General features: G+C 42.9%; 1 protein-coding gene across 2 annotated transcripts; it reads left to right on the plus strand.

Annotated features, from left to right (window-relative positions):
* The first annotated feature begins 13,087 nt into the window (after positions 1-13,087).
* On the plus strand, positions 13,088-37,626 carry GPBP1 (GC-rich promoter binding protein 1). Of its 2 annotated transcripts, none has more exons than XM_033164847.1 (13): positions 13,088-13,239; positions 14,407-15,416; positions 18,396-18,465; positions 23,671-23,791; positions 28,556-28,679; positions 29,411-29,634; positions 31,873-31,939; positions 32,765-32,949; positions 33,325-33,462; positions 33,661-33,810; positions 34,500-34,687; positions 35,646-35,748; positions 36,748-37,626. In XM_033164847.1, exons 4-13 carry the CDS (start codon positions 23,729-23,731, stop codon positions 36,904-36,906), a joined length of 1,401 nt encoding a protein of 466 aa, XP_033020738.1. In that variant the 5' UTR covers positions 13,088-13,239; positions 14,407-15,416; positions 18,396-18,465; positions 23,671-23,728; the 3' UTR covers positions 36,907-37,626. The 2 variants fall into 2 exon arrangements, with proteins under 2 accessions (XP_033020738.1, XP_033020739.1); XM_033164848.1 differs by having other exon boundaries at positions 13,091-13,251.
* Positions 37,627-72,089: the final 34,463 nt, after the last annotated feature.

A 72,089-nucleotide genomic window follows, 5' to 3' on the forward strand; every position in this document is an offset into this window, starting at 1 on the left:
CAGCAACCCCCGAGCCTATTGCTGAAGTTTGACAGGGAGTTTCTTCCCCCGTCTCGCATCCTTGCGAAGGGGGCGAATGGCAGAGAAACGACTTTAAATGACAGCGGGACGACGCGGCAGGAGCGGCTTGTGAAGAGAGAAGAGCCCTCTTTAGAGAGAGGCCCAGCGCAGCATAGATTAGGGAGAAGAGAGGGGATTGCCCTTTGGGGGTAGGACAGGGGTCTGCAACCTTTAAGACAAAAAGAGCCACTTGGACCCATTTCCGAAGAGAAAAAAAAACTGGGAGCCGCAAAACCATTGCGGCCCACAAAAATATAAACACCCAGAAGCTCATAGCACAATTTAGACAGGTAATGAAAAGCAGGTAATGAAGGCAAAATGGCAAAATATCACGAAACGCCCCCCCCCCCAGCCAAACAACAAGCACTGTATTAAAGGAACCGTCCGAACGTCTGACGCTGCAGGGGCAAATCTAGAAGGGGAAATCCAACCCCCCAGTATACTTCCGCCCCATGAACAGCCCAAATGCAACCCTAAAAGTTTAGCAAACTTATGCAAAAGCACACAGCATGCACACTGCCCCAATCACTATTGGCCAGCAGAGGGGCTGGGCAAGGCAGCTGAGAGGGGCTGAAGCAGGGGGCTGATCACGTCCCCCCTGCAGGCGCGGGAAAACATTCCTTCAGAATGGATAAAACCCTTCTTTCAGTCCATGGGACTCCCGCTTCTAGGGGAGCAGGGGGCTTCTAGGGGGGGCCGCTGCCCCCTCCTGCCCCCCCGTCAGTACGCCCATGGTCGGGCCCCTTTCGCCACGCTGCTTAAGGGAAGTCTCCTGCGTGCCCCCGAAACAGAGCCCGGGACTGGTCGTCCCCTGAGCTTTTTCCCGCGCCCATCTCATCCCGTTGGGCTGCCCTTAGCTGAACAGCCAGGCTTCCTTTTCCTTCCCAGACTGCCACGTGTCCTGGAGCTGGGCCCTTCCCCGCCGGCCGCCAGCCGCCGGCCGCCGCCCCTGGCCCAGCCCGCAGCTGCCTCCTTACCTCATCGAGTCATCGCGCCTCGTCAAATCGCAGCAGCCAGCAGCTCCACCAGCAGCAGCCAAACACAAGCGCTGGGACAGGCGCCAAGGAGGGAAGCTGCTGCGGTCTGCTGCTGCGCCTGCGCTGGCATGAAACGAGGCACGCATGAGCAGCACAGCCACCGGCAAGGTAGAGAAGTGGGTGGGCACAGGCGGGCCAGCAGCGTGGCGCAGCGCCCCCTACATTTCGGCGCTAAACGCACCAGCCCTGCCCGGAGCCGCGGCAAAGGTGCAAAAGAGCCGCATGCGGCTCCGGAGCCGCAGGTTGCAGACCCCCGGGGTAGGATGTTATTCCAGCTCCAACCACACACACCCAAAAAGGTCCAATACTTTCTGTATCTTCTGGACGAGAGCATATGGCATACAGCAACTTGTAGAATGCCCGTCCTGAAGCCAGCTGCAATTTTTTTGAAAAACGGTGATAGCAAAAATCTTCAACTTGACGTTAATATGTGGTCCACTTCCAAATAGCATTGCATAAGAAAGCAGGTAGTAAGAGTACTCCCAAATCAGGTCACACAAGGAGGAGTCTAAAATGGCAATCCTATACACATTTTTTTTAAAATAAAATTTTTATTTTCTGCATTAAACAACAATCCTATACACATTTAAAGTAGGACTTATTTTGGAGCAGACACACGATTGCACTGTAAGAGTGCAATCTAATAAACGGCTTTGTTTTCAATAATCGAAAAGGCATTATTTAGTTGGTTTTGAACAATGGCAATTGTGTTAATTCCCTCTATAACACGCGCGCACACACACACACACACACACGGTGCTGATGTGCCACACCAACTTTTTAGAATGCCTTGTGTCCACAAATAAATGGGGGTGATCTGAAATGTACTATATTTTGGATTTCTAAAAAAATTTTTTTAACAGTCTCTCTCCACCAAGGGTCCTCCTGAAACATCATAGGATAAGAGTATGGGGCCTCATTACTGGTTAAATAAAGGGAAACAGAGGATAGGAATAAGCATGCAGTTCTCATCATGGAGGGAAGCAAACAGTGGATCTGGTATTGGTGATATTTAGCTTATTCATAAATCATTTGGAATCACAGATTAGCAGTGAGTTAGCCAGGTTTGAGACTACACCCAATTATTCAGCTGGGTGAAAATTCAAGCAGACTGAAAAGAACTTCAGCGTGATCTATGCAAACAAGGTGAATGGGCAACAAGACGGCAAATAATGTTCAGTACAAATACATGTTGCGTCACACCACCCCAATCTCTGAGCAGTGCTAGTTTCCAGAGGTTCCAAGCGCTTACCCAGGGTTACTGTTTCCTTTGGAATGAGGGACAGCAGAGACTGGTGTCTTTATGATACATGGTTAGCTACACATATATACAAACTGAGCAGACAATGGAGGGGTTCACAGCATAAGTGTCAAAGCTGGTCGATTCCTCTTCACATTACCACACAAACGTCTCTTGGTCTTTTATAATTTTTATTAAGAATTCACAAACAGTATTAATAAATAGTTCTTAACTTCAGCTATCACTCCACAGAGTCATTCAGTTCAGATACCTTCTGAGCTCTGCTTCTCCCCTGACCAGCAACTCTCAAAAGGCTTTTCCCCGCTCTTTTTCTAACCTCCTAGTGAGGACTGGCTTGTACCTCCCCTCCCCCGAGTTGGAGTCATCACTTAACCCTTGCCTCTGGGAACATTCTAACTCTTTTTCTAACTCTACCCTGACAATAAGCACCCCAAGGGTCTTGCTTCTCTCATAACTGCAACCTTGGATTCAAACAGAAATCAAGCATCACTCTGTGTCTCTGGCTTCCCAGGCTACTGCTTCCAGCTGCTACCTTCTAGATCACATAACTCATACTCCCCATTCTGGCCTTTCTAACTACCAGCAAGTTGAGGGAGTGGGGTCCACCTCTTTGTCTTCTGGCGCCGAGCCACTTCCTTTGTTACCTTAATGGCCCATTACCTCACAAGGAAGCTAGCCTTGGCCATTGGAGGAATTTGACTCCTTCCTTAAATTCCAACACTTGCTGAAACCTGGAATTTTAAGAGTCTCTGCAAATAGCCCCTCCCTCCAACTCATAACAATATTAAGTGATGTGCTCTTAAACAGCCCCCCCCCCATCTATATACAATTTGTATTGTATAAATGGGGATCTGAAGTGCTAGTAAGTGATGAAAAGAGATCCTTTGGGTAATGGTTGATAGCTCTATGAAAGTATCAGGTATGTGCAACAGCAGTTAAAATAGACAAATGCATGTTAGGGATTGTAAGGAAAGAATAGGAAATAAAAGGGTCAGTACCACCATGTCATTTTATAAACTCTAGGCCTGGGTATGGCTGCATTTAGAATTCAAAATAATCCATAAATTGAAAAGGTGCAGAAAAGAGCAACTAAAACGATGAGGTTGTAACACTTCCCAGTGAGTAAAAGGTAAATGCTTATAGAGCTTTTTAATTTATGGGGGAAAGCTAGTAAGCAAAGGGGACTGAGAGAGGTTTATAAAATTTTGCATGGTGAGGAGAGGAGCAGGTAAGCAGAGATAAATTCCTTTCCTTCTCATTTTCTAGTACTTGGGGATCATCCAATGAAACTGATTGGCATTGATAGACAAATAATACTAATAATTTCAAGGGCAGCATCACATGTACTCCAACCTGAAGGTTACCAGAGCATGGGTCAATATGTGGCCAGACTACCCCTACCCAGGAAAAGCCTCAGCTGATGAACCAACCCAAGCTGGTGAAAGATGCTAATGGCGTGGCTGATAGGAAAGACACATGCTTTAACAGCCAGGCTGAAAGTGTTGGAGAGAGAGCCACACACAAGAAACTTAATGGTGGTGCTGCTTCTCTTAAAGCCTGGTGGTCCACAAGAATGTCCATGTATTGAGGTCATGTTTGGAGACTGCCCTACGAGTGCCACTGCCCTCATAAGTCTGGCAAGTGGTAAACAGGAGAGAGAGCCTTCTCTGTGGTCCTTGTGCTCCCCAGAATTCCCCGGAGAAGGAATTCTGTGGAATTCCCTCTCAAGGAATACTCACTACTTGTGTTGAGCTAATGGTGAACTGTTTCGGAAGCTTTGCTAACAACCATCTTGGTAGTCAAGATAACCCCACAATTAACTGTTACCTTTTGCAGCAATGAGCTCACAGATGTTTATATTCACTTTCTTTGATATAAGCTAATTGGCTTGCTTTGGTGTTATCCTTATCTGAGGTTGGGGTGCTGGGCTCTGAGCCCAGAAATAGGAAATATCTGTAAGATTTGGGTATTTGCCACCTATGCCCTCACCTAGGCAGGTGAAATGACATACACTGTTTTCTGTATAAAGAATATTTGCATGCTTGCTTGGGTGTGGACAAGCCACCTCCTTTGTGCAGTGTCTCCTGTGTCTGCAAAGGCTGCTTGCTGCATGTCTACACCTTCTTAATAAAACACTAGAATTGGCCATTCTGGTGTTTTTGGCATCCTTCTTTGGTATCCCTGCACTCAACCACTCCTACAAGCACTCCCTTGGGCCTGCAGTTCAGAACACCACTGGCACTGCTATCTATTTTATTTTATTTTTGGCATCATGCAAAAATGCTTTTAAAGCTTACATTGCTTTCCAGCTGCTGTGATTTTAATAAGCTGGGGGGGGCAGTTAATATCTGAAGGCAGCCCTGTATAGAGGAGTTTTTAATGTTTGATGTTTTATTGTGTTTTTAATATTCTGTTGGGAGCTGCCCAGAGTGGCTGGGACAACCCAGTCAGATGAGTGGCATATAAATAATAAAATTATTATTATTAAACTGTATTTGTAATTTGCATTCCTTATTCTGTTTTTTTATGTAACCTATTGTGGAAGTGTGGCTGAAACGTGCTGCATAAACTTCACAAATCAAGAAAATAAGATGTGGTACATCTTGGCATAGGAGATCTCCTGCATCAGGTTGGCCACTAGTTGGAAATGGAATGCTGGACCTTGGTCTGAGCCAGCAAGGCAATCCTTAAGTCAACATTCCACCTTGGATCTTGTGCTTAGCTGAACTGTTGCCCCCAGTTGCTGTGCAGACATGCAGCACACCAGGATGGATAGATGACCCAACAGCTAGGCACTGGTTATACCAAATTACTGCATGTAATGTACAAGTAACCAAGCCAGTTTGATATTACAGATGACAACGATAAGTGGACAGGTTTAAACCTTGCCTCTGACACGTCATGAATGTACTGTTGTTGTTTAGTTGTTTAGTTACTGTATGTCCGACTCTTCGTGACCCCATGGACCAGAGCACGCTAGGCACTCCTGTCTTCCACTGCCTCCCGCAGTTTCGTCAAACTCGTGTTGGTAGCTTCAATAACACTGTCCAACCATCTCGTCCTCTATCATCCCCTTCTCCTTGTGCCCTCAATCTTTCCCAGCATCAGGGTCTTTCCCAGGGAGTCTTCTATTCTCATGAGGTGGCCAGCTTCCAGTGAGCACTCAGGGCTGATTTCCTTAAGAATGGATAGGTTTGATCTTCTTGCAGTCCATGGGACTCTCAAGAATCTCCTCCAGCACCATAATTCAAAAGCATCAATTCTTCGGCGATCAGCCTTCTTTATGGTCCAGCTCTCACTTCCATACATCACTACTGGGAAAACCATAGCTTTAACTATATTGACCTTTGTCTGCAAGGTGATGTCTCTGCTTTTTAAAATGCTGTCTAGGTTTGTCATTGCTTTTCTCCGAAGAAGCAGGCATCTTTTAATTTTGTGACTGCTGTCACCATCTGCAGTGATCATGGAGCCCAAGGAAGTAAAATCTCTCACTGCCTCCATTTCTTCCCCTTCTATTTGCCAGGAGGTGATGGGACCAGTGACAATGTACTAGGTAACTTTAAGTAGGTCACCGCTTCAGCCATGTCCCCCCATTTGAATGATTTATATATTTATATAAATATATTTAAGCCACTTTGCTAGAAAAGATTGATAGGAAAGAGGAAATGCATCCTTGCAAAGGATTTCAGACCCTCCAACTGTCCCGATTTCCCAGGGACAATCCCAGAGTTATAGGAGCCGTCTTGCTTTACCTTTGGATATTCTTATTTTCAGCAGATAAATGTTGGAGAGGATGAAATAAGATGTCCTTCTTTTCAGCAGAGAAATGGAGGAGATGCAACAGGACATCCCTATTTTCACAAAGGAAATGTTGGAGGGGAGGGGATTTGCACAAAAAATGCCTATGCTAATTTTATATATATAGCTACACATTCTGAAGTAGTTATTGCATCTTAACTATAAATAGGAATGTGGGTGGCGCTGTGGGTTAAACCACAGAGCCTAGGGATTGTTGATCAGAAGGTTGGCGGTTTGAATCCCTACGACAAGGTGAGCTCCTGTGCTTGGTCCCAGATCCTGCCCACCTAGCAGTTTGAAAGCACGTCAAAAGTGCAAGTAGATAAATAGGTACCGCTCCAGCAGGAAGGTAAACGGCGTTTCCGTGCGCTGCTCTGGTTCACCAGAAGTTGCTTAGTCATGCTGGCCACATGACCCGGAAGCTGTACACTGGCTCCCTCGGCCAGTAACACGAGATGAGTGCCGCAACCCCAGAGTCGGACACGACTGGACCTAATAGTCAGGGGTCCCTTTACCTAACTAGAAATACAGTACATGTGGCCAGACGGTAACCTGTATTTCTCCTCGATCTGCTCTCAAGGTGCCATCACTTGCAGGGCACTTCAAAGCCCCTGCTCTCTCTTCTTATAGTTCTTCATCTTTAAACTGGACTTGCACTAGATAACCCCTGGAGATCGCGAAACAGACGGTTGTTCTCTGTAAAGTAGGAAACATAGCTGTCATGGCAAGAGCCAATGGATTCATGGGTAACAGGTGTCTATGCCATAGGCATGCAAAAGCAGACTGAGTGCCTGGATGCTTTCCTGAGAAGTTACACCAGGCATAGGCAAACTCAGCCCTCCAGTTGTTTTGGGACTACAACTTCCATCATTCCTAGCTAACAGGACCAGTGGTCAAGGATGATGGGAGTTGTAGTCCCAAAACATCTGGAGAGCCGAGTTTGCCTATGCCTGAGTTACACCTGTTCAGAAACAGGAGAACCTCTTTTAAGCAAAGAAAGGGAAACTGAATGTTGAAGTGGCTGGGAGCCACTGACAAAAGGAAAGAAGAGAAAGGGGGTGATCAGTTTTATGAACCCCATGGGTGCGTACAAGGCCAAAGCATGTTTACCAATTTTCATCTGGACTCCAGGGAATTGTGGGAGCTAGAGTGCAGGGCTATTGCTTTCTGTGCACCCACAGGCCCCAAACTTGGGCCCTCCAGGTATAGCAGTTGTCTAACTACTTCACATTCCATTTGTGTAGAGAGTCTAAACACTTGTGCTTTATGTGGGTGGAACAGTTCTGAAATTCAAGGATGGGAGTTAGCTTACTGTTTGCTGAGTAAGGAGCAGGTGGCGAATGCTTGTGGATCTGCAGAAATGTCATATAATTCGTTCTAAAGAGCAACACACTTTTAAAGGTAAAATATGAATCAGTAAAAAAAAATGCAGAGAAACACTGAGCTGGTGCTACCACTACAGCCTTGTTTAGCAAACTACTACTTCTTGGTTAAGTGGTGTGGCTAAAAAGAAGGAGGCTGTGTCCACACCAGACCACTACATCCCCACCCTGCGAAGAATTGCAGGTGCTGGCTGGGGCTGATGAGAGTGGTGGTCCAAAACATCTAGAGGGCACCAGGTTGGTGATGGGTAGGGTGGTTGCTAAGCAAAACTTGCATGCATGTTAACCACAATAAACTGCTCTATGGAAGCATCCATTGTCATCTGTCTTGAAAAACAGAGTAAAACTGGCTGAGCTCTTAAATATTTGCCCTTTAAAGGTAAATCCCCAGGCTTCTGCTGGTTAAAAATGGTACATTTTGAAGCCATAAATTACAAAGAGACAAATCTCCTGTTTCCCTAGACAATGGATTTTAACCAGGTGTAAATCAATGTGGCAGCTGCTTGGCAGAATGTGTGACCAAAAATGAACCTGAGCTAAGTGACTCATTATATGTACAGCATGAGAGCTGGGGGGACGGGACGCGTGAAACAGATCTGCGCAGATGTGCTCAGGAAGTATAGCAATACAGCACTCTGCTCATCTTCAAATGTGGAGGTGCACATTGAAAGTTGGAGATGCTGTCAGCCAGCCAAGGGACTGAATGTGTGAACCTTGTGTGGACCTTGAACCAATAAAGAGCAACACCCTATTTATTATTTCAATTTCCATTAATGTAACAGTCCCTTTTACTACAAATCACAATCTTGTAGATACAAAAATCACAGGCTTGGCTGGAACGCAAATACATTATCCAAATCAACCTACCAGCCCTATAACAATACCAAACTTGAGGGTTCTTCCAGGTGACCTGATTGTGGAACATTCATTTTGATTTGTTTCTCCAGGAGATTGGATGACATTGGCTATATACTGAGCATTCATCTTGAATCAGTTTGCAGAGAGGTCCGATGACATTGCATTAAAGCAAGTATTACCCCACATTTCCAGCACATTTTCTCAGAAAATCAGATCTTTGGGGGAAGTAGGTTTGTTGTGCGGGATTTCCAATCAACTATAATCACCAGCCTGAATTTGCCAATATGTGATTGAATCCCACCCCAAATTAGTGACAGTCTTGAAGTGTCCTAACTCCCTTGAGATGCAGTTTGGGAAAACTGTTGTTGTTGTTGAGTCGTTCAGTCATGTCCGACTCTTCGTGACCCCATGGACCAGAGCACGCCAGGCACCCCCATCCTCCACTGCCTCCCACAGTTTGGCCAAACTCATGCCAGTCGCTTCGAGTTGTTTGGGAAAATAACCAAACACCTAATTATGGTGTCCCACTTGTGCAACCGATGTCTGCTTGTGCAAACTTGCATGTCCAAAAATCTGCTCTGGAAGGTCAGGGGACTATCTGAAGTGGATTGGGGCAAAAGCTGCAGATGGAAGTTGAGGAAGGGGAAATCCCATCATGTTCAGTGTTCTGATGTTCAAATTCCCCCATAAATCCTAACTCTTCTTGATCAATTTTCAAGCATTAAAGGTAAGTGTGAATAATTAAATATTATGAACAATGAACTATAAGTTATCAGTTAAATTAAACTGAAGTGGCAGAGCATATCGTTGCAGTTCATAGATTGGCAGTTGATAGACTGTGTATGTACTTAAATATGGCTTTAGCTAACCATATAATTCTCAATTTCAGTTTCCAGTTCCAAGTACTGTAGTCAGTCATCTTTCAGATAGCAGCTGGCTTTCTTCCAAAAACCGGATCAGCCGTACATTAACATTTTTACCCTAGATAATACAAAAGATATATATCCCTTCACCCAGCAAACTGGGATGTCAGGAATAACAGCTCTGCTTTGCCATCAGCCTGATATTGTATTTTGTACATGTTTCATCACCACCCACTGATAAATATTATATGCACCCCTATATGCAGCCAGAAATAGGGGTGTTCAGAAAAAGCTTTACCACTTGATTCTGCTGGCTGTATAAACTGGCCCTTAATTGTACAGAGTGAAACTCTCATTTGCATACATTCATGTTAGACCATGGAGTATCCATTCAGCTTGTAAGAAAAATAAAATAAAGGCCTATTGATGTGAGCCATATAAAGTCTTGAACTGGAGAACCTACCAAATTAGTGATTGATAGATGCTTTTGTAAGTCTAAAATTGAGGTGAGCCCCTGTGCTAGTTGGCTTTCTCCCAGGGAATTCAAATTTCCGCCTGCAAACAGTGACACAATGCTTTATTGAATTATTGGATTTACAGTCAGTCACACTTCTAAGTAGACATGCATATGATTGCGCTGTTAATAACTTTAAAAATCAGTGATATAGGCTGGACTATCTCATTTGCATGAGTCCTCTGAACATGTCTGTACTGTACATGCAACATATCTTCAGTAATTTTCTCTTTTTATTGCATTATTTCTTGTTATTTTTGATGCTCTGTTTTTCAGAGTGACACAGCAGAATGTTATAAGAAAGAAGGTTTTAGGGTGCTCTTGGTTCATAATCATGTTCAGGTGTCCTAATAGACCACATGAGCATGAAAAGGGGGGAAACTGAAATATAGTTATGTATTATGATTAAGTTTATTTTGCCTTTCTTTTGCGTTTCCAGTCTACGAACCTCTTTTTAAAAAATTCCAACAACAGAGGAGGTTGTTATAAAAAAGAAAACTTTGGAAGCCTTGGGGCTTATATACAAATCTCTCATATGGCTTTTGGAGTTTGGCCACACATGTAGTTGCTTGCTGGAACAAACTGATATTACATGCCTTTGGGGTCCACGGGATGAATATTAAGTTGTGATCCATGGTTATAAAAATGACTGGAAGAGCCACAACCTCATCCATGCTTTTGATTTCATTTGGCATGACTGAATGGGCCATATTTGGCCACATCTTGACTCATACTGTTGACATGCTGCTTTCCTAGTTGACAAAGAATGTTGTTGACTTTATAGTATTTGACAGTGATTGAGTTCTTCTGAGACAGGTCTGCTGGTTCTGTTTTTAGGAAACCGGGTGGAAAATAAGATGTCAAGAACGCATCTGTGTTGTTTGCACAGCGCTCATGATGAAGGAATTCTTGTTTGCCAAGAATGCAAAGAGCGATAGAAAGGTCACACATCCCTTGACAAAGCCAATGGAAACTGGAAAGAAAGAAAAAAGAGCAATTATTCTACGTGTGTGTAGTGCTTTTTGTGATGGTATTCATTGGTATGGAGTACTTTCACCTCTTTTTTTTTTGCTGACCAGGCTAACCACTTTGTGCTGGTAACCACAACACTTTTATGAGAGCCAGTGTGGTGTAGTGGTTAAGAGCGGTAGACTCGTAATCTGGTGAACCAGGTTCGCATCTCCGCTCCTCCACATGCAGCTGCTGGGTGACCTTGGGCTAGTCACACTTCTTTGAAGTCTCTTAGCCCCACTCACCTCACAGAGTGTTTGTTGTGGGGGAGGAGGGGAAAGGAGATTGTTAGCTGCTTTGAGACTCCTTCAGGTAGTGATAAAGCGGGATATCAAATCCAAACTCTTCTTCCTCTTGTTCTTCTTCTTCTATAGGAATACTGGCACCTTTTTTAAAAACAAAAAAGTGTTCTTTTTCACTGTGTGTATATCTATCCACCACCTCACATTCTTGTCGAATTAAAGACTAATTCTGAATGAAATCTGACTGATGTCCTAGGACTTTCACCCCACTATTGCACATGTAAGTAACCTTGATGCACAGTGGTGCACAACACTGAGTGTTGTGCACCACTGTTGCTATAGTGACATTCCGTGCAAGGCACATGGGGAAGGTCCACCCTACAATGCCGTCTTTCTGCTTCAAACTGCTAACTTTGTGCTTTGTAGGAAAACGAGATAATGGGACTTTAACAACAACAACAACAACAATGTAGATAGAAAATTTTATATTCGGGCTAGAACTGTTTTTTTAGCTCCTACTGCTAATGATGCTAAGTGGGGAGCTGGACTTTTGCCTCTAAAGTCCTGCCTGAGTCCTTTCCCCTAATGCAGTGGTTCCCAATTGGTGGTCCGTGGACCCAAGGGGATCAGCATAATAACCCACCACGGCGTCCATGGCAGCATTCACATAACCACAACTACCATGGAGGTATTACAATTTTCAAAAGTGGAGGGGTCCATTGCTTGGCTTTTGAAAAATGGGGTCTGCAGTACTTAGCTAATTGGGAACCACTGCCCTAATGTCTTGAGGTAAAGGGAAACTCAGTGAAGCAAACCAGTAGTGAAGCAAATGTACTCTTCACCTGCTCAGCAGTACCTACATCTTTCTTTTTGCAAACAATTTTGAGATTTCCCCCCCTAGTGTGTATGGGAAACACTGAGATTGAATTGAAAGTGCTCATGCATGGATAAATGTGCACAAAAGCACATATGGAAAAAGTGAATCCGTGTGAACGATGTGCGCTTTGGTGCACCTATGGGTGGGTGGGTAACCCTGAATTGCTGTCTTCGTAGGATTGGATTTGCTGTTCTGCTGTTTGTTTTGTTTTTAAAACGATGGCCAGTCTGTTTCAGTGTTCTGCAATAAAGCTGCCTTATTACTATTTAATCAATGGCAGGGTGTTTTAAAAACAAACAAATGTTTTCTGCATAGCATGACGCAGAATAATGAGTCACAACGCTCCTGTCAGAGCCAGACAATGAAAGCTGTGGGAAGGGAGGCTGGCGAAGCACCGCCATCAGTCTATATATATATTTTAATTACAAATAATATTTCAAGGCGGCTTAAAAAAACAAATCCACCGAAATGCAAAATGCAGTAGAATAAACTAGGAACCAGCAGATTAAACAGGTTTTTTTTTAAAAGAACCAAAAACACCAGTTATGCAAAAATAAATAAATAATAACAATCCCCAAATAAAACGGCAGGGGACGGGCGCGTTTTGTCTCATGCAATATACAGCTGCTGTCGCGGAGGGTGGGAAACGACATCCACTTTAGCCGCCGCTGGCTTTCTCTCGCCCGCCACGCTGCAGAAGCCGGCAGCCGGGAATTCCCTCCTCCCTCCAACTTGAAAAAGCAGCGCGCTCGCTGAGGGGATTCCCCCTTTCGCCGCTCTCCGAACGTTCGGGATTGTTCCGAGTGACGTCACACGAGGGGGGATGCTCGCGGGCTGGTGCGCCTCCGACTGAAGCAGCGCTGTGCAAGCGAAGGTGTTGGGAAGGGGGCAGAATAGGAGCGTGAGGCGTAGAGCGGGGGTTCCACGAAACCTCCTTTCGGGGGGGTCCTTAAAACCTCCGCGCGCGTTCTGTCGTATGTGTCTGCCTTTGGAGTTCTCCGCTTTGCACAAGCCAGAATCTTCTCCCTCTCCCTCCCTCCCTCCCTCCCTCGCACATGTACACAGTGTCGTAGAACGTCGGGCGCTCGCGCGCTCCCTCCCGCCCGCAACAAGCCCAGCTTCGTCTGCTGCTCGTGGCGGCTGTTGGCGGCGAACTCTCGCGAGGCTTGGGCGCAGGGCATCACTGCTGCGGCTCGGAGCGGCGCCATTTTGGGGCTGACTGACTGACTGGAGCGAGGAGTTGTGCGCGCGGCGGGGGAGAAGCGGCGGCAAAAAGGAGCTTTCAAATCCGGGACCCCGCTGGAGCTGCTGTGCTTGGCCGGGACTTGACTGGCAGGTTAGAGCCGCGGTACGCCGGCGCCGCCTCCTCCTCCCTCCATGCCACCCCCTCGCCGGACGGTCGGTCTGAGGGAAGAGGTGGCGGAGGAAACAAATGTTTGCGTGTGCGGAGCGTGGGGTTCGGGAGCCAGGCAGGCGAGCGGGCCCGTCCCCGGGGGAGAAGAGGCAGGAGAAGCCGGGCTCTGAGGCTCCGCGGCTGCGAAGGATTCTCGGCCGGAGCGCGGCTCCCGTAGTTCGGTCTCTTCCCCCCGGCCTGCATCGAGCCCTGGGCATGTGGCCTCTCCGTCCTTTCTCCGTCTCCCTTCCTCTTCCAAGCGGGGTTTGTGTGTGTGTGTGTGAATAAACAGGACACCAGCTCCGTTGGGCCCCGGTTTGGTCGAGGGGCGGCAGTTGGAGGCAGCAGCTTCGAACCCCCTGCGGGCGGATTGCGAGCGAGCGAGGGTGTAAATATGACAACCTCCAGCGGGAGGACTCGTCCCCGACTTTACCTGGCCATGAAATGGGAGGGAAGGAGGAGGAGGGAGAGCGAAACCTGGGCAGGAAACGCGTGCGCACTCCCGTAGGTTAGACGCTCAGAGAGCCGCGGACGCCTTTCCTCCTCGCGCCCCTCCTACTTTCCTCGGGTCCCGGATCCGAGATTGTCACCTCTGGGGGGGGTGTTCCTATCGCGTGTTTACTCAGAAGTAAGCCCCGCGGCGCGGAGTGGGGACTTCTCCCGACTAACTATGCTTAGGGGTTGCAGCTGCAAGTCCTCCAGTTTCACCGATCTTCCTTTTGTTCGGTTGGTTCCTTGTAGCTTTTATCTTTATTCTTTCTTTTCTTTTCTCTTTTTTTAGTACGAAATTGGGCCAAGGAACGTGCTTGGTTGGGAGTTTTTAATTCTTCCGGTTTTCTTCGCGCCTGCCTCCCATAATAGTACTCTTACGCCAACCGCCGTTTCACCCTGGAGTAGGACCTTCTCCCCTCCCCTTTTCGCTGCTGACTCTAGCATATGCTTCCAGCGCAATCTGCGTGGATTTCGTTGCATGTCCTTATTTTAAGGCTTCCTTGTTCACAAGTACATGGTGTTCATTATTCTTGAGAGAGCAGATTCATAATGTTGCAGATTCCGAGATGTCTCGAGAAAGGAACATTAATTGCAGTATGTCTTGTCTCTTTTTCCCAGCCTCCTACCCCACTTCTAGGTGATCTGGATTCTGAACATGAGCTTGGATATTTTGCAACCTGTTGCCTCAACTTGTGAAAAAAAGGTAGCTGGATGCTGACCTGCAGAGTCTGCTGATTGAAAGGGAAAACGTTGACTAAAAGGAATTGGGATTATAACCTGTTCAGTTGCTTTTCCACTTCAAACACTTCTGAAGCCTGCAGAACCCGGTTTATGAACTTTTGAGATTCTTCTTCTGCTTCCCCTTAAATTCAGGATATCATCTTGGACTAATTTTTCCCCATATGGAATGGATAATTGTATAAACTTCTTAAGTTCTGCATGCTACTTTCAAGAACTGTTTTTGCTTTCTAGTTCAAACATTTCAGTCAAAACAGAGATTGACTTGTTTTGTCAACTAAGTCTAGAAGATTATATTAAATGTAGCTCCCAATTTTTCTAATATTGATGTAGAATTTATGGCAAATATTGCTTTCATTTTTTAGGCAATTTGGATTTACTTTTTACAATGATGTCTGTTTCCTAAATGAAGAGAGAAAGAGCTTTATTTTTCATTTTTTAGTGGGTTTTTTGTAGTGTTCTGAAGAAGCAATATGGGAATATCCAGATAGCTGCTGTGTGCGGATGTCTGAATCGACTCTTAGAAATGAACTTCATTTTGAATGCAGACTTTGACTTCTCAGTTCTATTCTTTATGTCATAAAAGGTGTATTTATTTCTTTTGGAACTGATGTTTATGATAGTAAGATATATGCGGAATAGGAAAGTGAAGAAGTGTCAGAAGATAAGACAGGCTGTTAAAACCAGACTTGTCTGACTTTTTTGAAAATAACTTTTTGGAGTCCTTAAATGTGAAGAATGGGTAGCTGATTTCTAGTAATCAGCACTTTTATTGCATAGCTACGGATGTAGTATCTTTAAGGAACTCGGATCATTACTGCAAGGGAAGCAAACTGGAAAACGCAAATCACGGAGAGTTAACACCAATCTGTGCAGTTCTCTTGGATTTTGTAAGTATTGCCTGAAACTACAATTGTTACAAATATTAATTGTAAGTGAGGTAAACTGTTGAAGATGTTCCTTTTTGTTTTGCTTGTGTTAATATTTTTCTTTATCAAAAGTGAGAGGCGTTTTAACACATGAAAATCTATTTTAACTATATCAGAACTTACTTGAATTCTAAGAAAGTTTATACTTACTACTTAAATTTGCAGTTTCAGCTGATTCATGACTACTTGAAAATGAATCTGATTGAACTTAAATGGACTTGCATCCTATTTAGGATTTGAACCATGTGCAGAAGTGATCATTAGGTCAGTGCCTGGCATCTTGATAGTGCTGTGATGATAGTTTATTGGACCAGGATTAAGCCTTATTTCTTTCTGCTTTCTCCTCTACCCCCCACCTGATTTTAGTACTAATATCTTAGTTTCATGTAAGGTCTGAACCAGAAAACTGGTTAGCTTAATCCAGGATAGCAGCATTAAAGCTTGGCAAGAGAGGATTGCAACTGGCCACTAAATATAAAATTGATCGTGAGCTGTCTAGATAGAATTATCATTCTGTTTAGTCTCTTATGTATGCTTCTGTTTTCGAACATGCCTCGGAAGTCAAACAGCTTCTGAGGCACGTTTCCTCACTTTTTCAATGGATTTTGCCGACCCGCAATTGTGCCTCGGTTGTCAAACGTTTTTAAAGTTGAATGGTCTTCTGGAACGGATTATATTAGACAACCGAGGTTCCACTGTATATGATTCTGAAATTATTTTGGTGTCACTTTCCAAAGATGTAGTCTACCACAAAAAATGAGGTGTATTGGCCCCCATTTTGGCCTGGTTAATAGTAAGCCATAAACTACGGCACTTGTGGTTCATTTAACTCAAGAAGCCAAGGTTTGTTCTTTGCTTATAGCTTCTAGTTTGTTTTGGAAATGCTAAGCTTGGTTTGCTTCCTTCTGGTATGCACAAGAGAGGGGCAGGCACACTTGATCCATGTGTGCTAGGACACTACTTGTTTGTGGAGAGATGTGGTTTGTTTTAGACCATGATTTACTGCTAACATTCAAACTGGGCCAACATCAACTTAATATTTTTGATTTTTGATTATTCGTTGTTATATTTCATCTCCAGAAAAAGCACATACAGAGAGTTGTTTATGCCAAGCAACTGCTGGTATCTGGTGATGTATAGCTGAGCATTTGTTAATTTTGTTGACAAGCCAGTGACAAGTGATTGTGGAAAGGATACAACTCATGAATTAGAAGCAATCTTCTTTGGAAGCTAGAGTGGAGAAAGCAGAAGAGAAAGCAAAACAGAAACTTAGTATGTACAGGAGAAATACTGGGCTCATAATAGAAAAAAAAAGAAAATAGAAACCAAAAAATGCCTAGCTGAAATACTGGGCTTATAGTAAAGTTGCATAGGTCTTTATCTAGTTGTATAGTTAAATAGTTATTTATGCTAAGATAAAGCCCAACTTGAAGAAGAATTCACCCCCTTGAACAGCGTTAGCCAAAATAGTGTCCTATTATTCCAGATAATTAGCCATGTGGTCTTAGACTGGTAGCAGTTGTACTCCAGTGTTTGAGAGCCACCATGTTGAATAATATTTACCCCAGGGTCAAATGAGCCTTTGCAGTACGGTAGGGCTGCATCTTATGTGGAGGTTTGGTTCCAGTGGTTCCGCATATACCCAAACGGATAGGAGATTGGGAGGGTGGAGGAGAGAGAGAAAGAATTCCTAGTACTCCCAGAGCTAGCACACTGAGCAGGTTTTGCTTAGCAAGCAAGACAGAGTGCTTAAAAACACTTTTTTGTGCTGGGTAACCCAAGTGGACCCAGCGTGAAAAGAACTTTAAATCTCTTTTCCTTGCTTGGATTTCACTTGCACTTACGTGGTGTATGGTTGAAATCAACACAAGTTAAATGTGCTTAAGGTGTGACTGTACTGTACTTTGCAGTGGCTTGTTACTGAACACACATTTGGTGGTTTCATTTTGCTGCTCATTTCAATTAGGATAAATTTGACCCCTGCTATGTTAGGCTGTAATCCTAGTCCCACTTACTGGAACTAAGTACCATGGTCAAAACAAAATAAAAAATAAAAAATTCCTTCCAGTAGCACCTTAGAGACCAACTAAGTTTGTTCTTGGTATGAGCTTTCGTGTGCATGCACACTTCTTGTATCTGAAGAAGTGTGCATGCACACGAAAGCTCATACCAAGAACAAACTTAGTTGGTCTCTAAGGAATTCCTTCTCTACTGGAAGGATTTTTTTTATTTTTTATTTTGTTTTTACTATGGCAGACCAACACGGCTACCTACCTGTAAGTACCATGGAATTTGTAGAACTTGCTTATGAGTAGACGCAGGCTTGCACTGTTAGTTGTTGGTTATTTTTTTAAATGAAGATGCTGGAATACTGAAATAGTATAAGACAACTTCCCCAATAATTGTTGAGGGTGCAGAAAGCAAAGGCATTCAAGAGCATACTGCAATTTATGAAATTGTTCAGGAATGCTAAAATATATATTTCAAAATACTGCTAGGGTCCACAGCAATCCCACTGATTTGGGATTTAAAATACATTTTTGCTAGTGCATTTATGCAGTATGGCTGTGCTGAAGATGTGAAACCCCTTTTGATGATGTTGGGTGCCTTAGTGCTTATGCAGTAATGGTGGTGGCTGGTCTGCACTGGACCAAGGGCTTGGTGTCACTTATACATGATAGGATGGGCAAAAGGTTTCTCTATACCAAATAGGATTGGTCTCTTAAGGTTTAGCTTGGCTACAGAATGTTCTGTTTTAGTTGGCTGTTTAGATCCTCTGTTTTAGTTTCTTCTATAGCAGAATACTTGAGTCAACAGAGTAGATTAACTACTTCTAAATTTATCTTGCTCTGTACTTTATTAAAAGTAAAACTTGGATAGCTTCATTAGAGCAATGAGAATACAGTTGTGTTTAATTATAACATTTTACGTTTCCTGCAGGTTTATTTTCAACAGAATCCAGTGCTGCCTCAAAAAATATATAAGATGGACAAAACAACCTAGTTACAAAGTAAGTGACTGATATTTGGCACTATTCAAATCACCTTAAACTCCAGCATATTTACATATGTTAATCCCCCCCCCCAATTTGACAATTTAAAACCTTAAATCAGAGATTAAAGTGAAGCCTGGGAATGAAGATTCTTCAGTGAATAAACAATTCTTTTGATCTCTGTTGATATTTTGACTTGGACTACTTATCTTTGAAAATTCTATTTAGTTAGCTTTTTCTTTGTATCTGCCGATATGACAGTGAATCTCCCCTTTCCTTGTACAGCATGCTCGGTTGAGAGCTCAGTGCAGACATTTCCCACCTTTCCTAAAAGTGCTGGCAGAAATCCCCTGATGATCCTGTGGATCTTTGGCCAGAAGTCTAAAATTTTGACATCAATAGAGTTTTTGTACAATTTCTGTACAGAAGTGAAGAAAATCTTCATACCTGTGCATGTTAAAATGATTAGCAAGAATTTCAGACTTAATTCAGGCATCAAAAGTAACAATTTGAATTATATAGTAAGTATATAATGTATGCTATTTCTTACTACGTAGGTATTTAATTTTAATTGCAGAACCAGCTACATACAGGTGAAACTCAAAAAATTAGAATATCGTGGAAAAGTCCATTTATGTAAGCACTTGTTATCATTAGCTACTGGACTTTAATATATGAGATAGACTCATGACATGCAAAGCGAGATACAACAACAAACTTTATTTGCATAGCCTACAGGCCATTGCATCAAAAAGACACATATTACAGATACTGATAAAAACCATATATAACCAATAAAATGTGCTGAATCGGGATTCGGCACAATTAAAACAAGAATAAATGAGATCTTAATTATGAGGGGGCACTGTTAGCATTCAGCTGACAGCCCTCAATTTCATGGCCCTCAACAAATCTGGCTACATTCTCCGTTGTCTGGGTATTCTGGTCTGCCAGGAGGAAAAACAGTATGTCCTCGGGCGAGCGGCCCGGAATGGCAAGTATAAGCGGCATGACAATCTCTTCCCTCAAGTCCTAATATAAGGGGCAAGACAGGAGTACATGTGATACAGTCTCCACATTACCGACTCCACAGGGGCAGAGTCGATTCTGGAATGGTGTTTTTGAGAATCGGCCTTTAAGAACAGTGGAAGGTAGTATATCTAATCTGGCCAACGTAAAAGCTTGTCTATATTTTGGAATAGTTAAATTGGACAGGTATGCGGCCTGGGAGTCCAGGTAGGAGGGGGGAAGATGAATGTACCATGCACTAAATTTCTTAATGATAGCCAGGTTATTTTGCTGTTCGATATTCTTCAGGCGCTGGTTTATGAGGCTTTTTGCCTTGGATAGGCCCATTGTGAGTAAATGCTGTGCATGCAAGCCACACGAGAGGAGTTTTTGGTGTACAGCCTTTACCCATGAGCTTTTGTGTACGTCCCATGTGACTAGATGCAATAGCCCAGATGGATTTAGATTTAGACGGAGCCAGTAATTTAGTGTTCTTTGCCAAGTCCGTGTTTCAACAGATGGAAGGCTGGCCTCAAGGCGTAGAGCTGCATTTGGTGCGCATGGTGGAACGGCAAAGATCTCTCTTAGAAATTTTGACTGGACCATTTCCAGGATGCTACACTGATTCCCCGTCCAAATTGGAGCCCCATAGAGTAATTGTGAAAGAGGTTTTGCTTGGAATACCTCTAAGGCTGCTGGGATATACCTGCCTCCCTTTGTATAGAAAAAGCGCAACAGAATCTTAGCGCTTTGGGATGCTTTTTCACTGACATATTTTTGATGTGCCACCCACGACCCTGTTGACTGGAAGACTATTCCCAGGTATTTGAAGACCTTGACCTGCTCTATTATCTGATCATCCATTGCCCACCTATGTGTTTTGTGTCTCCTGGCGAACACCATAACCTTAGTTTTCTGGCAGTTCACCACCAATTGTTCTCTCCTGCAGAGTGAGATATGTCAAGCCTTTATTTCTTATAATTGTGATGATTATGGCGTACAGCTGATGAGAAACCCAAATTCACATGATAAATTGTTCATCCACCACTTCACAGTATATGCGGCTCCTAACATTGTACAGAACTGATATTTTAGAAATGTTAGGCACTGTAAGGATCTTTGTATGCCGTACAGTGATGAGATGACTGTTGTTCATTCTAGGATGGTGTAGTTGTGGATCAATAATTTAAAATGTTACGATTAATTGCTTTATTCTTGGGAAATGTGGTGAAACTCCTACTATAACTAAATTTAGCACACCCAAGGAGCTATGCTTTTGATTATAAGAAGAAGAAGAAGAGTTTGGATTTGATATCCCGCTTTTCACTACCCGAAGGAGTCTCAAAGCGGCTAACATTCTCCTTTCCCTTCCTCCCCCACAACAAACACTCTGTGAGGTGAGTGGGGCTGAGAGACTTCAGAGAAGTGTGACTAGCCCAAGGTCACCCAGTAGCTGCATGTGGAGGAGCTGAGACGCGAACCCGGTTCCCCAGATTACGAGTCTACCACTCTTAACCACTACACCACACTGGCATTTGTGTTTCTTACTGACAAAAAACATACAGTTTTGAAACTGCACAGTTTGGCCAGTCTTGTATATATGCATGATATGCTTATAACTGAGTCCTGTTGCTAATCATGATGAAGACACTGCAGATGACAACTGCTGCACGACAAGTGCTAGAGAGTGCAAGTTTGTAGCCTGTGAGGTTTCCACAAACAAAATACTGGTGCCAACCTTGGCTTAGCTCCATGGTCCTGCACATTTGCATGATCCTATCACGCCATGGTGCAGCTTACTGTGTGGTGCAACTGAGGTGCACAAGGCTGAAGAGTGGAATAATCGTGACTCTTTTTCTACTTTGGATATCTTTTCAGGGCTGTTTCACCTTGTTCTAGCCCTGGAGCAGATTAAGTGTACATGGTATGGTCATAAGCCAGGCTCTCCATTGCTCTAGTGTTCTCTGCTATTTCTTTGAACTGTATTTCCTTTCTTATGCAACCCCTAAGACTTGATGGCGATGCATTTCTTCTTAATACTTAGTAACATAACTCTGTTGAAAGTAGTCATTTCAGGGTGATAAGTATCTGGATACTCCATATCCTGAAATTTCTCTCTCTCACACACACACACACACATACACACACACACACGTAATATGGGCTCACCGTATTCTTCTGATCATAAATGGTTTTTTATATTGTTGTAAACCGCCCTGCAATCTGAAGGGCATAAAAATTTAGTAAATAATTACAGAAATTAACTCATGCAGTCATTAACAGCTTTTAAGTGCTTTTCAACATGATCCAACCTCTGTGTCTGACACTAATGGAAGTCAGTAGACTTGGAAACACATCAAATATAGTTTGCTCCTTACAAGATCTTAGGGCCCCTGCGCTCCACTGACAACATCTCCATGCCATTAGATAGATACTTAATAGAAAACCTCATCCACACTTGCTTTTGAATTGTGTAGTGTAGCTGGTGTGATGACATGACAGAGCTGTGGCATTTTCCAGAAAGTGGTGACCTTCAACTCTAGAGCTGTGAGATGCAGTTTAAATGACTGCACCCATGATTGTATGGATTGATGTGGAATAAAATTAAAGTTAGGCGACATTCTATTGGGTTGTCAGCTTTGATTGTAACCTGATATGCTCACTCTCCCCAGAGTTTACAGTTTCTAATGATGAGGACTGTTTTATTTCAAACTAGAAATAAAAGCAACAAAAAACAATTTTAAACTGTTTTTGTTTATACTAGGTTAGAACCAGACTTGGTTTTCTGTGAATGGAAAGCTTCAGAAGGGACTGGATGCAGTGAATGCCCTTAAGAATATGAAGGGTGGGAAGCAACCTGGTTGTCAAATGACTGTATACTGGGTTGCATTTTAGCCTTTGCTTGTATTAAAACTGTGTTTGGCCTTGGCAGAGCATAATCTATCAAGGTGTGAGATAGTGGCATAGTGAAAATAAGTGCAGATTTTACTTTTTGTCAGTTGGCCAGAGAAAATCCTTGTAAAACTTCCATATTATACATGAAATCCATAATTAATGAAGTGCTGAAGATGAAGATGGCTATCAGACATTCAGCAACTGAATATGAACTGAACTGAAAAGGAACTGTCACATACTGTTGCTCAGCAGTTAAGATAATTGTAGCCTCTAAAAGGGCTGAGCAACTTTGTTCAGTATTGAGGGTCACATAAAAATGGAAGTCAGAATACATATCTGAAGATTCAGAAAACTTAAATGCTAGATATATATATATATATATATATATATATATATATATATATATGGGTAATAACAAGCACTTATTCTGTGGTAGTCAGGAATTGGTACTGCCATTTGAAAATCCTCATTTTCCTATGATAGAAGGGGATATTCTTCACTGAGTTGCTGCAAAACTGACTTGTGACATGCCTTTTGTAGTAGAGAGCATGCCTCTCTTCAGTCTTTCTGCCTTTAACCTAGCAGACAGGCTAAGCTCAAAATATATCTGTCCATATAATAAAAATGTAATAATCTCACATTGCAGTTAGCTTGACTATAGACAAGTGGCAATCCAAAATACAGTGTATTGGGAGGTGATGGATAGGTAGCTCATAGAGGGATTCCCAGAACAGGCTGCAGTGGTCTTCCAGCTCTGCTAGCTCCTTCACCTGTCAGTCTCAGGTCCCAGGATCCAGATCCACAGGCCAGTTGGTGCTGCTACTGGCTACTTTCCTCCTCTGTGGCTGGTGTTGAAATCTGGTGCTGCTGCCATGGATTGCTATAAAGAGTGGCAGGAGGAACTGTTTCAGCCTGCTTCTGAATTTGTAGCAACAGCAGCACCAGGAGATGAGAAGCAAGGAGGAAGGCACACAGAAGCAGTGGCTTCTTATGGAACTTACAGAGCAATCCTAACTTTGTCTCCTTACAGGCAAGTCCTGCTGAATTCAGTGGGTCTTTCCCAGGTAAGTGTGGTTAGAATTGCAGTCTAAGGCATTAACATTGCTAGTGTTAAAATCTTCACTGACTCCCAGTTTATTTCAGTGCTTTTCCAAATACACTTGATGAATAGCTTTTTAAATTTGTGTTCGTGTTAGCTGTGGTTCTTGAATTTTATTGTGGTTCTTACTTTTCACTTGTTAAGTTTCTTTGGGGATATTAAAGTCTTAATGCAAGATATGCGATTTAAAATATATATCCTACATTTCCCTTCTCTGATAGGTATTTGTCATGAGGTGTTGAAGCCTTGTTTTCACTGATTTGGAGAGACTGGACCTAAATGGCGCAGCATGACTTTGCTCCAGCCTGGCTTAATTTTCCTACTCCACCATCATCATCAAAGGTCTGTTCTTACGGTTCATCATTACGAGTATCAGCACCAACTTATCTTTCACCTTTGAAATTAGCAGAGGTTGTGTAAACCAGTCATTAGTGTACTAGACTCAGTAGTGCAGCTACTGTTAGATCCTGGACTTAATGATTTAATGACTCCAACTCTTCTCTCTTCTCCCCTCCCCCCACACCCCCCATGCTTTTCAATGGTTTTTATATTCAAGAGATATTAGAACAAAAATCTAAAAACAAAAGCTGTTTTCCAAAAGGGAGACTAAATTTCACATTTTAAACAGATCATGTATCATGATAGTTATTACTATTTATTAAATTTGTATACCGCCCTATGCCCGCAGCTCTCAGGGCGGTTGGCTGCAGCAGTCAAATGTAATTTGCCTCTGCTGCCCTAATAGTAAACACCACAATTAACTTTTGTCTGTAAAATGCATTTAAAATGAAGCAAGCAAACAGGCAAGAAAAGTGGTCAGCTGGTGCTGACCCCATCTTCTTCCATATTTTTCTGGGTTTTTTTTTGTTTAAAATCCTATTGGTGTATGCCTTTTTAGTAAAAATAGCCTAGTTTAAATGAAATATTATTATGATACAGGCATGTTAATAGAATTACATTTTAAACAGGTAAAATATTGTCAATTGGCCATTATTTGACAGCAGTAGGAATACCACTCTGTAGAGCTTACCTTCTTGCCTCCCCAAATTGCATTGTGGTGCTTATTGTTATGAATGGTTTTCAGCTTATGTATGATTGCCACCATAAGTTCTTTGGAGGAAGGACTGGTTTTAAAAGTTTTTTTAAAGGGTCATATCCAACCCTGTTTCAGTGTATCTGAAGAAGTGTGCATGCACACGAAAGCTCATACCAAGAACAAACTTAGTTGGTCTCTAAGGTGCTACTGGAAGGATTTTTATTTTTATTTTTTGTTTTGTTATATCCAACCCTGTCCATGTGCAAGTCCAATGAACTTTACCTTCCTCGCTTTTGCCCCTGCAGCCCTCCATACATCCTCAAAATCTGCTCTAGAGGGTTGGGGAACTCTGGAGCAGATTTTGGGAAGGCAAAACCCCATTCTGTTAGCAGAAGTCCATTCATGTAATGCTCAGATCTGCCCAATAATTTATTGCTCTTTTTTATTTCATTGTTTTGCAGTAACAGCTATCTAATTTGGGGTTTTGTGGTGTGTGTGTGTGTGTGTGTGTGTGTGTGTGTGTAGTTGGCATAAGTGTCAACCCTGTTTATCTCATCGGCTTGGATCCAAAGATTTTTTTTGCACAAGTGGAAAAGTGCTTCCCCTTGAACAAAGTTGATCTGCCTGATTTGTCCAGTTTCCCTTTCCTTACTCCTTTGTCCCATTCCACTCTGTTCCTGGGGTCCATTAATCTTCAGTCACAGCATTTGGGTCTAGGGAGGAGCCAGAAAAACTGATGTGTGAGCAGAGTTCCACTCAATTGTCTCTGGATCCTATCTAGTAATTTGCTGTAATAATACTTGATAATTACCATATTTTCCATGTATAAGACTATATTTCCCCCCAATTTTTTCAAGTTTTTTTTTTTGGGGGGGGGGTTGTCTTATACACGGATAGTGCATATGGGGAATTTCTTCATTTGGAGTCCCCAAAAATAGGAGTCGTGTTATACACAGGGGCGTGTTATACACGGAAAAATATGGTATTTGACTAGTCAAATGCCTCCACAAGATCACCATGGTTTAAAAGAACAAGTCATATATTGTTTTAATGTGGACTTGACATCCATTTAGAAACAAAGCTCACTAAATTCTTGTCCTGCTTTATGCTTGTCATTTACATGCGATTGAAAATGATTACATTCTCTAACTATGAACAATCAAATAACAGATCAAGCAGCATGGATGACTTATAGATAAATAATTTTGCCTAGCCTTCATTTCTTGACATTTATTGCAGCCTGAACCTATGCTCATTTACTGAAATATGGGACTTACTTGAAAAGTAAATGTACAGTTTAAATCTGGTGTTCATCACATTGGGCAGAATCCAACTTTGTACAAGTGGAGCTCCACTCATGCAATGGGATTTCTACCTTCCTCTCCTTTCTCCTGCAGCCTTCTATCTGCACCCTCAAGTTGGCTTAAGGGTTTAGGACCCTCTGGAGCAAATCTGAGGGGCCTGTAAGAGGAAGGAGAGGAAGTGAAATCTGATGTGTGAGCGGCTTTGAATGTAACATATTGTTTTAATCACTCTGACTTGTTCTGAAATGAGTTCTTGGTATTTGGTCTGACTGCAAAACAACATCAACTGCATGATAGTACAGGCAACGGATGATTTTTGTGTGTCCAATTGATGCGCAACCGTACACACACACGTTGTGGCGACCTGGAAGTGGCTATTGCACCCATTGACCTGGAATGCATCCCCCACGCAAACCGAGGGTGGGGGCTGTGTCACTAAAGTGACTCGTCAATGTAAATAAATGTTTGCAGTGCTTGTATGTTTCTCATTGACCTTATCTTAACATTCATTTAAAACCTCATGAGGGAATGGGAATAGCAAACTGGAAATAAGTTGTGATGCCAATAATATGTAGAGTAGTTTTTAGCTAAAAATGACTTTCTGGTGGCAACTTACCCACTTTAAAATATGTGTGGTGTGTAAAGAAACAACCCCCCAACAAAGCCCAGAAAAGATCTTGCTGTGTAAACCTTTAGGTGAAAATGCCACCTAGATTCTGTTTGCAAGATGTAATACTTCTCTGCCCCTGTTCTTTGGTATCAACTTGTTTTCTACCTTGCAATAGTGTAAAGATCAATAATAGCTTGAAAGGTCATAAATCAACCAAACTTTTAACAACTCACTTTGCAATATTGGCATACTTGATGGAACACTAGCTCCACCATGTGCTGAAATTGCAGACTGCATGTTTGCACTTCGGTGCAAGATTTCTTGAAACTTGTATTGAAATAGTAACACAAGGTAGCAGATATGTCAGTGACTTGAACAGTCATACCTTGGCTGACGAATTCCTTAGCAGTTTTGGGTTCCGAATGTCGCAAACCCAGAAGTGGGTGTTCCAGTTTGCGAACATTCTTTTGGAAGCCAAATGTCCTGCAGCCAATCGGAAGCTGCGCCTTGGAAGTCAAACGTTTTGGAAGTTTAACTGACTTCTGGAATGGCTTCCGTTCAGCTTCCAAGGTACGCCTGTATAGGACATACCTCAAAGAATAGGTGGTCATGAGGATGAAAATGCAGGAGGTTACAAATAGTTGGCAGTCTTAACTGGCCAGTATGGTGGTACCTTGGTTTAAGAACAACTTAGTTTATGAACAACTTGGATTAAGAATGCTGCAAACCTGGAAGTAGGTGTTTTGGTGTTTGTGAACTTTTCTTGGAATAAGACCATGTTTCGCTTCCTGTTGAGTGTGTTCCATTTGTAAATTGAGTCCCCCGCTGCTATGGGAAAGCACGCTTTGGTTTAAGAACGGACTTCCAGAACAGATTAAGTTCATAAGACAAGGTACCACTGTATAGCTTTGTATAGTGATAGCAAAGAACGGTGCTATAGCAGTATGACTTTGCTACTGTTTAATTTGTCCTGGCTCACAGTTTCTTTCAGAGGTAAATTAAATTTTGTCATCATCTTTAAAAGTCTTTACAGTTTTGGACCCAGTTTCAAAAAATTATTTAGCTTGCCAGGTGAGGTAATAAGTTAGAGACTCTGTACTGTGTCTCATCACCATTGTGTAGGTGAGGCTATATGGTAGGACCTTTTTGATAGTGGAGCCTAGGCTTTCAAACTTGCTCACCTAGGAAACCAGTCTGCTGCTCATCTTACAGATATTCTAATAGTTTGTTTAAAATTGTGCTTTGTGAGATGTTTTTACTGTAGAGCAGTTTCATTCTTCTGGTTTGTTGTTGTGCTTATTAGGTTTTTTGCTGCTTATTTTTATTTAAATGGATGTGTGTGTATAGATGTATAGATGCATATATATGTATAGATGTAAGACCCTGATGTTGGGAAAGATAGAGGGCACAAGGAGAAGGGGACGGCAGAGGATGGTTGGACAGTGTTCTCGAAGCGACTAGCATGAGTTTGGCCAAACTGGGAGGCAGTGAAAGATAGCCATGCCTGACGTGTTCTGGTCCATGGGGTCATGAAGAGTCGGACACGACTGAATGAATGAACAACAACAACAATATACTTAAAATGCATTTTAATGAAGTTTATTTATCTGTATACTGCCTTAGAAGCTTTTTGAAGAAAAGCAGTGATAAATAAATATATGTAAATACAGACATGCAAGTACAGACAAATATATTTCATGACAATTATACATACCTGGCAGCCACAGAACGCAGGTAAAATGGCAGAGTGCTGCTTGTCAATTGCTCTGGAAGTTTATAATGACTTTATCCCCTTTACTCTTGCCCTTTTAAAATGTGTTTTTTGGGGGGCAGTTATTGGGTTGTTGTTTTTATTTTGATTATGTATTTTGTGGTTTTACATTTTGATTTTATTCTTAAAACCACACTGAGACCCCCGGATATAGGGTGGTATATAAATTCAAATAATAATAATAATAATAATAATAATAATAATAATAATAATAATAAAATATAATACTCCTCTTGGAAATGATTTTAGTGGCTTCAGATTTAGAAAAACTGAAAAGTGTTTAAACACCAAACCTTTGCACTGTTGCATGTCAACACAGTAGCTGAAGACGATTTATTTAGTGTTGCTGTTGTAGACCTCACTTAATATTTGTGTTTACTTTTAGTCATCACTGAATTTTGAGAAGCATTCCGACAGCTTTTCATGGACAGAGAATCGTTATGAAGTTAACCGTAGGCGGCACAATTCTTCTGATGGATTTGATCCTAGTAGTGGTCGTTCAAATGGAGGTTTGTATATGTTTAATCCTCCAGATACAGTGTAACCCTATTTTATTTTTACTGTTTTTTAAGTGTTGAGCCGCTCCTAGTTCATAAACCCTCTGAACAGTTCACTGTGTAAGCTGAAATAGATATGGGTGACTCTATTGGATAAACTGAAAACTCCATGCAGCACAACTACAGAACTGCTCTTTGGATGAAGAGCCATAGATTGTGCTTCATCCTCTGTAGTATCGCTATTGGAGGGTGAACTACACTTGGATGTATTTTATAAAATTACCACCCCAAATTTACTTTCCAGTATTTGTATATTGCATATTACTACACCAAGAAAAAACAAAGTTTTTCAAGGTTTCGATGAGTATTTTGCATGTTCACCGTCCCTTCTCTAAAAGTTTAAAGAAAATTTATACATTAAAATCCTATGTTGGATTGCCTATTTCCATTCTTTTATGGATGATAGCTTCTGTTTATTCTTTTGAAATTAATACTTCTGCTGCAAGCTCACTTATTTCACACCATACTTTTGTCTTTTTTGGACACAATTCCTCTTAGATTTTCTGAGTGACTAACCACAGGATCTTCTAATTTTTGATTTCATCAATCATTTTAATTATTTCAGTTCCTAATTTACAGTTCCACCAAACTTCATTTATTTTTAGCACGCTGCATTTTAATTTTTATCTGCAAAGTAAATTGTTTCGGAAACTGCTTGTAACTTTGCCATTTTAAAATCCAAGGGCATTTGGGAAGAAAAGAGAGAAATGGCTGGCGTTCACAAGGTAGAAATGGCACTGAAAACACACACCACAGAGTGGGATATCATAGCGGAGGTTCACGTGCTCGCGCCAGTAGCTTTCAGTCTGGAAAAAGCCAAGGGTTGCATGAAAAAAATGCACCGGAAAGTGAGACTCTGAAAAAGGAAGACAAGGAAGAACCCAAACAATTTGAAGCCGAAGATTTTGTAAGTTAATCATAATGAATTCATTCACTCGCAGAAGTGAATCATTTAAGGGCTTTCATTGAGCTTTAATCAAGACCTCCATTGGTAGAAGTGCACTCCTGACCGTTACTTGACAATGCGAATTTGGTGTCAGTGCTGATAGGTGCTGAGAGCAAGCCCCCACTGGGATCAGCTACAGTAGGGAGTTCCCATTTGGGAACTTCTTAGTACAGCCAATCTGGTGAAAGCAGGGGCTTGCAGTCAGTGCTGAGCCCTACTTTCGGCAGGGATCTTAGTTTTCAGCCTGGCTTGAGTTATGATTTCAGGGTGGTTCCAGATGATTGACAGGTGAGTGGCCTTGCCAGCCTGTGAAAATGGCCTGTGTGGTGTAGACGACATCAAGATCTGGTCTGCCAGTGGGATTCTGTTCCCAAACCCTGCTTTACAACCTCCCTTGAATGAGATGGAAAATAAAGATAGCATTGGATATTGCTAGTGGTGACTTTGAACCCCAAATCCTTGGGTGACCTCTATTGGTGGTTTTACGTAGATATTAAATAGGTGGGCCAAGGTGGGACACACCCCAGCCCACAGCTAAGGTATAAAGCAGGAGCTTTTAAGCATTGTCTGCTACAGGGGTCCCCAAACTTACCCCGCTTTGGGCCGGTTCCTCTGGCGCCAATCGCGGGCGGGGGAGCTCGCACACCCACTATTTCTGGCGCGGCTGCCCATCTCTGGGATGGGGTGGCACTGGAAATACAGTGGTACCTCGCAAGACGAATGCCTCGCACAACGAAAAACTCGCTAGACGAAAGGCATTCGCTAACGAAAGGGTGACTCGCAAGACGAATTTTTCTATGGTCATGCTTCGCAAGATGAAAATTTCAATGCATTCCTATGGGAATTAAATTCCTATGCATTCCTATGGTCGTGCTTCGCAAGACGAATTTTTCGCAATACGAAACGACTCGCAGAACAAATTAATTTCGTCTTGTGAGGCACCACTGTAGCTTGGGCGCATGCGCAAGCATCATTTCCGGGGCGTGCCGACCTGGAAGTGCGCCGGAAATTGATGTTTGCGCATGCGCACAAGATATTTCCGGTGCCGCCCCATCCCAGAGATGGGCAGCCGCGCCGGTAAGAGCAGGCGCTGGGGGTTGCCGCGGGCTGGAAAATTGGCTCGCTCAGGCCGTATCCAGCCTGTGGGCCGTAGTCTGGGGATGTCTGGTCTGCTAGAACTTTCCAGAGTTGCAGAAAAACCAGAGCCACTATTAACTCCATGCACCAAGCCCTGTTTCAGCAACCAAGTCCAGAAGGTTGTCATAGCTTGATGGTATCAAAAGTCACCAAGACGTTCAGCTGAAACAGCAGGGGTACACTCCCTTTGTCTTGTTTCTGCAGAGGTGATTCACAAATCCAGGCCTAGGGCCAAATTGAAGTATATCTCGGTCATTGTTATAATCCAGAAAGTTTGGAGCTGTGAAGCCACTATGCGCTTTAGTGCTGTGAGAGCGACAAGCAATTCTTCAGTAGGGTGGAGAATGAAGGGAAGCTTCTTTTTCTCTCTCCTTCCAATAGAGGTTTCTCTACTGCCTCTTTCAAACTCGATGGTACCTCACCTAGCCATGAAGAGGCATTCACCATTCCTACTAGCCACTTGGCCAGTCCTCTTGAAAGCTCTTAATTAACCTCCTCCAAAGCCCCATCCCTGCTCTCACCAATAGCCATCTTAGCTTAAATTCTAAAGCAGACTCCTACATGCTCATCTTGGCTGTTCTCTCCAAGCAGCGACAGTGATAGAAAGGAGCAGACATTTGATAGCAGCAGGCATTCCTGGCTGCCATGTTGCTTCTGCTGTCTACTTGGGGGTCATGGTAGGACTGAAGGATAGCCTCACACTACCCCCCTGAAAAGTGACCCCGTACACTGATGCCATTGCTGTCTGGAGTGGGCCTTTCTTCACCTGTCCTGAAGGTGTTCCTGTGGCAATTCTCTCCAGGCAATGGCAACATTTTGAAAGAATGTAGCTAGGTGACAATCATCACTTTGCTTTTCCAGCTGCCACTTGCTGCTTTTGCAGGTTTCATTGAGTGATGCTGAAATAAGATTCAGCACCTTCATTGGTAAACATCATTTGCCAGATCTGAATCATCTCTCTAAATTGTAATATTTATGATCTGGCACGTTAAATTTTAAATATTGGATATTTTCCAGCAGATCTTAAATCAAACTGTATTTTGTTTCCCCCCTTCTTTTCAGCCATCCCTGAATCCTGAATATGAGAGAGAACCAAACCAGAATAAATCATTAGCTGCTGGTGTTTGGGGTAAGAGCTTTGGGCTTTAAATTACAGTAAAGCTTTTTGAGTGTCATTTTGTTAGAAAGTGGCTTTGAAGTGATATTTATTGTTGCACTTTAAGTCAGCTATATTTTTTAATGCTGTTTGCTTTTTGTGATGCTTTTATTGAGCATTGAAAACTTATCAGAATAATGTGGCTGTGCTGCTCATAAGGAGTTATAATGTGTGCATATTCACGTTCTTGCACTAAAGATAGAGACCACGTGTTAGTGTTACTGAAACCATGATGGCTGTGCATTGATAGAGAAAATTTCTGATGCAAGCAGGGCATGCAGCAGAATGTTACAGTATATCCATGCCACATAACAATGCTCCTGTTCAGGGTGTCATCCAGCTGTGCCGTCCTCCAAGAATAGTCCATTCCATGCTCCATTCTGTTTTTATTTTCTAACTATCATGCAGCATCGCATGGCTACTAAGCATGCTTCTTGGGCCATGTTTTGGGTTTTTCCTCACCATAGGTTTTGTATTTTTTTTATACTTCACAAAGACTTCGGGGTTCCTTCAAGTATGCTGATGCCTCCCTCTTTTAAAAATTATTTTGTTTCATGTCCTGCTGGCAGTCTTTTTTGGGGGGGTCAAGACAATGTTGTGTGGTTTAAATACTGTCTCTTCTTAGGTCAGACGGCTTCTTTCAGTTACATGGGAACTGGTTATAAACATGAATACTTGTTTTGCTATGATGATCTACAGAGTATAAGAAGAACTGTATCACCTGAGCCTCTTCAGTGTTTTCCTCCTGAATTAAAAAAAATGAAAGCAATATAAGATGAAACTTTTGTTTCTTTGCAGAATATCCTCTGAACCCAAAATCTAGATCTCCACGAATGCTGGTTATAAAAAAAGGCAGTACGAAAGATTTACAGATATCTGGATTCCCTGTAGCAGGAAATACTCATTCACAGTCAGTCAAGAATGGAACTGGTACAAGTGTCTATAAAGGTTTAGTTCCTAAACCTGTCATTCCACCTGCAAAGGTAAGATGTGTATAAGTAATGTGTCTTGGAGGAGGGGATTGCAGATTCTTCTCTTGTTTTGTAATGTTTTTCACTTTCTGTGTTACAGCATTACATGTCAGACGCATATTAAACCAAAATAAATGCAACCCTGTTTACTCCTTTATCTCTTGTTACCTCTCTGTTTCTCATTGCCTTCTCTTTCTCTTTGTCAAAATTTAGATTCTAAGCTTCTCAAGGAAGGGGCCAACCCCTCTCTTTAATTAAAATAATGTTGTTACGTAGACTGATGGTGCTATGTAAACATGTTCAGGTTCTTGTCATAAACATTAAATAATGTAAAGAATTTAGTTTATTAACCTGGTCAAAAATTATTCATAATTTTGATTTATTTAGACAACACAGTGGAAAAGCCAAACGAAAGACAACAAACTTGGCCCTCCATTTCCTCATGACTCTCCATACGGTATTGGAAACTTTAGTGCTTTCAAATCTACTGCTAAGGCTGTTGGATCACAGAATTCAGTGAAAGAGGTACAGAAAAATTGGTTACTTTTTATTTGGGGTATTTCTAGTTTTGAGCAGCTATGTTTCATGAACTTGTGATTTTTGAGAATTAAATGGAAACCTGAAACTAGATTTAAATAAATCAGAAATACTGGCAGCTGAACAAAATGAAACATTGCCATGAAGTTTTTCTTCATCTTAGTATTGTGTGTTTCTCCACCATAGTGTAACCGATCAAATTCCTCATCTCCAGTTGATAAACTTGGCCAGCCTCGCTTAACCAAATTGACTCGAATGCGCACTGATAAGAAGAGCGAATTCTTGAAGACACTGAAACGGGATCGAGTGGAAAAGGAGCATGATGGGCAAGAGAAGGTACTACAAATTATGTATAGAGGGTCATGTGTGTTTCATTTTTTGCTACAGATGACTTTCAGCTTACATGGGAGCTGTGTTCTGAGGATAGTGCGTAAAGCCAAAATTGTGTGTAGTCAATGGGTTCAGTGATGGGTGGGATTGCCAGCATCTTCTTTAAGACTTGTGATGCCATGTTGATCCATAAAGAGTGACGTAAAATGTAGATAAGGATTGTCTTATATTGGGAATCTACTTAAAGGAATATCTTCCTTAGTGAGCTTAGTATATGTTGGTCATCAGAACTTACTGGCTCTATCCTGTGTAGCTTAAAATTCAGCTGTTTTAGTCAGCCCTGTACCACACACAAATATACTTTGTGCTTCACAATTCAGAGATAACAGTCTCATTAGTCAATGTCTACATGCTCTCCCTAGAACAGGAGGCAGTGTGCCCCTGAAAGACACTTGCTTGGGTGGGAGCAACAGCAGCAGAGTTCCATTGCACTCATGTCTTGCTTGTGGGTTTTTTCAGAGACATCTAGTTGGCTTCTGTGGAAAATGGAATGCTGGACAAACTCTAGCAGTGCTCTTCTATGGGCTTAACTTCCAGTGGGATGCAATATGTAGGCTTGTTGCGTCTTTTTATATTCAAGCAAATCATTGACAAATCTTTTTGGAATTTACTCAAATATGTGACATCTTTAACAGGATGATGATGAAGAATTTAATTTACATAACAGCAACAATGGTCACGAAGAGAGGGACATAAACCGAAACTTTGAAAATGAAATTCCTCAAGAAAATAGAAATGCTATAATGATGTCTCAGCAGATCATTCGGTCTTCAACATTTCCACAGACCGATGTCCTTTCAAGCTCACTTGAAGCAGAGCATCGGTATGTATTTTTCCAATTATTGACATGGTTTTATCCTGTTGAAAAATACTGCTTGCTGGAAGGATAGGTACAGCAGCAGCGGCAGGGAAATGTTTTGACCTGGTGGAGCAGAACCTTATCTGTCCATGGGCCAACTTTTGACAGGTAGGCGGGACAACCTGTCAGTCGACTGACATCAATTCCCAATGGAACTCAGTCATGCAGTTGATCCAGTAGGCTTGAACTCAGCGCACATCAGCTGATGGGCAGTGACTTCATTTTAGTTTTCTGCAAGGATCAGCTAGGCTATCAAGTTTCTCAGGGGAGCAACAGCATAGCTGATTAAGCCATACCTCCACCTGCCCCACACCTGATGACAGGTGTGGAGCAGGTGTCTCAGGTTTGGGACAAATAGTATCACAGGCAAAATTTAGCCCCTTGCCCGGCCAAATTTGACTTGAGGACTGAAGGTTCCCCACCCCTTGTATACAAGGTTAAGTTGGCTTACAATAGGAATTAACTTTATCATTTTGATTCAATATTTCACAGACTGCACATAAATTGTTCGTTCAGTTTCTTGAATGGAGTTGTTGTCATTCAGCTGTATGGTCCTTGAAGTGTAGTTTTATTTATATTGTTTTAAGTTGAATATTTGCCTCTGTTGTATTCTAAAGAATGGGTTAGAAATACATTAAATAAGCCTCCATGTATAGAAGACCCCTGTCGTGCACTGGGTTTTTTGATGTATTGATGTGCCACTGTTCTTTCTTGACTGGCATGAAGAAAAAATGGGCAGGGAAGTGAAGCAAACCTTTTGCTTTTTCAATCGCTTTCTCCAAAAAGTCTTAAGAATGCAAGGTTGTGAGAGCTGGCCAGAAGATGGATTAAATTGCACCCTTCAGAGCAATTAGATCGGGTCTGGAGAATGAAAGTTGCTGATCTTTTTATAAATGTCCACATTTTTATTTCTTTTGTAAAGATTGTTAAAGGAGATGGGTTGGCAGGAAGACAGTGAAAACGATGAGACCTGTGCTCCGCTAACTGAGGATGAAATGAGGGAATTTCAGGTCATTAGTGAACAGGTGAGAGCGAAAACTAGCCCTACATAACTTGAGTTTGTTATGTTTCAAGCGAAGTATTCTATTGAGCGGGATAGAAGATGGACATCTTTCTTACATTCCATATTGAAGCATTTCAGTGTTAAAATGATCAACTAGTACCTTCTTAATGCCCGAGAGAGCCGATAGCTCATATAAGCCTCCATATTTTTGTGCTGCCCACACAACTATTTATGGTGGCAATGGGAATCTTGTTTTCCTGTAGGAGCCTGTTTGTTAGATTCACATTGGTGAGTGTTTTAAATTAAAAGGGCAAGATGTTTCTTACTGTTGGTTGACATCTTATTTAAACTCTTCGCATCCCTTCCCTTGGATTTCAGCCTTGAATATTGCAGGGGGAATTTCCAATATTTAGCCTGAGCAAATATTTGTAAATCTACTGGTTCAGAGATACAGGAGGGGAAGATGGGTATCTAGAAACTAGGTAATTCCTGTAAGATCATAGACCCCTATTTGAAGGGATGTTTGAACTATTTGAATTGGGTTTGAAATGGGGGTCAGCTTACTAATGGCTGCAGAAAGTTTTGTGTCTTCATATTAAAGTAGCCTCCCCACTTTATCCAGTTCAGCTTTATAAAATCAGGGATGTGGCAGTAAAGACAACATACTGTATATATGCAAACAATATGTAAACCATACTCCGTTTATGGGAAATGGAATCGTAACTAGGGATTTACATCTATGTGCATGGTTCTCTTTAACCTCATACTTTGACTTGAGATCTAATGACAGAAATCTAATTACATGCTTATTTTCATATTTGTTACTAAAAAAAAAACTCCACGAAAAAACCTGGAAATGCAAGTGTTTACAAAACGTAGTACTAATGCCATTGTTGAATCTTGCGGAGTTAATTTTTGTTGCCAAACGTGAAATACACATTCTTAACACCTTATACAAAAATAAATGCTTTTCATTCTGCCATTTTCAGATAGCTAAATTGATTTGTGCTTTAAATTTCAGTTACAAAAAAATGGCCTTAGGAAAAATGGTATTCTAAAAAATGGCCTCATCTGTGACTTCAAATTCAGCCCCTGGAAAAACAGCACTTTCAAACCAACAATTGAGAATGAAGACACGGAGACAAGCAGCAGTGACACATCAGATGATGATGATGTGTGAAGATTGCTAGAGGATGTCCGCCTTGCATCTTGTGCAGTTTGAGAATGAATCGTTCAAAAGAGGGGAGAACTATAATTTTACATAGTGACATGCCCCCTTAGAGGAAGGATCTTTTGGACTCCTCGTGAAGGAACCTAAGAATGTTGTGTTGATGAGCTGTGTTGAACATGACTATAATTTCTGTAAATGAATGTTGTAGAAACGAGGACTTTGCCCCAACATTGACTTTCTTCATCACTGCAGCATTTCTCTGACGAGCAATGTGACAATGTAAGAGAATGAGATTTTCTCATTTATTAATAATAAAAAGATTATGTAATGTTTGGCAAAGTTTTTGTCTTAAAACTGCAGGTCTAAGGGAGAAAAGGGCAGCTTGACACAGTGTGTTGCTTACTGAGACGGATTTCTTCTACAGTGGGAATCTACAGTTTTCACTTTGTGCACAGACAATAGACAATATAGCATGTTTGCTAAACAAAAAAAATGACATAAGTGCACTAAGACATCCATTTCCTGAACTGTTGTAATTGTTCCACATACCAGTAATTCTCTAGCAGTTTGTACTACAGTAATTATGAAAAGACTTGCTTCAATTCTAAACTTCACAGAACTGGTGTAAATCAAAAGCTTTATTTGGATGCTGCAAGACCCAGGAATCTGGATCCTCCACAATGAGTGCTGATTCTTTGTGGGGAAAATAAACATTATTTTGATAAATTATTCAGATGCAGAAAGCTTATTTCTCTGACTGGATCCATCTTAACACATGCAAAATAAAATGTCTTCACTTAATATCTTGGAAGATAACATTGAAGATACTTTTGTATACCTTGTGGTTCTTTTAATTATCCAGGGTTGCTGCCTCCACACTTCTGAGAATTAATTCTAACTTCTGGTTTGTGTTTCTGCACAATAAGGAGGTTTTTTCCCCCTTAGGGTTTTGAATATGAAATCTTACTTAATGTACACATGGTTAAATAATTGTATGGAATTTGGCAGTGGCCACATTCACACTAATGTTATCCTATGCAGGAATATCTAATTCACTGTGATGCTAAAGCTTATTGTATAGTTAGAATTTAGCAAATAATAATAATATAATATAATAATAATAATAATAATAATAATAATAATAATTAATAATAATTTTATTATTTATACCCCGCCAATCTGGCTGGGTTTCCCTAGCCACTCTGGGCGACTTCCAACAAAGATAGGTGCATAGTCCTCTACAACCTTACTATGATAGAATATCTAGTTATTTTTTACTTCCCAATTTCAGATTTTAACTTGAAGCAGGATTAGTCTGGCACTTTATAGCTGACTTATAAATACTTGGAGCTACAAGCATTGTGAAAGAAAATGATGTGATTATGCTATGGATGGTACCTGGGCAAATATAAGAATTGCTTTTAGAATGACCAGAAAGAGTTACTGGAATATTAAAATATACTTCTCAATATGACAGTAATCCTCAAAAGTAGTATCGTTAAGAAAATGGACAATATCCAGAGTTTTAGTTAACTATTGAAGCAGACATGGCTTGGTGGTGGTTTACAAAATCAATGGCTGTTTGGGACCTGAACACCTTTGTTGAAGCCTGATGTCAGGAAATTAATATTTTCACAAAAATGAAGACAAGCATTTCATTAAAGTTAGCTTTTAGCTACGTAGGTTTTCAAGTTCAGTGTTGACTGACTAGTTTTAAAGCAGGATTGTTGACAAAACACCTAGACCTGATGCCTCTTAGAGTGTTTCTTGGGACTTCTCAGATGGATATGCTTACACCCCATGCCATCTTACCAATTGTGCTTCAAAGGTGTTGCTTTGGATAATCTTTGGAAACTGATTTGGTTTGTATTCACTTTGGAAGAGCCAGGCTGTAAATATTGGACTGTTTTATAAGTGAACGTCATCATGTGCCTCTAATTCAGTATGACACACCTACCACTACATTTGTTTTGATAGGATTTTATCTTGAACTAGAGATGATACTTACCTGGTGTAAGTAATCGCTGGTAGTACTCAGCTAAAGCATAGCTAGCCCATGGGTGCCCCAAACCCTCCGGAGCAGACTATGACTCAGTGGGGAGAGGAGAGGGTGGCAAAATTGCCTTGTGCAACCAAGAGTTATTGCACTAGTCTAAGTTGAATGCTGCCTAATATTCTAGTCTCCAAATAAAGAGTTTCCAGAAGGGGAAGGAGCAAAGTGAAACTTAAGTAGAACACACTGAACAGCTTTACCCTTAGTGTGGATGCTGTGAAGTGTATTACTTCATTGTGCTAAACTAAAAATGAGATGCGTTTCAGATGAAGACATGGATTGTCTCCACCCACTGCACAGAACAGAGAGGTTCATGTAATGCAGCAGAGGAAGGCCAGCAGAGGAAGAACAGGGCAGTGGGGGGCATAGGGAGATGTACCAGTAGGCTCCTTGAATTGCACTAAGCATGGGTGGTTACATTTTCTCAATCAAGTATCCTAAAATGCCAGGTGTGCAGGAAGCTTGCACTTCCATGATTTCTTGCGGGGTTTCTTCTGTTACTGGGATGGAGAAACTTTGGTTCTGTTTTTTTGTCTAGATCTGTTTTGCCAACCAGTTGTAAAAGGTAAAGGTAAAGGACTGCTGGACGGTGAAGTCCAGTCAAAAGCGACTATGGGGTTGCGGCGCTCGTCTCGCTTTCAGGCTGAGGGAGCTGGCGTTGGTCCACAGACAGCTTTCCAAGTCATGTGGCCAGCATAACTAAACTGTTTCTGGTGTAACAGAACACCATGATGGAAACCAAAGCGCATGGAAACGCCATTTACCTTCCTGACACAGCAGTTCCTATTTATCTACTTGCACTGGCGTGCTTTCAAACTGCTAGGTTGGCAGGACAACCAGTTGTAGGAATGGCGTGGGTGTATGCGTGTTTATATCATGAACCAGGAGAGGTGCTCCCACGGCATAACTAACCGCACATTGAATATAGTCTGGTGCCAGGTGAGGGAGAGAGACTGATTTGCCGTCCCACCTTTGTACGCTGTAAGGACTACAGAAGCAACAATCCAGCTTTTATCTCAGCATTCCATTTCTAAATGATACAGGTTCCCTTTTGCAGCCAATGTGTACCTTTGCAAGATGCTTTAGTTGATGGTGATGAGTCTCACTAACCACCAGAGACTTGGAAGGAATTCTTTTATTTTTTATTTTGTTTTAACCACCAGGTGGTGCTGAAGTTGTTCTTTTGAAAAATGTGTTTTTATTCTGGCTCTGATTCTGTATTACTGTACAATAACAGCTGCCAATGGAGGCTGCTGCCCATTGGGACTGGGAGGGCAGAAGACGGAAAGGCCAATAATACATGGAGCCAACTAATTTTGGTTTTGTCCTCATTCCTGCTGAATTCTACAAGGATGATGCTGAGAGAAAGGAGGAGGAAGCTGACAGCCAATACCTCCCTCTAGACTGGTAGGAAGTATATCTAAGAGAGAAGTAGGCTGAGGGCAGGATGAGCTGGGGGGGGGGCAGTGCTGCACATGTCCTAACAGACCAGCCTCTGCTGGTTCATCTGCTGTTGTTCAAATTGCTCTTTGTACCAGTTTCATCAGCCGGTTGCAGGGTTGGTATCGGTGACTGAGAATACACCCACCTGTAACTGAGAATACACCGTAAGCCAGAGGAAGAAGATTCTTGGGACGTAATGCTGCCACTGCAGAGGATACTGTATGGTGAATCGGGTGGGGAGCCCTGTTCAGCTGGAGGGCCACATTCCTCCCTTCTAGGGGCCACATGCCGCAGTGGTGGGCAGAGCAACAAATAAAATTTTAAGTGAGTATATGCACTGCCACACAGCCCTCTGTCCATCCAGGAAAACAAGGGGGAGGATCTGAGTTCAGGGACACATTCTAACCAGGCAAAAGCACTCAGGAAGGGTGTGAAGCAGAGCTGGTGAGGTGTGTGTCTGGCAAGAGTCTGAGGGATAAATACAGAGGCCCATTTGAGCCCTGGGCCTGAGGTTCCTGATCTCTGTGGTCAATCATGGCTTGTTGTTGTTGTTGTTCAGTCGTTCAGTTGTGTCCGACTCTTTGTGACCCCATGGACCAGAGCACGCCAGGCACACCTATCCTTCACTGCCTCTCGCAGTTTGGCCAAACTCATGTTAGTAGCTTCGAGAACACTGTCCAACCATCTCATCCTCTGTCGTCCCCTTCTCCTTGTGCCCTCAATCTTTCCCAACATCAGGGTCTTTTCTAGGGAGTCTTCTCTTCTCATGAGGTGGCCAGAGTATTGGAGCCTCAACTTCAGGATCTGCCCTTCCAGTGAGCACTCAGGGCTGATTTCTTTAAGGATGGATATGTTTGATCTTTTTGCAGTCCATGGGACTCTCAAGAGTCTCCTCCAGCACCATAATTCAAAAGCATCAATTCTTTGGCGATCAGCCTTCTTGATGGTCCAGCTCTCACTTCCGTACATTACTACTGGGAAAACCATAGCTTTAACTATACGGACCTTTGTCGGCAAGGTGATGTCTTTGCTTTTTAAGATGCTGTCTAGGTTTGTCATTGCTTTTCTCCCAAGAAGCAGGCGTCTTCTAATTTCGTGACTGCTGTCACCATCTGCAGTGATCATGGAACCCAAGAAAGTGAAACCTCTCACTGCCTCCATTTCTTCCCCTTCTATTTGCCAGGAGGTGATGGGACCAGTGGCCATGATCTTAGTTTTTTTATGTTGAGCTTCAGACCATATTTTGCGCTCTCCTCTTGTAGACTTCACTAATAATAATAATAATAATAATAATAATAATAATAATAATAACAACAACAACAATAATAATAATAATAACAATAATGCCACAACACCACTTTCTTTTAGATGAAAATCGCACAAGTTCTTGAAAGACTGACATAAATAACACTCTTCTATGCCCAACCCCACAATAGGTTAAAATAGATGGTTCAGACAGTTAAGGATTTTCCTGCTGAATCCAAAACGGCCACAAGATGTCAGCGCAGTAGTAGCCTCTTCACAGAAATAATATCCAGGAAGTATTTTGGTTGCCTTTTGTGCCTATTTGAGAATTTGGCTTATTTCTAACACACACACTTGCAGTTTAGATTTGAAGTGCTGATGCTCCTGTCAATCTCTTTAGCCAATTTTCTTCTTGTCACATAATATTTCTTCTGCTCTACTTTCTCTCCCTACCCCCTTATGCTGAGATTTATACCATCAGTTGTAATCATCCTTCATTGCTTATGCTTTGGAAGAAGATGGCCAAAGGATGTCATAAAAAGAAGCTTGGGGAGATGTGGGGGTGGAGAAATGTTTCAAGTCAGCATTTTCAAGTGTCTGAAATTCATGTCAGGATCTAAATGTTTTGTGAGTTCTTTAGGAGAAACTTCTTCGGCAATCTTGCAGCAGATGCATAAGAACATGAGATATGGTGTGATGGATTAGGCCAAGGGCCCATCTAGTCCAGCAGTCTGTTCTCACAGTGGCCACCAAGATGCTCATGCAGAATCTAAACACAATAGCGCAATCTCCACCTTGATCTCCAGCGACTGGTAGCCAAAGGCATTCTGCCACTAACGCGTTTCAATACCTAGGGATCCTATTCCAACACAACCTGTGTTGGAAATCTCAAATTCAATACCTACAAAATAAGGGCAAAACCTTATCTCACTCTCTTCTTCAGTTTTATTTCGCCGAGGGGGCCTTACATGTCCCCTTGGCTTTAAAGGTGTTCAAAGCAAAAGTAGTAGCCACCCTTACCTATGCTGCCCCGCTCTGGGCCGCTTTGACTAACTCTGCTCCCTTGGAGACGCTGCAAAATCAATTCTTAGGCCGCCTTTTAAAACTACCTTCATGTGTGAGTAATGTGTGAGTAATGCTTCCATACGTTTAGAATTAAAGATCCCTTCATTTGAGATCTTCCTATGGAAGCGTGTTTTCCATTATTGGTTAACTCTCTGGCACAGGCTTCCAAACCACGATCTGGCCCAGTGTCAAAAGGCGTGACGAATTTGCAAGCCTTTGGACCAGCAAAATTCACAACAAACTTCTGGTCTTTGGAATCTCACCCTCAAACTAGATCTCACCCTCAAACTAGATCTTGCCTCAGCAAAAAGATTCATCAACCAGAGAATGGACGACATCGAGTTACAACGAAATTCTTCGTGGGGGGGGGGGGTTGTTCGCCTTGGATCTTTGGCATTACTCCTCTATACCATGTTCCAGCTCTCCCGCTGCTTTGCATTTATTAAAGCGAGGTTTAATGCTTTTCCCTCCAACGTCCTGCGACACAGATTTTCTAAGGGTCTAGTCTCCGATGTATGTGTATGCGACAATAAGTCAATGGAATCCCTTTATCATATAATTTTTTCCTGCCCCTTGTATAGTGATGCCCGAGCAAAAATACTAAGTTCAATAATCCAAGAAACGGATGGCGCGCTGGTAGAGTCCCACCTTGCCCTAATCCTGCAAGATAAGGTCCCTACCATAACCTTGCAGGTGGCAAGGTTCTTAAACTCTGTCTTATCTCACAAAAGGGGAACCGGCCAACTTGTAAAGGTCTTGTAAAGGTCTCTGCTACTTTCCCTTTTGATTATAGTTTAATACCCATGGCTATAGTTTAATACTCCTGGAGGAGACTCTTGAGAGTCCCATGGACTGCAAGAAGATCAAACCTATCCATTCTCAAAGAAATCAGCCCTGAGTGCTCACTCGAAGGACAGATCCTGAAGTTGAGGCTCCAGTACTTTGGCCACCTCATGAGAAGAGAAGACTCCCTGGAAAAGACCCTGATGTTGGGAAAGATGAAGGGCACAAGGAGGAAGAGTCGGACACGACTGAACGACTGAACAACAACAACCCCTGGCTGGCTCATTTCTGGTGGCCATGATATGGTTTCTTGCTCTTGTGGTTTTATGTTTTCCTGTGTTTTATGAATGTTTTTGTGTTTATGTAACGTTTATATGGGCTTATAGCCGTAATCTATCTATCTATCTATCTATCTATCTATCTATCTATCTATCTATCTATCTATCTATCTGCCACTAACACCATGGAGCAAGGCATGCATATACTCCTCCTTGCTGTACAGTTCTGCTAATTCTTGGCGTGGAATCACAAACCACCATACCCATACGATGAGCTGTTTGTGTATGGCTTGTGCATGGAGAGAACCCTCCAAACAGTCTTGTTTCAAGAAGCAACACTGAACAGTTTTCTCTTGCACAGAAATACTTGGGTGAAGCTGGAACAGCTGTAGGCATCAGCTCTGAACTCTGAATGCAAGCAGATGCAAAACTGGTATAATTAGAATGATTGCTTTACCTAATTTAACCTTAAACCACTGCACAGTTTACTTGTAGGCGTTTTAGTAAACAGTGTTGTGGTTGAAAGAGCAATATCCTGTTTATACTTCAAAGCAAGGTGATTCATAGATGGTCCTATGGCAGAGTCTGTAATCACATAACATTAAAAGCCATTTCACCCCCCCCCCCCCAGCTCTTGAGTTTGGCTCATTTGTGTTTAGTTTAAGCCATCCATTGTTGATATAATATCTCTGGGCAGTTGTAAACTTTACTAGAAATCAAATCAGTGCTTTGACGCAGTTGAAAGTCCCTTTAATGCAAAACAACAACAATAATAAGGTCTTATGCAATAAAGAAGCAGATTCTGATATCTGATTCTGTAGTAAGTTGTTTACTCAGAAGAAAGTCCTGTTGAGGTCAACAAGGCTTATTCTCAGGAACAAAAACACAGCCATCCTTCAAGATCCACATTTTGGATTTTGTGATGCAGTTCTCCAGAAAAAAGATGTTTACTAAAATGCATATATTAGTGAAAATGACCTGCAGAAATGCATTACATTGGGGGAAATTGCTTGCAAAAAATGTGCACAGTAGTCAAAACTCTACAGCAATCTGGGGTTGCTTTTACATACCCATTGTATAAAAACTCAACTTTATACCTTTTGGCCCAAATATGTTAGGTTTAAATCGGCTGCATATGCACCATTGCTTTCTCCCAAAGAATTCTGCAAACTGTAGTTTACCCATCACAGAACTACAATTTCCTGCACCCTTATAACTACTGTTCCCAGGATACTTGGAGGGAAAGTAATGTGCTTTAAATGTATGGTGTGCATGCAGCCACAATATATGGGGATTTAGTTGCAGCAGCTAAATTAATTCCATTAATTTCAGAGGGGCTACAGTGCAACTGACTTTACTTGAATTGGAGGCACCCAGTATCACTCTGTTCTAGTCTGAGGGCGAAATGCAGTGCTGCAGCACATGACCAGAACAACTCATGTGTGAAAAACACATGGCTGATGGAAATTAAAATCTCCCACCTGTGAACCCTGCTGTGGCAAGGGAATATTTCTTTTGCTCTAAATGGCATTTACTATCTCGTCCGATGACAAACGACCAGGTTGCAGCCAGAAGCTCTTTAAAAAGCAACATAAGCGACCGAGGCCATGAAAACAAAACAAAACACTAATACTCTGGTGACGTTCTTCCTCCTCATTACAGAGCAGCCCGCTTCCTTTACGATCTGTGCAAACAGGATGCTGATACAAAGCACCCTGTCGGGGGTGATTGCATTAAAGGACTAACTGGACCAAATACTAGCATTTGATGGCAGGCTTAGCTTAAAAAGAAAAAGAAACCCATCTGCTGACTAAGGCAGCAGCGCCATATCACTTGCTTGGAAGTCAGCCCTGTTGAGCTCAGTGGGAGTTCTGACTGTGTAGACATGTGTGAGATTGTTAGGTCCAAACGGTACAGATGCTCACAAGGATTTTAGCTCCTTGAAAGAAAGAATATTTCTTTCTTTTCCTTTTCCTTTTCCTCTCTTGCTCTCTCAGGCAGCCTCAGAGGTCTTCAAGGTCACCCTAGTTCAGTCTTTGCCAACCTGGTGACCAAAACATCTGGAATGCACCAGGTTAGCGAAGGATGCTTTAAACATCTATACCCATGAATCACCACTTTGTGCACCCCCCCTCCCTGTTGTTGTTCAGTCGTGTCCGACTCTTCGTGACCCCATGGACCAGAGCACGCCAGGCACGCCTATCCTTCACTGCCTCTCGCAGTTTGGCCAAACTCATGTTAGTAGCTTCGAGAACACTGTCCAACCATCTCATCCTCTGTCGTCCCCTTCTCCTTGTGCCCTCCATCTTTCCCAACATCAGGGTCTTTTCCAGGGAGTCTTCTCTTCTCATGAGGTGGCCAAAGTACTGGAGCCTCAACTTCAGGATCTGACCCCCTCTCCCTGTGCCCCATGAAAGCCTTTATTACTGTTGCTGGGAAATAAGATGAACACCCTGGCTAATATTTCTGATGTTCAGGCTCCGAGCACCCCAAAGTTTGCATTTAAAAAATGGCATTCCTCACTTGTAGCCTGAAGCGGTGGTGCAGCTCAGTCTACTTCATGTGTAGGCCAGCAGACGTAGCTCGCGTGTTTGGGGCAGAGTATCTACGCTAGCTTTGTGGCAGGTCAGTTGCTGAAGTTTAATAAGAGCTACAATTCCCAGCACCCTCAACAAGCCACAGTTCCCAGGATTATTGGGGCTTGGGTTGGGTAAAAATGTGCAACGAACTGTACATATACATTAGATGCTTGCTGCCCACAGCAGAGAGGAGATGGAGTGTCTTCACCTGATGCATATTGTCTGGTTTGTTTCCCCACACCTGCAACCCCCCTGAACTCCTGTTCAACGACACCACCATTTGCACATGCACAAAATCTATATGAACTGTATACATGCCAGCTGAACCATTGAACATTGCTTGCACTTTCAAATTGGATGGAAGCTGGTTGGAGGGATAAGATACCACACAGGGGTATTTCTCAAGGAACGACAGGGTACATAAGGATTGCGGCTAATGTCATGTGTAGTCAACTTCAAACACCAGTGATGGGAATGCACTGGAATCTGAGCAAATGCTAACATGCATTGCAGTCTAACACAGCTAACTCTCTGGAAATCGCTGCACAATATTGATGGCTGGTGTTGGCTGAGAGATATCTGATTATATAAGAGAAAGTAATGGATATTATGCATTGGCAATGGTAACTTCCTCTCCTGGTTTTTTTAATTTTTATTTGCAGCTTTTCAGCCTCACATCTAAATGCGGTTGTACCAAAAGCCAGTTAACTGGGCCATGAGCTGTCAAAATTAACAGGCTGCTCTGACCTAGTACAGCAAAACCTGTATTAAAAAATGTTGATTTAAATATTTGCATGATACAAAAATGAATCCTGGTAGTTTTATGCATCATCTTTTAATCTGCACACCTGGAAGTGCACAGTTAGTTGTCATAACCCCCTTTTCAAATCTGCTCATGTTTGCTCTCTCCCTTTCAGGATTCTCTTTTGGTCCAGCCGGCCAGTCTGTTTCTTGCCATGTGCATTTGTTCAGTATGTTATTGTGACAACCATATGTTGAGGCAGCAGACAGATGCTGGACGTGGCTGGCTTTGCTTTGGATTAACTCTCTTTACATGTGTTTGAAGTGTTTACATGTGACATGAAACCATCCCTGAACTGGCCCCATGTTGACTCTCTGCAAGACCTGTTAGAGATATATGTAAGTCTGGGCTAAAAATAAAATAAAAAAGGTGAAGGCTTCACTGTTTCTAAATTAAGAAAAGAAATGTAAAGATATCTGCAGGCAGAGAATGAATAGATAGAAAGTAGGTGAAAGTTTGTCACAAAATGGCAGAAGGGTGTAGAGATCAGCTTACTGCTTACCCATAAAAATTTATGCCTACTTTTGCCTCTGGCCCTGTCCACCACTGGTATATGGCCCTTGGAAGATTTCCTAGAAGGGAATATGGCCCTCAGGCTAGCGTAAATGGCAGGATCATTAAAAGGCAAATGCTCTGGCTAAAATTGCACAACAATGGCTCATTGAAAACAATGGAACTTATGATTTAGTGTGTTCTATGCCCCTTGAGTCAGAAGTAACTCCCACAACAAATAAAAGAAGGTGCCAACATTCTGGTGTGGTTCCCATTCATCTCATACACAGCCCAACAAGAGAACAAGAAGAATCCACCAACAGCATGGGAATCAATATGGCTAACCTGATCCAATAAATCCACCACCTCACACACATAAACAAATCTCACTACAGCCAACCAAAGACAACCAACCAAACCCTAGGCCACTCCCAACCTCCCTCACCACCAATGAAATACAACAAGCGAACAGAAAGACAACCCACACAAGTGACGCTGACACAAACCCCACACATACACTAAGTAGAAGAATAGAAGCATTATCACCCCACCCCACTCACCATTTTCCCCTCCTCTCTTTTCTTCCCAACCTTATGCCATATGCAAACGCAACTTGAAAAAAGAGACAATGCATGTATTTAAATATATATAGTACCGGTAACTCCCACAGTCAGAGAAAACCTAGAGGTGAAGAGGCTGCTGGCCTAACGCCTCAACTGCCTCTCCCGATTCAGATGGAACAGAGAGATAGAGCAGGATTTCATCTGCATATTGATTTCCCCCCATCTGCATACTGATGAGACTTCACTCCAAAACTCCTGATGAGAACTCCCTGCAGCTTCATATGGATGTTAAATATCATGGGGGACAAGATGGAACTCTGTGGGACACCACAGGACAACTCCCATGGCCCTGAACTGTAGCATCCCATAATTACTTTATGCAAATGGCCCTGGAGGTAGGAGAGGAACCAGTGAAGCACAGTTTACCCAACACCAAATTCCCAGAGATTCTCCAGGAAGATACCAAGGTTAACAGTATCCAAATTTTCCAAGAGATCAAGGAGAATAGGCTAGGTCACACTCCCCCTATTGCTCACCTAACAAATGTCATCAACCAGGGTGACCAAGGCAGCTTCAGTGTGTGAGCAAGGGTGATCCACAGAAATGGGCTTCTTGTTCAAGATTACCCTCCTCCCATGAGTTGTTGCTAGGCAGGGGGATGAATTCAATGTCATGCATTTTAATGAGAAACTACCTAATTCACACTTCTTGAACTAATATGCAAACAGAAACACAGCAATCTTTCAAAATTTGCACTATTGTGAATTTGCAATGCAGTTCTCCAACCCAATACTGTGTACAAAAAATGCATCTATTCAAGATGTGCATAAGATGTCATAAAGGTAAAGGTAAAGGGACCCCTGACCGTTAGGTCCAGTCGCAGATGACTCTGGGATTGCGGTGCTCATCTCGCTTTACTGGCCAAGGGAGCTGGCGTACAGCTTCTGGGTCATGTGGCCAGCATGACTAAGCCGCTTCTGGCGAACCACAGCAGCGCACGGATGGCATAGATCAGTGAAAATCAAAATGCATTATGTTATGTGACGTTGCTTCCAAAATGTGTATATTAGTCAGAACAGCATACAAATATGTCTTTATTATGATAAATTCACACTAAAATGCTGATGGATTTTCATGAGTTTTTTTTAAAAAAATTGCATATTGCGGTAGAAATTTGGAGAACTGATTTTAAGATTGGAAAAGTAGAAACAGAAATTGCTAGATTGGTTCATCCCTAGTTGTTGCACAGTAAAGAACGAAAAGCAAAATCTATGCATCCTCTTTTTCTCCCCCTACCTTGTAACCTGTCAGTGATGACCATCTGCTTGCCACTAAAAGTAATTAAATGCATTCTTAACTTTATACCAGAGAATTTAAATTAGAATGGTTGCATCTGTAGTTTAAAGACCAAACACACGTTTTAAGTGTTCTGGCTGGCATTGAATGCAAAACTGTTTTCCTGTTGTCTATTATCAGCACTGCATTTTTAAATAAATGAATGCATCAATTAATTTTAAATGGTGGAACATAATCTCTAATGTGCCATTAAGGGGGAAAAAATTCTCATTAGAAATGGTAATCTCAGTGAAGCAGGCCTGTCATGGACTGGAATTAATTCTACAGCTTTTGGATGATTGTATCTTTTAGTTCACCACCTCAGATATGTAAATTGTTCTGTAGCTCAGGTTACGCATTAAAAAGAGTTCTGTGATTCATTTCTCTGTTGTTAAAAAACCATAAATCTCAGTGGAAGAAGAACAGCTGGAGGCAAGGTGCTTAATATGGACCCTTTGTGTCATTTTTAAACTAAAAATAACCCTTCCCGAAGCATTTTTTTCATCCATAGGGGGACAAAGTATAGGAAAGCAAAGGGGGGGGGCAGGGAAGAGTCCCTAGTGCAACAGCTCCAAGACTCATTCATGGGTGTGGGATTCAACTAAGTTTCACTTACAGTACACCCATTGAAATTAATAAACCTAACTTAGTAATGCTTAGAATCATAGAATCATAGAATCATAGAGTTGGAAGAGACCACAAGGGCCATCCAGTCCAACCCCCTGCGAAGCAGGAAACACCATCAAACCATTCCTGACAGATGGCTGTCAAGCCTCCGCTTAAAGACCTCCAAAGAAGGAGACTCCACCACACTCCTTGGTAGCAAATTCCACTGCCGAACAGCTCTCACTGTCAGGAAGTTCTTCCTAATGTTTAGGTGGAATCTTCTTTCTTGTAGTTTGAATCCATTGCTCCGTGTCTGCTTCTCTGGAGCAGCAGAAAACAACCTTTCACCCTCCTCTATATGACATCCTTTTATATATTTGAACATGGCTATCATATCACCCCTCAACCTTCTCTTCTCCAGGCTAAACATACCCAGCTCCCTAAGCCATTCCTCATAAGGCATTGTTTCCAGGCCTTTGACCATTTTGGTTGCCCTCTTCTGGACACGTTCCAGCTTGTCAGTATCCTTCTTGAACTGTGGTGCCCAGAACTGGACACAGTATTCCAGGTGAGGTCTGACCAGAGCAGAATATAGTGGTGCTATTACTTCCCTTGATCTAGATGCTATACTCCTATTGATGCAGCCCAGAATTGCATTGGCTTTTTTAGCTTAATATGTTCTACATCTATAGTTCTCTGTTACATCGGAACCAGGCAAAAAAGCCCAGGGATTTAAATAGATTGCTGCAGTTTTCTTTACTGCATCCTACCCTTGCTCCTTGCTTACCTTCATCAGACTTTTCCCACCCTGATGGTGGACTAGAAAAACAACGAAAGCAACAGACTCAAGATGGAAAGACCTTTAGTGAGGCACCAGGAATGAGGCACCAGATATGTAAGGGCAGAATGGACAAAGAGATAGCCATAAGAAACCCCATTTTAGATACAGCTTCGCTCCGATTCCCTTTTGACCGATTCAACTTTGCCCTAGCCAAAATCCTTACATTGCAGCTTCTTAGGCAAACATAGCAGATCAGCAGTTTGGCAAAACAGCTGACCACAAACTTCCTGTTTTGAACAGACTGTCTAGTTTCGGTAGACTAGTTAACCGCAGAACTGACCCCATCACCGATGTCAGCAATAGCCTTGGCTATTATTGGGATGCAGGTGCAGGCGAAGGTCAACGGCTAGGCAGTTAAATGCTAGAATAAGTATATAGCACCTCCTGATGGCTAAAGCAGTTTGAAACATGTAAGACAGCCAGATGGGTGTATTCCCCAGCCTGATTGGCCAGAAGGAATGCTAGGGGTTGGGTTATTAGCAGTTTGTAAAGAGTATAAAACACCCCTGTATGTGCTTGTGAGGGTGTGCAGACTTTTGGGCACTAGCCAGCTGTACCATTGCTCTGCCATGGCAAATCAATAAAGAATGCTTAGAGAAAAGCTGCTTGGAGTTTTCCTTCTGGTCTATATTGGGTCCCAGGCACAGGTGCAACATTTCCTGGTGCAAGCGTGACTCGGATGAAGGGTTAGCCTTCTTTGACCAGAGGCAGCCCCCTTGCCCTATCGTACAGAGGGAGGGGTTCCTGGGGGCCGCCCTTCTTCTCCTGCGGCCGCCTGGCAGATTTGCCAGAGGAGACTGGGACGTGTCCTTGGCCCCCCCCCCTTTGACCTGTACGAAGACGGCAACGGACCGAGGAACAGAGGAACAGAGGGAGACAGGAGCCGGCTGGGTAAGGAATGGCCTTCTCTATTGGGAGAAGATGGGAGACTTGATCACTCTCCAGCGTGCTGCCAGTACTCAGCAGGAAAGAGGTCCGCTGGGGAAAACACGCGCATAGGTAAGTGTGCCACTACTCAATGGTCTGAAAGAGGTCCATTGAAGGCACACATATAGGTTGCGATGTCAGTAATCAGTGGTAAGTGGTCCACTGATGAAAAACATGCATATAGGTAGGAGGAAAAGGGGAAAAGGGAGGTAGCGTTTGGTTTGGTGTGAAAGGACTGAATGATTGGGAAATTTAGCTGTGTGATGAAGTGGTGTGTGATTAATGAAGTGCTGTGTGATGAATGTGGATGACTAAAGAACACTAAAAAAAAGGTTGGTGAAAAGCACTACATGGGACATAATGGGTTTGGGGTTGCTCTACAGCAAATACTCCATTTGAAGGTACCGGTACTATTGGAAATAGGTTCCAAAATAATGGCTGAGGTTATCTTTTGAGTTGTTGCAGAGTGCTGTGTTACCCAGAAGCACAGGCCAAATATAGGTGTGTGTGATATTGTGTGGATCTCTTTGTGTTTTCTCTCTGCTTTAACACAACTGTGTAATTGTGTTATGTGTCAAGGCCAGGGCTCTGGGTTCCAGAGGGCTGGGACAGGGGAGAGAATCTTTATTTTGTTAAGTTTTTCCCAGCTATCCTTCTTCAGTTAATTTCTCCTGGGGAAGGAAAGGGGGGACTTAGCTTTTCTGGTTTCCAGCTTTGAATATTGCTGGGATCGACAGAAGCAATCTTTGTGTGTGTGTAATGGTGAGGGTTGCAGGGTAGCAACCTCCCCCCACCTTCTTGTTGTTTTATGCTGGTCGTTGCACCACAGCGGGGCAACTCCCTTGTACTTCCTTGTATGTTTCTGCATATCTTTGGTTTTCATGCAATGGGTTCTGAGAAGTGTGCCTGCGTAGAGGCAGGGTTTTAGAGGATGTAAGACCTTTAGGGACCCTTAGAGTCAGGGTTTTGAAGGCATAGCTGCACAGTGGCAGCCTACCTGTTTTGTAGGCTCTGGAGGAATTGGTGATGAAAAGGGGTGAGCTTTTCCTCTCTTCCTCTTTAGCAAAAGGGCTGAGAGGAGAGGGGGGGGGCCTGCGTGTGTGGGTGTCTTGCAAACGGTCTTTTCTTTGGTGTGTTTGCATCGAGGCTTGTGTTTTCTCCAACTGGATCGGAGGGGCTGTGGAAAACCACAACTTTCTCTTCCCCTTCTTTGCCTAACTTTGTCATCTGTGGTCTTCAGACTTTTATTCTGTTTCCCTCCAATAAGTAATTCTCCTAGCCTTTTGAAAGTGGGTGATTTAGAGTATTTGCATTTCATGCTGCTCAGCCTGGCAAAAGGGGGGCAAAGGGCAAAGCAAAGGTAGCCCTGAGTCCAGGCATTTGCATTGAAAGGCAATCCTGCTATCCTGAGAGTTAAGGTACGTTGTAAAAGGGTGTGAGTTACAGGTAATTATTGCCAAATACTTCTGTAATTGAATTATGGTGCTGGAGAAGACTCTTGAGAGTCCTATGGACTGCAAGAAGATCAAGCCTGTCCATTATGGGGGAGGTCCGCCTTGGATTGCCCACTGGAGGGACAGATCCTGAGGCTGAGGCTCCAGTGCTTTGGCTACCTCATGAGAGGAGAGGACTCCCTGGAGGAGACCCTGATGTTGGGAAAGATTGAGGGCACAAGAATGAGACGACAGAGGATGAGATGTTGGTCAATGTTCTCGAGGCTGCCAGTATGGGTTTGATTAGGCTGATGGAGGTGGTGGAGGTCATGGGTGCCTGGCGTGCCCTGGTCCATGGCATCGCGAGGAGTTGGAAGGGACTAAACAATAATAACTTCTGTAAGTAGAAATGCTTGCCTTTTGATATGTGCTGGGAAGATTGGTGAAAGGGTTTCAGAAATCTTTTGGGTTGCTCTGTTTCTTGTTAGTTAGGATGAAGCCACAAATTAACTGACTTGGTTCCGGCAATTCATTAATTGTTTGTATCTTAATTGATATTTGTTATGGATATGAGAGAATCCCCCCCCCTGTTCCTTTTTTTTTTTAAAGGTCTCTAACAAAAGCTTGCTGGAAGCAGAGAAAAAGGGGAAGTGGAAGAAAATGGAGGAAAGGGAGGGGGAGCGGGGGAACAGAAAAAGCCTCATTTTAAAAGCACAGAAATTTCCTTCGCAGCAGCCTTTCCCCTTTCTCTACCTTGGTAAGGGGGGAAAGAGCTGGAACCGTGTCCCACCAGCTAGGGAAAAGGTATCTTTCAAGCAGACTGATAGGTGACTGGATTAAATTTGCTGGTTTCGTCCTATAACTGGTTTCAATTGGAATTTTACTGGTTTAATGTCACTTTGTTTTGTTAAAGACATGTTTAGGCCTGCACTGATTATTGTTGGTTGGTTGCTTTGCTTTTCCCTCCAATGGACCATAGCTGTCATTCATTGCCAGTTTGTTAACAAAGCAGCATCAAAGAAAAAGGGAGGATTGGGTAATGATCCTCTGGACTGAGTTTATTTTAATATTTGTAGTATCTGAAAATAAATATGTCTTGCTGTATGGCACTTTGAGTTGAGGATGGTGGATGCCAGAATGGGACGAAAATTTAGGTACTCTGTATAATGCAATTGCATACCAAGTCATTTCTGTTATATTAATCTATTCACCTATCTTCTGTCCCCTGTATGGAAGTATAGAAGTTTTAGTGTTATGTGTTGTTCAATATGTTTATGGAAAATGGGGTCAGAAAGGGAGACTGTCTCCCAGTACCAATTCATCATTGAATGAGTAGTTGGGTACAGCAAAAATGTGGGTGTATTGCTTCTTTTCTGTAATTAGGATACCCGATAATGGTCACTGATTACATTAATTTGGCATTCCTTTGATGCAAAATGTTTAGCTCTTGAATCCAGGGCACAGGTTTACCTCATTTATACATATACCCCTAAAATGGGATTTGTGAACAAAGGAATAATGGGAAGCAGCAACGGAAAGTGTTATCTGAGGCTAAATCTGTTGTAGCTGCACAGCCTTTTGAGTTATAAGTGTCTGCAAATGAGGAGATGGCTGCTTGGAGTTTGTGGCAACAGGGAAAAGAGTGCCTCTGCAATTTTGATTCATTGATGGGTCTGCCCGATACCTAAGGAATGAAAGGGTGTGGCTTTCCCAATGGGAGTGAAATGATATTTGTATACAACTGCCCTCAGTGGAGGCAGGATGTACCAACAGTTGCTGCCAATTGTGAATTGTGCTAGCAGCCCAAAAGGAAAAGGGGGTACAGAAGAACTGTTACACTTGTTATGGGAGGCAGGATACAAGCCTCTCAGAGAAAGGCATAAATTGTGTCTGAAGGAAGTCAAGTATTTAGGCTTCAATGTATCATACCACAGAGGAAAGAAGCCATATGTCTCATAAAGAGCCCACCACTAGGAAGCAGTTGTGGGACTTCCTAGGGAAATACAGGGTGGTGCTAAATACCTGGCTTCAGTGTTTTAGCAGAACCCCTGAATGAGAAAACAAGAGGAGTGGAGGAAGACCCCTTTGTGTGGGGACCAGAACAACAAAAGGCCTTTGAGACTATTAAAAGATGCCTAATGGAGGCACTGGCCCCAAGATTGCCAAATCCAGAGAAACCCTTCCAGTTGTATGTCCACAAACAGAATAATGTGGCAGCAGGAGTCCAGACTCGGAAACTGGGAAGCTGGAATCGGCCGGAAGCCTAATTTTCTAAACAATTGGACTCAGTAGTAAAAGGATGACCACCCTGCCAGAGAGCAGTAACGGCTACGCTGTGTGAAAATCCCAGACTACATCTAGGGTAGACCGTGCCATCCTGATGCCCTTGCCTGATGAAGAAGAAATAGAGCACCATGACTGTCTCCAGGTGATGGATGAGGTCTACTCTAGCAGGCCAGATTTGAAGGATGGGCCATTGAAAGATCCCGATATAGTATATTACACAGATGGAAGCAGCTTTGTAACCAACGGACTCAGGAAGGCCGGGTATGTTGTGGTGACCAACGAGGAAGTTGTAGAGGCAGAATCCTTACAACCAGGAACCTCTGCCCAGAAGGCCGAAATAATTGCACTCACCAGAGCCCTGCAACTGGCAGCTGGATGTAAGGCAAATATATACACAGACTCGAAGTATGCCTTCTTAACCCTGCATGCGCATGGAGCTCTATGGAAGGAGAGAGGCTTGATAGGAGCCCATGGAAAAGCCTTGAAGTATGGACAAGAAGTGGAAAGTCTATTAGAGGCGGTGTGGGCTCCCGAGAAGATTGCTGTGATGCACTGCAAAGGACACGGGCGAGGTAGAGATTTGGTCACCAGAGGCAACCATAAGGCAGACAAGGCTGCCCGAGAGGCAGCTCTGAAACCAACACCTACAACCGTGGCTGCTCTTATCCCAGACATAACCCCTGAGGACGTAGAGCCTCACTATGCCCCTGAAGAACAAGAATGGGCACATCAGGAGGGAGCCCGACTGCAAGATGGATGGCTACTCCTCCCAGACAACCGAGTATTCGTGCCCCAACACCTGGCCAGCAAGATTGTGAAAAATTACCATGAGTCCACACACTTGGGAGGCACTGCTGCTAGGGAACATCTCGGGAGAAAACTATATGTGCCAAATCTCTCTCAACTGACTGCTGCTATTTCCCAGAGATGTATCCTGTGTGCAAAAAACGACCCCAAGCAGGGATCTCTACCCCCACCTGGAGTATAACATGTAGGCTACACTCCCATGAAGAGCCTGATTGTGGACTTCACCGAAGTTCCCCCACTGAGAGACTTAAGATGTTACCATTTGAACTCCTCTACAGGAAACCACGAAAGTAGCAGCTAGAATGGACAGGTGGAAGAGCATATCACCTTCCACGAACAAATAATCTCTCTATCTGTCTGTCTGTCTGTGTCTGTGTGTTGTCATTCCCTCAGCAGGTGGGCCCTCGAGCGAACACTGTGCAGCTTTGCTGAGCCAGTCCATCAGTTCCAGCCTGCTATAGCGTGTGGGTGAAGGAGTGGAAGCGCGACCTTCTTACACGGTCCATACACGGTTCTCCTATCCACCCCAATGGCGGTGAAAGGCCGAGGTGACCCCCTGAAGTCGACACCCTGCTGTGCCTAGCCAGGAGTAGGTACTCAACGCACGGTGCACCAGTCTCCCCTGCTGCGTCTGACCGGCAAGGACGCCCAGCGCACGGGAGACCGAATTGAAGTAGCCCCTGCTGTGACACACCGGACGCTGTCACTCGATGCATGGGCCACCGGAAACTTCCATTTTATGCAACGGAGACCATCTCCAGCTGAACCACATCGGGAAAATTGGTCAGAAGGACATTGTTATTATTGGTTTGTCGACCAGTTGTTAGACAGGGCATAATTCTATAGATTGGGAGTGTTAGAGGTGTGAACAATATTGGTCTAGGTTGTTGGGATTGGACGGGTAGATGAAAAGGGAAATCCTGTTGACCCCTTGAAATTGACTTTGTTAAGGCAACAATACCTCTTTCTATTCTCTTGCGTGTATATAGTTGGGAACCAAAGGGGAGGGCCTAGTCTTTTATACCTATGGGTGTATTTTCACTGGCAAAGAGAATAGGGAGTCCATTCTACAGCCAAACAGTTCTTACTGTTAGAAAGTTATTCCCGACTATTTGCTACATTGCAACTGCTCTCAAGAAGTCAGAGTAGGTAAATATTCATTGATCCTATTCTTCTCACACTACTTTTATTAGTCCCTTCCAGTCCTCAAGTAAATGTCACCACCCTCCATAAGAAATATGGGCCATATTCAGCTGTAACAGTAAACCAGAATTTAGTCCTCGAGGAATGAACTTGGGGTGAGGCACTGGCTCTTATTCGACTTCCTCCAGTGTAGTCACAAGGAGATTTGAAGCTTTCACACCAGGGACACACCACCCAGAGTCACCAAAGGGGGGTGGGAAGTCCTTTTATGTATAGCTGAAAGCTCAGTAGGTCAATCTGATGAGGAAGCAGAACAAGCTGCTCCTCTCGATTGAAAGGGGGGAAAATGAGGCACCAGGAATGAGGCACCAGATATGTAAGGGCAGAATGGACAAAGAGATAGCCATAAGAAACCCCATTTTAGATACAGCTTCGCTCCGATTCCCTTTTGACCGATTCAACTTTGCCCTAGCCAAAATCCTTACATTGCAGCTTCTTAGGCAAACATAGCAGATCAGCAGTTTGGCAAAACAGCTGACCACAAACTTCCTGTTTTGAACAGACTGTCTAGTTTCGGTAGACTAGTTAACCGCAGAACTGACCCCATCACCGATGTCAGCAATAGCCTTGGCTATTATTGGGATGCAGGTGCAGGCGAAGGTCAACGGCTAGGCAGTTAAATGCTAGAATAAGTATATAGCACCTCCTGATGGCTAAAGCAGTTTGAAACATGTAAGACAGCCAGATGGGTGTATTCCCCAGCCTGATTGGCCAGAAGGAATGCTAGGGGTTGGGTTATTAGCAGTTTGTAAAGAGTATAAAACACCCCTGTATGTGCTTGTGAGGGTGTGCAGACTTTTGGGCACTAGCCAGCTGTACCATTGCTCTGCCATGGCAAATCAATAAAGAATGCTTAGAGAAAAGCTGCTTGGAGTTTTCCTTCTGGTCTATATTGGGTCCCAGGCACAGGTGCAACATTAGCTCTATAAACAGTAGTTCATATTCTCCCCATTCAGCTGAATATTTTGTTAACACTTCATTAATTTGTTAAGACCAGATAACAGAATGGGAAAATAAGGATGGCTGTGATCCCAGAAGAATTAATCACAGATGGCTGAGCAAGCCCCACTTTAAAGATACACAAAACGCCACAGAGCCCATCCATGCTTAGCTTCTTCTAAACATCTACGGTACACTTGTTTGCTAACGATTTGGGGCCCTAGTGAATGGCACAGTTCTTACGGTGTAATTAATATTTGCTTTCCGGCAGCTTTCAGATGCTGCTCTTCTGCAAGCATGCTTAAATCATTTTCGATACAGGAAGCATTAACCACAGACCATCTGCTTCAAGATGCATTAAAAGTCCTTGTTTGAAGACGATATCAGAAGAATGACTTTGGGGCTGAGTTCTTTAATAGGCGGAACTAGCGACCTAACTGTTCACAATTCATGTTAACGCTTGAGCTCAGTTGGATCAAGAACACATCTTTTCCTTCTGTTTTTTATTTTTAAAATTGTCGTTTCTATGTTCATTTTTGCAGTGTGAAAACAAACCTAAGCCGCCTTCCATTTGCCTTTCCAGTATTAGATTTCATTTCTGGTGGGGTTGGACACATTTGCCAGTTTTAGTTTCTCTCATTTGTCAGTTCCTAGGCTCGTACGCACTATACATTTAAAGCACATCTACCCCACCACGAAAGCATGATGGGAGTCAGACCTTTGCCCCCACAGAGCTACAATTCCCAGGACTTTAATAAACCACAGTTCCCAGGATACCTTGAAAGACGTCACGTGCTTTTAAATGTATGCTGTGTATGAACCTTAGTTCACATTTCCCCCATCGGTTCCCTGCTTTTTAAAAAGAGTTGCATGAAAATTTGCATGCATTTTTGTGTGAATTTCTGTTAATATTCAAGACATACTTTTGACTTGGGCTCTACCTGCCACCATTATGTGGCTTCTGGCAGATTACTCCAAGGGAATGTGGTTTTGAATAGAATAAAATGTTGCCTAAATTCTTCCTCTAGGGTTTCAGGCAGCTCCCTAGTCCTTTTGGTTGGAGATATGGAGGATCGAACCTGGGACTTCTGAATCCACTACCATTTTTCTGGCTTACTGCTCAACACATGCTTTCAAACCTATGAATAAAAGAAAACAAGACCTTGGGCAAGGTGAATGAATAGTGTGGTGTGAGAGCCAGTGTGGTGTGAGAGCCAGTGTGGTGTAGTGGTTAAGAGCGGTAGACTCGTAATCTGGGGAACCGGGTTCGTGTCTCTGCTCCTCCACATGCAGGAAGGGAAAGGAGAATGTTACAGGTGGGTAGCCGTGTTGGTCTGCCATAGTCAAAACAAAATCGAAAATTCTTTCTAGTAGCACCTTAGAGACCAACTGAAGAAGTGTGCATGCACACGAAAGCTCATACCAGGAACAAACTCAGTTGGTCTCTAAGGTGCTACTAGAAAGAATTTTCGATTTTGGAAAGGAGAATGTTAGCTGCTTTGAGACTCCTTTGCGTAGTGATAAAGCGGGATATCAAATCCAAACTCTTCTATCCATGCATTGCTCTTTTCAAAAAAAATAAAGGATCGTGTTTCAATGGCCCAGCCTAGTTTTATTCAAAATTACCGTCAGAGTTGGGCAATCTTGGTTAACAACTGCCTACTGCTTCCCATCCATTCAACACACTGCACTTTCTTCGGGAAGACACAAACCCCATAATCTCCTCCCTTCACTCTGTTGACACTTATTAAGGCTTAGGGTCGCTGCCTTGACGTTGTTGGGATCCGCAGGTGCACCCTTCTCCCAGCTACGATTGACTTACCCGCCTTTTCTCGTCAGGTTGGGCTGGCTTCCCTTCAGAGATAATCACAGGCCTCTTCAACATAATGACTCCCCGCCCCACAATGGCAGTTTAATGCCGGAGACTGAGGCAGAGAATCCAAATGGGATCCCCCCACCTCCATGGTGGAAAAAATATAGTAGTGAATGAGACAACTGGCAATCTGCTGCCCTTTCACGACCCCCCCTCCAACTCAGCTTCCTAAGGTGGGCTTCAGCCTTACCCTGAGTAATGGTACCAGCCGTAGGCAAATAGAGAAGGGGTGTGTCTTTATTTCAGGCTGTGTACATATTCTTGTTTATTGTGCATCCAGCTATCTGGCTATCCAGCTATCTGGCTTGCTAGCTAGCTAGCAAGTAATAAGAAATAGAACTGGGAATTGTGAAGTTCCTGCAGAGCTGCTGCCAGTCCACCTAGGCAGTACCTGAGTGAGGTGGGCCAGGGGTCTGACTTGCTACAAGGCAACTTTTTATGTTCCTATGCTAACATGCATTTTTGGTTCTTCACTCAGTATGCCAGGATGTATATTTACCCTATTTTTGTGACTGCAAGTTGTTTTAAACTGCTTTTAATGTTGTATTTTTAATTATTGTAACCTTAGGGTAAAGGCACGGGTGGCGCTGTGGGTTAAACCACAGAGCCTAGGGCTTGCCGATCAGAAGGTCGGCGGTTCGAATCCCCACGACGGGGTGAGCTCCCGTTGCTTGGTCCCTACTCCTGCCAACCTAGCAGTTTGAAAGCACATCAAAGTGCAAGTAGATAAATAGGTACTGCTCCGGTGGGAAGGTAAATGGCATTTCCGTGCGCTACTCTGGTTTGCCAGAAGCGGCTTAGTGATGTTGGCCACATGACCCGGAAGCTGTATGCCAGCTCCCTTGGCCAGTAAAGTGAGATGAGCGCTGCAACCCCAGAGTCGTCCGCTACTGGACCTAATGGTCAGGGGTCCCTTTACCTTTCTCCGATGAAAATAGGGGCACCCTTTTCAAATAATAATAATAATAATAATAATAATAATAATAATAATAATAAGTTTTGTTACTTATACCCCACCCATCTGACTGGATTGCCCCAGTCACTCTGGATGGCTTCCAATGTATATAAAAACATAATAAAACATTAAACATTAAGAAACTTTCCTATACAGGGCTGCCTTCAGATGTCTTCTAGAGGTTGTATCTTATCTCCTTGGCTTGGGGGTTGCATACCCTCCATACCCTCCAACATTTCTCTGATGAAAATAGGGACGTCCTAAGGGAAAATAGGAATCAGATCAGAAACTGGGATGGCTTCTGTAAATTCGGGGCTGTCCCTGGAAAATAGGGACACTTGGAGGGTCTGCAACAACAACAATAGAAAGCACCTACTGTATGTATCTTGGCCTATGGCTCTCTTAAGGAACAGATGCTCTTGGAAAGACTCAGCAAGCTTTTCCTTCCCTGGAGAGGCTGTGTATGTAGGTATTTCTTGTCCTTTGTCCTTCCTTCGATTTGCAGTCATTGCTTAATAAGCCACAATACCTCTGGGACAACTTGCCAATGCTTGCTTAATAAGGCCATTTCGCATGCTGTGGGTAGACTCTTGGGAGCAACAGAAGCGAAGCGAGAAATGCAATAGAAGTATCGTATTGACGACAACAACAACAACAACAACAACAACAACAACAATTGTGGACAATCACTGGTCTCATAATTTACACAACTTTCAATGACAACATTATAAAAAGCTCAAATAAGAACAGTAATAATAATAATAATAATAATAATAATAATAATAATAATAATAATAACGACAACAGTAAATCGGTATTCAACTAATGTGTTCTGTCAGTGCAAGGATTTCCACTTGTGCAATGAGCTTTCCCCCTTTCCCTGCTACCATGTTTTGTGGGGCCTTCCCAAATCTTCTCTAGAGTTGAGGAACCCCGAGAACAGATTTAAGGAGATTTAATGGGGAAAGTCCCATTGTGGAAGCGGATATCATTGAATGGATGGGATACGTTACTCAGAGCTCCATCTGATACAATTCCTCCTCCTCTTGGTTAGGCCTCCTCACTAATATAGAATGGAATAACAAATGTATTCACAACCCAAGGGGTGTGGATGCCATTTGGCAGTGAATGGCTAACCTTCTCTGATGTCACAGTAGATCTGTGCAAGCAGAGAATGCACATATCCTCTGGCTGCTATTGGTAAACTTTAGCTGCTTGGATGTTACAAGGAGCCTTAGAAGTCTTTGGCCAGACAGATGAGTGGTCACCCCCAGTTGCCCAATAATGGGTTAATGTGAGGATCAGAGCCTTTGTTGGATTTCAGATCCATGATTACAAACACTCATGAACATATACTGAGTTCATTTTCTTCAACGCAGTCCCCACACACCCCAGATATCAGGAAAGTCTTCCAAAGCAATGTCCGGCTTCAAGAGAGGTTAATAATTAAGCATAAGCAAATATCGATATCTGGAATGGATTCTTCTTCCTTGCCAAGAGTGCTTACAGTTTCTCATGCTGATTTAGATGTCCTGCTAATGAAGTCCTTGCTGAGTCTTCTTTATGTGACCATTGTTTAATGGCAGTCTTGATAATGGGAACTATCAGCAATATATTGCAAGGATTGTTATTATATGGACTCTTAATTAGACCCTAAATTAAGGATCTGGAATGTTTATGGCTTGTAACTGTACCAGTAGTTAATGCAATATGGCAAGAGAGCTCCATGTTACTAACAGGACTATGAACTTCTGGATGGGCTAGGAAGTAATGAACTTTCTGTTCAACTGTTGTCTGACTGCCTTGTTTGATTTTGTGCTGCTGTAGATGAAATAAATTTTGACCCAACTCCCTGGACTATTTCTTTATTCATTTTCCTTATATTGCAGCCTTCCTCCCATAAGAGCCCAAGGAAGTTTAAAAGAAAGTAAAACAATCACAGTTAACATCATAAAACATCATATACAAAGAAATACAATAAACCACTAGCAATACATTTCACAGGTAACATTGTTCACATTAACGTGCCAAAGAGCTGCAAAAATATGTAAGCTTTTAATTGAAATACAAGAGACACCAGTGCTGGGGATAGTCAGATAACTAGAGCGAAGGATTTGCTTTGTGTGGTTTCCCCATGGGACACACTTAACAAGGACCCCCAAAACAGGGCCTTTCTAGCTGATATTAAATACTTGGGCTGATCAGGCATTCATTCATTTTGTTATTGCATGACAGTCAAACAGTCTTCTATGTGGGGGGAATTATATATATGAATCTCTGTGGACTCATGTGTGTGGGATAACAACAAAAGAATAGGCTGGGTGACTGGATTCAAAACCCAGGGCTAGCACACAGAGAACCCCAGGAGAGTTTAACTCACAACTAGTGCAGCAGTACAGCATTAGGAATATAGGTTGTTAAACCTTTTTATCCTGTTCAGATGAACATAGTAGCTGACCTCTTACTAACCCTCTTGTAATGAGCAGAAAACATGTTAAGTAAGTTTAAAATGTTTTACTTACAGATTCAAGATCTCAGGCATACATTGTTCCATTCAGCACCAAGAATAATGCAGGCAAAATACTATTGAGTAGAAAATACAGAAAGAAGTCCCAGACACATGCTATAAATTTGGGAGCAAGCCTGCACATGTCCTTCTTGGTCGATTACATGATGCACAGAGAGAAAGAGGAAGTAGAAATGCTTTACTTCCTCTCTGGAGGAGAAGGGGGAGTGACCCAACTGAGTCCCTCTATTACTACAACTCTGTGGTCCTTTACCCCTTCATGCACTAAGCAGCAGCTGTGCATAGTTATGTTTGACTGCAGTCTCCCACATCTTTAACACCATAGTAGTCAAGAACACCACTGAATTATACAATAAAGGCAGATGGAGAATTCTGACAACTGTCCAATTCGGTCAGGCAACCAATACTGTGCAGTGGATAGGGTTACCAAACAGTAACAAAGATTACACTTGTTCCTTAACAGCTCTGTAGTAGTAAAAATTGATGTGGGTGAAGGGAAGCAGGGCACAAGCACCAAGTTGGAACCAAGCACAGCTTTAAAAGAGAGAGAAGGCTTTTTCTGATGGCACCACATAACATGGTGATAAGGCAGCTAAAATGGCTAGGTTGTATCTCCACTGTCGGAGGCAGTATGCCTATGAAGGCCAGTTGCTAGGAATCACAAGTGGGCAGAGTGCTGTTGTGCCTGTGTCCTGCTTTCGGGCTTCCCATTGGCCACTGTGAGATCAGGATGCTTGACTAGATGGTCCACTGGTCCAGTCCAGCAGGGTTCTTCTTACCTTCTTACGTTCTTATCTAGTCTGATTCCCTGTCAGGCAGTTCATATGTTCACATGAACCTCCCTCCCCTTTGGAATCATAGAGCAAAGCAGATGAGGGAAGGAGTCATGTGAGTTACTGGAAGAAACCATTTCAGCCTTAAATCATGTTTGAAATATCTCAGCCTGACTTCCCAAAGGGCACTACATAATGCACTTTCTAATTTAATCTCACTAAGTACCCTTGCGATCTGGAATTGTGCTATCGCTGTGTGCCAAGGCCTCTGCAGAACGATAATGAAGCGTGAACTTCTGCAGCGAATAAGACAATGATGGTGCTTCACATATTAATGACATTATTGATTTCTGTACCTTATTATGCCTCTCCTTTTAATGTGATCTTTTAAATTTATTTTGGAATTGACTTTCTTCCTGAAGGATGAAGCATTTGCATCCTGAACTTCTGGAAAAGATTTGTGCCAGGAACAGGTGGGTTTTTTGGTTGGGGGGGGGGGGTAAGGATTCGGCTTATTTTATTTGTCGCATTTATAAACCTGCAAACAATGGTGTACAATAAAATAATAATAATCAATGCACTTAATGTATGGCTCTCTGATGTATGCATTATCTGTCTTGACTGGAAGTGGAAAATGGCACAACTCCCACGATCAGTGGTCTTTGTGATCTCCAGCCTTGAGTCAATATGTGGTTGCACTTGTTAAGCCCCTGCTGTCGTTAAAGGCATTGCCATAGGTAGAGTCTAACCAGGAGCTGGTGGGTCAGATGCAGTGACTATTGGTAGCACTGTGGTCTAAACGACTGAGCCTCTTGGGCTTGCCGATCAGAAGCTCGGCGGTTTGAATCCCCGCGACAGGGTAAGCTCCCATTGCTTTGTCCTACCTCCTGCCAACCTAGCAGTTCAAAAGCATGCCAGTGCAAATAGATAACTAGGTACCACTGCGGCAAGAAGGTAAATGGCGTTTCGGTGCATTCTGGTTTCTGTCACGGTGTCCTGTTGTGCCAGAAGTGGTTTAGTCATGCTGGCCACATGACCCAGAAAGCTGTCTGTGGACAAACATTGGCTCTCTTGGCCTGAAAGCGAGATGAGCACTGCAACCCCATAGTGCCCTTTGACATAGGGGTCCTTTACTTTTACCTTTACCTTACTACTGTTGTTGTCCAGGAAAGGTCCTGACCAAGAAGCCTTTATGGCCAACCTGGGTGGAAAGAATCACCTTTTGCTACACAAGTAATACTCCGACCTGTCGTCCCCATGGCTCACCATTAAAAATGACAGAGAATTTTTACGAAAACAGAAACGGGTGGAAATTGCTGACATTTGCTTATTCATCCCATGTCCCGAACATAAGTCAGTCTAGGGAATAAGATTGGTATTTGCTGCTGCTGTTGCTTTCAGTCTGCAAATGATGTGTAGTTGATTACTGCCCCCCAATTTTCATTGTGTTTCCTTTGTGGCGAAATGAATGGGATAGAATAGCATAATGACAATGCAACTTGCACAATATGTACACATGGACAAAAGAATAGACCCCGTGAATCAGCCCAGTGGCCCATCTGGTCTAGCATTCTCATCTAAAAGTGGCCAACCAGATGCCTATGGGAAGCCTGCAAGCAGGACCTGATTGCAACAGCACAATCCCCTCCTGTGGTTTCCAGCAACTGGTATTCAGAGGCATGAGGGACACGGGTGGCGCTGTAGTCTAAACCACTGAGTCTCTTGGGCTTGCCAATCGAAAGGTCGGCGGTTCGAATCCCCACGATGGGGTGAGCTCCCATTGCTCTGTCCCAGTTCCTGCCAACCTAACAGTTCGAAAGCACACCAGTGTGAGTAGATAAATAGGTACCACTGTGGCGGGAAGGTAAACGGTGTTTCTGTGTGTTTCCATCACGGTGTTCCGCTGCACCACATGACCTGGAAAGCTGTCTGTGGAGAAACACCAGCTCCCTCGGCCTGAAAGCGAGATGAGTGCCGCAACCCCATAGTTGCCTTTGACTGAACTTAACCATCCAGGGTTAAGTTTACCTTTACATTTTTATTCAGAGGAATACTGCCTCAAACAAAGGAAGCAGAACATTAGTCTGCAGTAACTCCTGGCAGCCTAGGGGCAACATTTGACCCTTGTCGTGATGGTATCATCTCTATTCCAGGTTGGAAGTGTAAATAGTATTCATTGGTGAGTTTGCTCTAGAAGCTTCTGCTGTGATGGACTTTAGGGATGTCCTTGGATGTTCTGATGGGCAGGAGGCCTGCCAGGTTCTTCAGCTTGAGGTCCCAGAGTCTTCTTGGTGAAACCTCAGAACTTCCATGAGTTTTGGAAGTTAACTGGCAGTGTCTGGACCCTAAGCAGTTGGCCACCAATGGTTTATACCAAGGGTAGCCAATATGGTTCTCTCCAGATGTTGTTGAACTACAACTTCCATCATGCACACGGTGATGCTATTGCGCTTGAATCTTGCTTGCTGGTTTCCCACAGGCATCAATGTTTGGCCACTGTGAGAACAGGATCCTGGACTAGATGGACCATAAGCCTGATCCAGCAGACTCTTTTTATGTTCTTATGACTATTGGCTATGGTGGCAGAGGCCAATGGGAACTGTAGCCTAAGAACATACAGAGAACACCACATTGGCTTCCCCTGGTCTATAGAATTATGTCTAGGAAATTATTCCGATCACTTAACTGAAGAGTTTAAAACATTTTAAGGGAGGAAAGCTGTGAAGAAATATCCCCAGACCACAAAATAACTCTGATCTAGCATGACGTTTGAAGTGGTAAAAAAGAAGCGAAGCAGGAAGCAGCAATCACAGCCATCTGACATATTGTTTTGTTTAGCAGGAAAAGTTATTACTTTGAAATCCCACCATCTTTATTAGCTGAGAGAAATGCCATTAGGCTGAGAAGAGAGCGACAGGATTTCAACATCTTTGATTCATCCTTTGTGTCTGTTGTCATCCAGGCTTTTTTGCTGGGTCACCCTATAATGGGGTTCTTCTGAAATGTTAATGTTGTTTTATGCTGGAGGGTTCACAAGATTATTAACTAGCAACAGCCTTTCACATCAGGCAAAGGTTGAGCTTTGTGGTTTGGGTCCTGTTATGGCTTTGCGAGATGTTTTGACCCTAAGTGGTGACCCTCATTTCCCGGGCTTTCCCTGCAAAGGTCTAACAACTCTAGCGAGAGGACATTTTGGGCTCTTTTTTCAATTTCTCTTCAGGTTTAGAACCTGAAGAATTGGTTACAGGCACATTTTAAGCTGTTTGTCTACAGCTGTTAGAGTTAGCAACATTTTAAAACAAATGGGTTACAGCATCAGACCGCAACCCTGTACTATCTGTGGAAGCCCACTTGTTTCTTTTAAAAAATATTTTATTGAGGCTTTTCACAATACAATACAGTGCAACGCAATGCAACAAACAGGTGGATCTTAACCATTGTCTCACACAGAAAGAGGTGGACCCTCCAAGCTCTCACCTGGGAGCTTCCCATTTTTGTGGTGGGAGTTGAAGTTTATTATTTCGGTCACAGACCAGTTTTGTCTCCCAGCTTCCCAACCTGTCCACACCTCTTTAATGTATGGCATAATGTGGCATTAAACTACACAACTAAGGATGTGGAAAAATTAGCATTTCTCATCTCCATGGCACTTTCACATGTTTCATTCATCTACTCATTGTCGTCGTTCAGTTGTCTTAGTCGTGCTCAACTCTCCGTGACCCCATGAACCAGAGCATGCCTTGGAATTTCTTCTCAAAGCTTCTCCTTTTGTCCATGAAGTGTTCATGGCAAAATACTGGAGTGGGTTTCCAGTTTCTTCTCCACCTTCATCTACTAGTCCTGTCGAATTTTCACATGTAAAAAGTCCCCACAAAAATATGCAATTAGAAATATATTTGAATCTGTGTTTTAAAACCTATTTTCTGTTAAATTGTTTTCATAACAATATATGAAAATGTATACATCGTTTTCCCCTCCTAAAGGGATTGCTCAAAGCTGCTTATAAGTATAAAATTGACAATAAACCATCATTAAAAACACAGCCATCAGACTAAAAGCAGCGTCAAGGAATGAGGACACATGGAGATAGAACTAACAATCAATAAATTAAATTAAGCCACAACTGAGGGTTGTATTCAACTATGTCCTATACAGAGTAGCCCCATTGAAATTAATGGTCTTACTTTAGTTATGTTCCTAAATTTCAACAGGTCTATTCCGAGAATGGGACTACAACCCAGAATAGAAAACCCATTTACAGAAAAATGTACTCAAGCAGAAATTATGCTTTTCTAAACATATGGTCTTATATCCAGAGAAGGTCTGGTGTAAGAGATTTCTCCAGCCCTCCCTCAAGCAACCCACAAAGTCCCCAGAAAAGCACCTTCTGAATGTCAGCCCCACCCCTGCTCTTCAATGGAGTGGGCTGTGGTCCAGGGGGACAGAGAAGGAAGAGGCGGCAGGATCACCAGAAACCAGACAGAGACTTATTCTGAAGCTCAGTGGCAGAGCATCTGCCTTGCATGTGGAAGGTTCAATCCTTGGCATCTCCAGGTACAGTTTGGAAGGACTGCTGCCTGAAACTTGAAGAGCAATTCGTGTAGACAGTATTGAGATAGGTGGCACAATGGTCTGACTTGGTGCAAGGCTTCCTAATGGATGCACCAAAAAAAGAAGACATCTGTTACAACATTACAATCAAACTGTCTCTCCATCTAAATATAGTAGTTACATATTTAGGGCTTTTTTTTTTTTTAAAGGAGCCTGGGTTTCGGTGAGTGAGGAGCTTCCTGTGTAGCTGGGAAACAGACCCAAATGTCATTCGTCAGCTGTGTTTATCTGCCTCACACCCACGTCACGCACCCTCCACAGGCAAACATCAAATACACTCCAAGCAGCCTGCAGACCAGCAGTGGATTAAACCTGAGAAGCAGCTGCAGGGAGTTTCATCTTGTTTACAACTGTTCTTTCAAGTCCTGAACGTTCCTCTGTTACCCCGATGCCCAACCCCACAAACAGGAGAGTGCCTCTTCTGTTTCTTTTGGACCATGCCTTAGGGGGCTGCTAAGCATTGCCCCTTCTCAAAAAGAGAAACGAAGAGAGAGAGAGACAGATTTGCATGAAATTTGCATGTGCTAATTTATAGATACTGTTACGTGCCACCCCAATCTCTGAGTGTTGAAAGAATCCAGAGGTTTCAGGCGCTTACCCAGAGTTCTCTTTCCTTGGAATGAAGGTTGGCAGAGGTGGTTGTGTCATTAGGCTACCGTATTTTCCAGCGTATAAGACGACTGGGCGTATAAGACGACCCCCAACTTTTCCATTTAAAATATAGAGTTTGAGATATACTCGACCGCAGATTCTCCACCCGGCGTATAAGACGACCCCCGACTTTTGAGAAGATTTTCCTGGATTAGAAAGTAGTCTTATACGCCAGAATATACAGTATATGGTTTTATTCACACATATATACAACCTGAGCATAACATGGAGGGTTTCGCAGCATTAACACCCTGCAAAACACACACACACACACACACCTTGTTTCTTCATTAGGTGTAGCTTTGGATCCAGCACAAAGCAAACATGTCTCTGTGTCTCCAGCTTCCAGCCTGCTCCCAGCTCACTCACACGCAACTGTCTCCATTGTTCTCCTACCTCACTAGGTACAGGACTCCAAGAATTGGAGGGCACTCGGGGCATCACCCAGACTGACCCCACACCAAACCAATGACATCATAGATACAAATCTAGAAATAATGACTATAATTCAAATGGAAAAACAATGCATTAATAAGAGGCAGGCACCTCTGTACAGTTTTCGATACCTGCTAAACACTGTTTGGTTTAGTGAAGCCTACCCAGATGTGCAATTTTATTACTTATATTTGTTTTCCTTAAACTGTTGATTTTATGCATATTTTGTCAAAAATTATTATGTCTTTTTTAAAAAGTTGGTTTTTATGATTATTTTATATTGTTTTATGTATACTGCTTAGAGCTTGAGATGAGTTGAGAGCTTGAGGTGTTTTTTTTTAAAAAAGTAAGTGGTATATCAATCTTATTAATAAATAAACAAACAATGCATCTCACCAGAGTGTGGGGAATTGTGAGCAGAAGGCCGGACTATTCATGCCCTCCCCATTCTTGCTTCTTAGGGTTTGCAACCTTTAAACCAGACTTAGAATAGAGAGCCCTTCAAATAGAGGACTCCATAGAACACTGAAAGCCCATCCAGTAGACCAGAGATTTTCAACCTTCTTGAGTCTATGGCTCCCTTCACCAACTATATTCTTTCTGCAGCACCCCTTTGGGGCTCAGGAGCCCAGTTATGTCACCCCTTGCCTGCAGCGCCAGCAGCCTCTCACCCTTTTTCGAACACCCTACCTTGTGGTGTGTTCCCTCTGCCTCTTCTCCTCTCCCCTCTCCTTGGGAGTCCTCCAGGCAGCTGCTGCTGCTGTCCCTGGTCTCTGAGCTGCACCCGCCCCCCACCCCAAAGAGAGGTGCCTCCCAGAGGCACCATTCGCCTGGGGAGCTTGTAGCCAGGGCTGCTGCAACAAACAGCTGTGCAAGCCTTGGGGAGGCAGAGACACAAGAGGGCATCAGAGGAGTGAGGGAGGAAAGAGGGACAGAGGTCAGTGTTGCCCGTGGCACCCCTGACCATCATTCAAGGCACCCAAGGGTGCCACAGCACACTGGTTGAAAACCACTGCAGCAGACAACCATTCCTTGTAAAGAAGGATGCATGACCACCTTCGCCATGCCTTGAGCAACTGCCTTACAGTCAGATTTGTTATACATGTGTCAAATTGGGGGTTTCTTCGCTCTTTTGTTGTGTGGCTGTTCTTGCAACCCAGCATTTGTTCCCCAGTGGGTGTTTCCTGCTTTGCTGATGGCAATGAATATTTGAGTTTGAATTGCAAATGAACTCAGGCATTTCGCTTGGAGCAAAATGGAATCTTACCTGATCAAACAGTTAGAAAGCCAAATGTTATACAAAGTTGCTCATTAATGATCTGATTCAAATTTTCCAGGCAGAGCTGCACAATAACTGTTAGGTACAATTGATTCACAATGGAGAAATGTCTGGGGAAAACCCTAGACTCCCATTGTGCCCCTGCTGTTTTTATTTTTTATTTCTTTTACACCTGCAGCATTAGCATTGCATTGAGCTTGCCCATCTCTCTGCTACTTCTTCTGGGCTATATTTGTCTTCCTTGCCCCCGCTGTCTGTTAATTGGATTTGTCGTGGTGACACCTGTGACCTTGGCCAATGGTCAGGGATGATGGGAGTTGTAGTCCAACAACACCTGGAGATAATCTTCTTGGCTATCTTGGCCTCCATCAGTGCAATGTTTCAATTAAGCAAAAACAGTAAGGCTTA

This window comes from Lacerta agilis, chromosome 11 (genome assembly GCF_009819535.1).
Source record: "Lacerta agilis isolate rLacAgi1 chromosome 11, rLacAgi1.pri, whole genome shotgun sequence".
In the NCBI taxonomy this organism is placed as follows: Eukaryota; Metazoa; Chordata; class Lepidosauria; order Squamata; family Lacertidae; genus Lacerta; species Lacerta agilis.

Bases quoted from the DNA above. Each gene is read 5' to 3' on its own strand.
- GPBP1 (XM_033164847.1), top strand. From the start codon at position 23,729: ATGGCGCAGCATGACTTTGCTCCAGCCTGGCTTAATTTTCCTACTCCA. The intron at 32,950-33,324 runs GTAAGATGTGTA...TGATTTATTTAG, and splicing joins CTGTCATTCCACCTGCAAAG to ACAACACAGTGGAAAAGCCA. The intron at 33,463-33,660 runs GTACAGAAAAAT...TCTCCACCATAG, and splicing joins CACAGAATTCAGTGAAAGAG to TGTAACCGATCAAATTCCTC.